The 72,089-nt window shown below is 45.3% G+C and overlaps 1 pseudogene; it reads left to right on the top strand.

The window, feature by feature from the left end:
• The first annotated feature begins 38,835 nt into the window (after window positions 1-38,835).
• Window positions 38,836-63,011, top strand: LOC147750685 (uncharacterized; annotated as a pseudogene).
• Window positions 63,012-72,089: the final 9,078 nt, after the last annotated feature.

Here is a 72,089-nt window from a genome sequence, read left to right as displayed (position 1 = left end):
CATTCTACAAGAAAAATTCTGCATTTGACCATGTGCTTCCACCACGACACATTTTCAACGGAGGAGCCTTAGTTGCTCGTTCTCTTCTGATCTGCCTCAGTAGAACGCATAGGAATATTGCTTGAATGTCCTACCTCTGAAGTAAGATAAGTTGGTGGAAGATTACAAATTTTACCTGAACCTCGTTCTCCCCTGCAGAATACCGAAGGTTCTTTGCCCTAAAAAACACAAATCACAGAATTTTCCGGAGGTGCATGTGTGCGTACAGTGAGGAATAAGGCATGCAGAGAAGCATGTACATAGTTGAAACTGTATTTAGGTCAGAGTGCTTGCATAGTTGATGTCTGATATAACTGCATTGCAGAGAAACAGACTTTGATAGCAAACTATCAGTTCAGGCCCAGCTATTTTATCAACTGTAAACACACAGACCCAACACTGACTCCAACTTAACCTTTACTTTCCGGCTACTCTTTTCCTCCGTGTTTGAATTAGACTCTTTTGTTTACAAGTAACGTCCTGGTGCTGTTGTTGGTGCCACACTATTGAAGCCACTTGTCCCTTTCCTCCTGTTCATCACCAAAGGCACCTTCAGCTCAGTCTGTTACACCACCGATAGATGACTCTCTTTGATGTGTACATCATTTAAAAGACAAAGCAGCTAATAGAGGAACTCCAGAGCTGAGACCACAAGCTCAAATTGTGTTTGTTTCTTAAAGGAATCTGAACAAACCCCCATACGGCGATTGGCAAGGAGAAGAGCAGGGTGCGGCAAGAGATGATGAAGCTCATACACAGCAGCGGGTTGTGATGTAGCGCCTCACACTGCAGCTACAATTATTGCAATAGGTGTGTTGCCCACACAGGTAACAGATAACTGTGAAACAGAGTTGTGCAAGGTTTAAAGGCTGTGGGATCACAAAATGCCCAAGCACGGCAGAAACGAGAGTCACGGACAGCCGGACGTGAAAAAGCCTTTGATGCAGCAGGGGGCGGAGCGGGAAGAGCTGCTGGCGGCACCAAGCTGACGATTTGATGCTGTGCACGCGCATTTTAACTCATTGCGCTTGCGCAATGAGTTAAAAAGCACATGCACTGCAAGGAATCGCCAGTGGAATCGCCAGTAGTTAAACTCTGTTTAAAGCCCTATAGAGCTTCGCCAGCTATGCGCATGCGGACAGCAGGCGAGCCCTAAAAATAGCTCAGTGGGTTGCAGCACATGAATAATAAGCTGTAACTGCATATTGGTTAGACACATTAGGCTAACACATTCACAACATCATTAGAACATTCTGCAACAGGAAAATTACTATCTATCAGTGCTTAGATAATACATGTTTTTTTTTCAAATGTGTGCCTCCTTGCATCACAATGGGCTTGTTCTCATCCTCCCATACAATGTCAATATTTATTGTTACTTTTTAATTTTTATTTGATCTTTTATTTATTTTTTACATTTTACATTTTTTGGTTTAAATTTTTTATATTGCAGTTCAAGAAATAAAAAACACAGTACAGATCAGGCAATGTAAATCTTGGGGAACATGCCCCTCTTCTGACCCACGCCCCCCCACCGCCAGGGTGGTCGTGGTGCGGCTGGGGTAGGAAAATGTGTCCATGTGGGTGGGCGTGGGCTTAGTCCTGAACAACCATGCCCCAAACAACCCCAACGGAACAGTCCCCCCCTCCGCCAGTCCACCCTCCCCTCACCTTGGATCCCCCCACTCCGGTGTGGTCACTATGCTGATGATCCGTATGCCAGTTATCGAACCTGAAAGTTCGAGACTGGTGTGTCAGTGGTTCTCCGGAACTCGTCAGCCAATCGAAGAACCTTGAGGTATTTTGGGCAGGTGAGCTCGTTGAATTCATCAGATAGGAGATCTACTAGGGGTTGCCAAGTATCGAGGAACGTGTCTTGTGTCTGGGGGAGGGAGGCCTGTATCCTTTCCATAACCATCGTGTACCAAAGCCTTTGAAGCCACCCAGTGTGTGTGGGTTTCCGTGTGGAGCCCCATAACGATAGGACGTGTTGTGTCGCCGCCCCCATTGCCAGACCCATTTATATGCCTCTGAGTGATTTGAGTGAGAAGGTGATTTTGTTGGATAATCCCAGTAATGTGTAGGCCGGGAAACAAGGGATTTCCATTTCAAAGTATTTGTCTATATCCCGAAGTACTTGCTCCCAGAATTCTTGCACCTCTGTGCATTCCCACAGTATGTGGGTCAGAGTGCCTAGTTGTCCACATCCCCTCCAAATCAGAGGGTCGCGACGCGGGTTACTTTGGTGAAGCTGTGCCGGTGTCAGGTGCCAATAGTAAGCAACCTTGACTACTGATTCCTTGCTAGCCACATTCCTAGCGGTGTGGTGTGCCCTGTAATATATGTCTTGCCACTCCTTGTCAGTGAGGGATCGTCCCAATTCTCGCTCTCATCTTTTCTGACCCGCTGAGCGCAAAGAGGGCAGTGGCGGGCAAAGCATTTTGTATAGTTCTGTAATCTCTTGTTTATCTGTCTTCTTGGTCTGGAGCCATTTTTCAAATGGAGTGAGGTGCCTACTGACCTGTGGTAACATGTCCCTGCTCGTGAGCCAGTGACAAATTTGAAAGTATTGGATGCGCGGAATACGCGGAAGCGCGTAGGCGTCCTGTAGGGATTGCATCAGCATAAAGCCTTCTGGATCGAAAAGGTGGCCAGCCGACCTAAAGTCCAATGACCTACGGTGAGGGAAGGATCCATGAACCATACCCGGCTCAAAGGCTGGGTTGTCGAATAGGGGTGTCAGCGGCGATGGAAAAGTAGTGAGTCCCCTAGTCACCGCCAACTTGTCCCACACCTGCAAAATAGTGCGTGTGATAGGTGATTTCTTCATGTATGCGGGCCGATCCTGACGCCTCAGGAAAGGGATCTGCCACAGTGGCATTTGGCTCATTGCGCAGTCTTGGAACAGCCACCTCTTTTCAGATATCTGAGTGTGCCGCTTGAAAATATCTCTGAAGGTCCGGAACTCCCAGTCGGCCCATTGAGGTCTCCACGTAGCCGACCCAGACGAATTGTCGGATGGTATCCTCAAGTTTTGTTAGCAGACCTATTGGAGGTGTGACTGGCAGTGTCTGGAATAAATACAGGACCCTCGGCAGTAGAGACTTTTTTGATCGCCGCCACACGCCCCAACCAGGAGAGCGAGTGCTGGAGCCATCTTGTTAGGTGTCCCAGCAGTTGACTTAGAAGGGCTGAATAGTTCTGTTACACTGTTTGTGCCATACTAGGTGTTAGTGATATGCCCAAATAGGGCACTGACATGCTGGAGGAGAGACCCCTAGTTTGTGGGGCAGTCTGTGAGACGCCAGGGCATTACGCCCAAGCAGTAGTATCAGAGACTTTCCGATGTTTATTTTAAACCCCGATACTTTCCCGAACGTCTCCATTTCCCCCAAAAATGCTGGGATCGACTTAATAGGGTCCTCCAGTGCTGCGAGGATATCATCAGTGTAGAGGCTTATGGTCTGTGCTTCCCCACCAAACTTGACTCCGGCAATCGCTGGGTTGTCCCTGAACTTTTGTGTGAACGGTTCGATGTAGAAAGCGAAGAGCAATGGAGAGAGGGGGCACCCCTTTCTGGTCCCTCTTTGGATGTCAAATGGTTTGAAGCACACCCCATTAACCCTAATGACCGCTTGTGGGGCAGCGTAACAACTAACCACCCAGGTACGGAAGCGTTCTCCCACCCCGAAGCGTGCCAGGGTGGCATCCAGGTACCCCCAATCGATCCTGTCAAACGCTTTTTCCGCGTCGACCGATACGAGGGCCGTGTCCGAATCATTGAAATGGGTCTTGTCTATGACATGCAGAAGGCGTTTCGTGCTGTCCGCACGCTGTCTATTGGGAATAAATCCCGCTTGATCAGGTTCAATGATGCCTGGAAGGCACAGGCCCAGTCTCGCGGACAATATGCCGGTAAATAGCTGAAGGTCTAGGTTGAGCAGTGATATGGGCCTATAGGCTGCACAATTGGTCTTGTCTTTCCCTGGTTTCAGCAGGACGATTACGTCCGCCTCTAGCATGTCACGCGGAATGAAGCCTGGGCCCTCGAAAGAGTTAAAAAGTCTAGTCAGTATCAGGGCTATCAGAGGGCAAAATGTTTTATAGAAGCCCGCCGAGAAACCGTCCGGTTCCTGGTGACTTGAGCGGTTTAAGGCGCTCCATTGCAGTAATTACCTCGTCCGTTCTTATCCGTGCCTCAAGAGAGCGCACGATTGCCTCGTTGAGGGCCGTGATGGCCGCTGTCCGAAGACAAGAGTCTGCTCTCCCTTCATCCCGGCCAGGCTCCGCCGCGTATAGCGACGCGTAAAATGCCCGAAACGTTTCGGCGATCTGCTCGTCATCTTGTAGCTCCCGCCCAGATGGATGTGATTTTCGAGTGCAAGACCTTGGCTTTGAGTTCTATCACCGCCCACGTAATAGGTGTGGCACAGGCGTAGTGCCGCATATTTGCTCAGTCCAGGTCAAGGCTCGCCAGTTGGGCCCTGGCTGCTTTAAGCTTGCGCCATATCCTAGGGGCCCCTGTCCTGCTATGGACCTGCTCGAGCTCAAGCACTTGGTTGGATAGTGTCTTCCTTTTGTCTCGACGTTCCCGGGCTTCAGCTGCTGCTACGGCAATTAGTTCCCCGCATACCACCGCCTTCAATGCCCCCCACAGCGTTGTCAGTGAGATGTCTGCTGTGTCATTTGTAGTTAAATATTCAGTGATGGGCGTATTGATTTGTTGTGTAACCCCTTTACGGTGCAAGACAGTTTCCTTAAGGCGTCATTTATCTTTCCGTACCTTGGTTCTGGGAACTTGTATGTGTAGCACTAGTGCGTCTCAGGTCGGAGAGTGCTGCAGGGACGACCTCGGTATCCGTGACCAGAGACGCCAATTCCGAAGATCCCAGGAAATGGTCTATGCGGGCGTATGTGTGATGTATGTGTGAGTAGAAGGTATATCCCGAGCTATATGGGTGTATCATCCTCCAAAGGTCTACAAACCCTCTACTCTCTAACCACTGCTCCCCATCTTTGGAGATCGCCCCCGTGGAACCGAATCTATGGCCTTACCTGTCTTTGTGGGAGTCCATCACGAGGTTAATGTCATCCCCCACTAATGTGGAGTTGATGTGAGTGAGCGTGTCTGCCAGAGCCCCGGTGAGAAAGGATTCCTGTTTGGTGTTGGGTGCATATATCGACCCGATTACGGCTGACCACCCTCCCAATTGAATTTTATAAGCTAGGAGCCTCCCTTTAATGTCCGCGACTTTGTCCCCCACCAGGCCCTTGAAGTGACGCGCAAACAGAATGGCCACTCCAGCTTTCTTCTCTGTGGTGGAGGAATAGTATTACGTTGGAAACGCCCTAGATCGCATGCGGTGCCAGTCTTTGGGTAGTAGGTGCGTTTCTTGTAGTAGGCATATCTCCACCCTGGAGTTTTCCAGGAAGGATAAGATGGCCCTGCGTTTAATGGGGTTATTAAGCCCCTTGACATTGAGGGAGATGATCTGCAAAGTGGAGTCAGTCGTGCGGGATGTGCGGGTGAATATCTCTTCACCCCGGGGCATCTCTGGCTGTACCACCCTTCTTGCGCTAACTACTGTGCACCACACGGGAGCCCCTCCTCCCCCCCAACCCGCACTGTGGCCCCTAATCCCTGAACCCCCTCTCCCACCGCCCACCTACCCCATCCCCTCTCCCCCAAACTCCACCTCCCCTTCTCCCTAACCCCAACTGGGAACCCCAAAATGAAAACCACAGTCCCAGGCCTATCGAAACCAGTTCAGGCCTGTGGTAAAGTCGTATGGAGGGCAGTGTGGCAGTGGCGACCTCGCGGGCCCCCCATCCGTGTGGATGTAGAGCGATGAGTGCAAATCCAGTGTCGATGCTGTTTCAATGCCTAGCCGTCGTGTCCTTTGTAGGAGAGTAGGGTCTGCTATCCTATGGTCACCCCAAATTTTTGCTTTTTGCTTCACTGGTTTATGACTTAATGTGGCTGTGGGCCTGCTAATCAGACCCACAGCCTGCTGTTCTCTCTCTAAATTACTGCCAATGCACTTTAGGTGCATTACGAATTGGAACTGGTTCACCTTATTGGCCCCTGTAACAGTGTACCCTAGGTACCCAGGGCATAGGTGTTTCCAAGGCCTACCAGGGGCTGCAGCATGTATTGTGCCACCCCTGGCCTGGCCTCCACATTTGACACAACTGGCTGATCACTCAGCTGGGGTAAGTTGGTGTAATCACCTCTTGCTTAGATATAGTATCCCTATATCTTACCCTAAACTGGACACATATGTTCCTATCAGCCACTCCTATGGAAGGCCTCATCAATCCTGGAGGCAGAGTGCTTGGAAATATGTGAGATGGTGCTCTAGCATGAGCTGAGCCTGTCTGCAGCTGTCGGGAACCACTCCCTAAGCTACTCCGGGATATTGCCATACCATATACTCTTAAGTGCATTATAATCCTCGCGGTTATATGCTATCTTTGGTTTGGCTTTATCAAAACATGTCGAGTAAGGTGTCATACGAATTGGAATACTATCCCCTCGACAGTTCTGTCGACGGGGATAGCATTCCACCCTTCTAGAGGGACACGACATGTGTGTAGCCTTAACCCCGGTTAAAGTTAACCAGAGCCTCAGCATCACAAAATGGATGCTGCCACCACAGACACGAGTCTGGCCTCCTGCTGCTGACCGAAACTCGGCAAATGGTGGCCTGGACAAAGGGTTTCCTGCCTTGGGAGGTGCGAGCACCACCCCAGACAGGGTTTTGTGTATTGGGTAGGACAGGGCTGAATAGAATCAGACATGCCCGGGGCACACAAGGTGTCCCCGTGCATAAGCCAGTCCAAACCGGTCCTGGGACTTTCCAGACCCTGGCGAGGAGCTGGACAAAGGAAAGGGGGTGTAACCGCCACCCTTCCTGGTTCCTCCCAGAGGAGGGACCTAGTAGGTGATCCACCCCTCAGATTGGGAATAAGAGTGGGAGCAGTGCCATTGCACAGCAGATCATCCTGAATCAACTTTAAACAAAGAAGAAGACTGGACTTCGACATTCTGCTGCTCAGAAGACTGAAGAGAATCTCCCTTGTGGCCTAGGAGTGGCCACCCTGTGAAAGCAGGCACCAACCAGCAACTCGACATCTGCTTTGCCGCCGCCTCCCGCCGGAGCCCGAGCCCAGAGCCTGACAAGACTCAGACTCCCAGACCTCTCACAGCCCGATCCACAGTCCCTGCAAAGAAGGGACCCGTGGAGGCACTGAGTGACGTAGGACCGGACCTCTTAGAAGACACTCGAAAAGCTGACTGCGCAGCAACCGAGGCATCCTCGACGTTGTGCTTTGGGGACTGAGAACCCCCACCACCGAGCAGCCCTTGCACCGAAGAAGAGCCCTCCAGCATCTCCACGATCTGCGTGGGGCCCTTTTGCATTGTGCCACTCGACGCGCCATCCCGGCCACTAGCCACGTGGTCAGCGGCCATCTTGGCGACGAAACCGACAAACTACACTGCGGGTCTGGTTGCTCCAGACTTGCCCAAGCTCCTGTGAAATGGAGCACTCGCTCTGACCTTGCTGGTCCGAGTGTTAAGCATCTTTTGATTCCTGCGTGGCTTACATTAGCCAAGGCCTGTTTGCTCCGATCAGGTCGCCGACACCGCCAACAGCGAGAAGCTTGCGTGGGACAGCTCGTGACCGACTCCTGGACATCCTCGACCCCTGGTGTCCACGTGGCTGCAGAGAGAAGCTACACCTCAACGCCTGTTTGCACCCGACATCGCCTGGTTCCAATCTGGTTCCACGGTAGTCACTGGCTAGTGACTTTGAACATTGTCCCCTCTGCTTTCAGGTCTTCACAATTTCAGATCCACCCTTGGATCCACCGGAACTCTTCACATCGAGCCGCCTGCAGCATCTTCAGCTCCAAGCACCATCGACCAGCGTGACGAAACCCGACACTACTTCGACCCTGTGCACCCGCTTCCTGTGGGTGAGGTAACTCAGCTCCGCCGGTGTTCCTACACTGGTACACATCTCAAGGGCCTGTGTCTTAAGTTTCAGCATTCTAGGTCACTCGGAAGGTTCCGAACTATCTAACTTTGTACTTTTTACGCACCAGAGACTTTACATTGGTGAGTGCGTGCACTTTAAACACTGCACCCGAGTCCCGCGGGCCTTTCCCGACTTAGTCACTGCTAGTCTCGAATAGCTCCAGCGATTCCCAAGGCCCTAGGCCCGTTTTCTTTCCGATTGGTATCTCTTATACCACTTTTTTAGTATATATGGTTTAGGTGGCCCCTAGGGCTCATCCATATTGTGCAACTTTTGTGTATTTTAAACTGTCTTGTGATTTAACGCTTGTGCTTCTGTGCTCATAAAGAGTCCAGGGGATTTTATAGTTAATAAATCAATATATATTTTCAATATATATCTGTGTGGTGTCCCTTTCATTTGGTATTCAAGGGGGTTGTGTATGGTATTACAGCTGGCTTCACATGCCTTTCAGAGTTTAGCCTAAGACTGCTTTGTCCACGTTACCACTAGGATAACTGGTCTACAAGGTTGAATTACAACCAATCATCATAAGGGTTGCTTGGCATGGTACAAAGTGATCACTAGAATTAGTGAGCATTATATACCAGGCCAACTTCTCACATTCTTGACCACTTCTTGTATGGCCGTCGCCTGTTCCTGAGCCATGGTCGTCGGATTCGGTTTAAGTTCCACCCTGGGGAGCGCTCGCGCCCCTCTTGTTGCCATTCACCTCTAGATTGCTGCTTGGGCCCTTCCTGTGTACGCCGTGGTGATGTGTTGCCCTCGTGCTTGTCCTCCTCATGGTCGATTCCCAGTAGTGTGCAAGTGTCCCGAAGGGAGCGAAGTTGGTGCAGGGCTCCCTTCCATTTAAGGACGAGCCGTGAGGGGTGACCCCAAGAGTAGGGGATCCCGTTGTCCCGCAGGAACGACGTTGTGGCTACACGGAAGGCTTTCCGCTTTTGCAGGGTGATGGCAGAGAGGTCTTGGTACAAGGTCACTGGGTGGCCCTGGAAGTGAAGGGGTTGTTTCAGCTGGGCTTCTTTCAAGATCCTTTCCTTCAGGGGGAACTCAGGTAGAAAGGCTAAGATGTCCGGCGGGGGGGCAGGTGCATGACGTGCCAGGCCAACTCTGTGCGCTCTGTCTATGCGGATTTCAAAGTCTGCAGTTTCGCTTATAATGTCTCTGAACAGCCCATTTAGGTATTCGGTTATGCTGTTCCCCTCTGCTTTAGATGAAACTCCCCGGGCTCGGATGTTGTTCCTCCGGCAGCGGTTCTCAAGGTCCTCCACGTGTGCTTGGAGGTCCACCTGTTGCTCCCGGAGACGGATGACCTCTTGTTGTAGAAGTTCCACCTCCTCACTCCTTGCCTCATCTGCCTCCTCCACCATCACTACTCTCTCCCCGTGGCTGTCCACATCGCGGCAAAGTTCGCGCTGTTCCCCAGCCAGTTCTTGCTTCAGGGTCTGAAAGTCCTCCCTCAAGGAATTGAAGAGGGACTCCAGGAAGGCCTTGGTGATAGGTGCCCCTCCATCCTCTTGCCCCGAGCCGCCTGCCGCCGCTGGGGGGGCGGGCTTTTGTCCCCCTTGGGGGCGCCCTTTGTGAGCATATCAGTAATTGTGCGGCCTCCCCTGTGCCCGCGTTGGCAATCTCGCTCTGTTCCATCCACCGCCCGGGTCTGTGGTGACCAATGGCGCTCCCCCAAGGCGGCCGGGCAGGTCAAGGTGCTATCTGGTCTTGTGCAATTGGCCTGTACTTCTTCAATGGGGACCCCTCTGCAAGAGGGCTGCCCCCTCCCGATCCTGGAGTTCCCCTCGTTGGGCTTGAGCCTTTTATGCGGCGGCTAGTCACTGGGCACCCCCGGCCACTCCGTGCCCCTCCTCACCTTGCGGTGGCTTGCCCCTTCCCCGGGCTGAGTCTAGCACTGTGCAGTCGGAGCCCCGGGAGTTCTTTGGGGTAACCGAACGGGCTGCGGCCTCCTGGCAGTCTGCCCTGTGTTGTAGGCTACAAAGCCTGGCCCTCGAATTTCGCGCTGGGCAGCGCCACCTGCGCCGGTTCCTGCGCCCTCAGCGCGTGTTCTCCCAGGCTATCCCGCTGCGGGGTCAGAGTCGCTGCATTAGTGCTGGTGTTTGGTGTGGGGCCCGCTTCTTGGGGCCCACTGCTGCTTTCCGCAGGCCCGAGACCGGGGCCTCAATTTTCGCGGCTCCCGCGTGTTGTTCGTGGGTCACCGCCACCTCCGCCGCCTGCTTCGCAATGCACCCCGCGTCAGACCCACCTTCACGGACGGTGTCTTGGCCTTCTCTCGGATCGCTCGTTGTTCTGCCTCCGACCCGCGGCATAGCCCTCGCTGCCCTCGCCACCGGAGCTCAACGTCCGCCTCTTCGTCTAGCTGCCACCATGACACCGCGGCTCTCTGGCAGGTCTCGGATCCCCGATAAGATGGCACTCTATGGGTGTTCCTGGCCTTCCAGCCCGTACCAAAAGTGGGCTAATAAGGTCCGCCGGCCAGCATTGTCAATCGCCGACGCTGCTGGGGATTTGCAGGCAGGTATTTAGGCTATAAGGGGTTCCGGGCTGGAGGAGTCGCGCGATTCAGCGTCCTCTCAGGCCGCCATCTTAGCCACGCCCCATTTTTTTTTTTTAAATGTAATGAATTAAAACAATTATATTGTGTTGATTTTTGGAGATTGCAAAAAAAAAACAATTTAAAAAATGTGTTTTGATTTATTTATTTATTTTATTTTGCCTTGGTCGATCAATCCATCTATCCACCGTAGACGCACAGTCATGCAGCAGCATTCGGTTTGGTTTGGTGGTGCAGCATGGGGGAGATGTGGCGCATGGCCAGGGTGGCTGACTTCAGAACACTGGGGCTCCTGGTTAGATCCCTTGGGCCAGCGGCAGGTTAACCCAGCACCATGTGACTCTGGGCAATAGCTTGCTTAATCTCCCTGACGGCCCCCAATGCCTTGACACCCTTAGGGGTTACTGTTCGAGCTTTACAAATGTTATTTATTTATTTTATTTTACAGTGTTTTATATAGTGCAAACTTGACCCGAGGGTATTGGGTATCAGAGCTCTTTACACGAGCAACATTTGCATTACATGAGGACACATTAATTTTTGTTACGTATGGGGAGATTAAGTGATTTTTCCAGAATCACAGGATGTTGAGCGTCCTTGCTGAGACTCGAACCCAGTTCCCCAGCTTCGAGGTCGCCCACCCTAGCCGTTAGGCCAACTCCTCTACCCTAAAAATGCTACAAATACTGGTATTTGTTTATCTTAGGTATAATTCCTTTTCCTCTTGGACTCAATGGCTGCAGTGAGATGCAGACACATCAGCATCATTCATTTTTTCAATGATGGACCAATTTGCCTGCCATAGTAGCACACTATCTTTATTTTTATTTTTTTACTTTGTTTATTGAATAAAATCACAGTATTACACTACATGACTAAATAACACATTGCATAACATCATCAAAGAATTTCCAGGTCAGACTCAGTCAATATCCCTCAGGACAAATCTCCCATCAATCTCTCCAGTCTGCCCACACTGATATCCCCCCTATATTTGTTCCAGTGGGACCACTTCCTATCCCATTTTTTAGCGCACCCCCTCGCCTTATATACCTCCGTCTCCGCCAGCATACACCGGTCCAGTTCTCTGCCCCACAAAGTGACGCGGGGTGGGTTTTTGTCCCCCCAACCTCTAGCTACCTCTCTCTTCACCATTGTGTAACCCAATGCAGTAAACTGTTTTTCAATGCCCGTTAAGTCTGTGGCCTCCCAAATATTCAGTAGTCCAAGTTGTGGGGTTGGAGTTATTTCTTTCCCTACTGCAGTGGACATATGTGTTGTGGCTCCCTCCCAGAGGGGGCGTACCTTGGGGCAAGTGCACAAGGTGTGGTAAAATGTGGCTTGCTGGCCACACCCCTTTCCACATCTATCATCAGGTTTAGCCCCGACTTTTGCCAAAACTGTCCCCATTATGTATGAGCAGTGTAGTATCCTAAGTTGGATCAGACGGAATCTTTGTGTAATGGCCGCCTCACGTGGGGACATCAGTGCTGATTGCCAGTCTTCGTCCTCTATAGGGCCTATATCCTGTTGCCGGTGTTCCTTGAGTTTTCGGGAAGGTGTCTGGAAGGTTGTTGCTCAATTTTTTATCGGTTAAGGAGATCGCCTTCGACCTGAGAGGACCATCAAGCAAGCGATCTTCCAAAGGGGAAGATTCCTGTATGCCCGTGAAGGACTGAAAAGCTGTCTGTAACGCATGTCTAATTTGCAAGTATCTGTAGATCTCCCCCAGAGCCAACTGATATTTGCCTTGGAGCTCACTAAAAGTCAATATTGCTCCCTTTTTTTACCAGATCCCCCACCGTGGACAGCCCGATTAGGTCCCACTTATCAAACCCGGGTTGATAACCCAGTCTCCCCAACTTCTGCACGAACCAGAGAAGCGTGGCCAACGAAAGTGTGTCTGTCCAGCCCAGTCAAGACGTGACTATGCACCAAATATCAAGCGTGTGTTTGGTCGGCCCAAAACACTTTCCCTTATTTTTCTTATCAGTGGTATATAGAGCACCTAAATAACCCAAGCGGTCAGTCTGATACCTATCTAGGGCATACGCTGGGTCATCTGGAGGATAGTATATCCAGTGGTTAACAGTCACCAGATGCGCCGCCCAATAATAGCTCTGCAGGTCTGGGAGGGCTATGCCCCCATCATACCAACTTTTTGTCAGTCTCTGCCTAGCAATCCTAGGGGCCTTCCCATCCCATAGGACTGTGGTGATCTTACCCTCAACCGCTCTGAAATACGAATCCGGGACTTTGTATGGGCAATTGTGGAGAACATAGATGAAGCGAGGAAGGGCCAGCATCTTAAAAAGCGCCGCCCTCCCAACGAGAGTCAAGGGTAGGGTCCTCCAATGTTTAACATCTGCAACTCAACCTATTACATGTTGCAATATTTGTTTGAGCAGTACAAACGGATCGGTGAATATGTCATTCAAAGCGAAGGGGATGCAAATAGATGAGTTACCTGGAGGATTATAATTTGAGCTGGGACATCTTTTAGGTACGGCAAGATCCTCTCACGCCTATGACTCACCCTGAGACCATTTACATTCCACAATAGAAATTCTATCTGTGGCTTCTGATTTGCTGTAAAAAAAATTATTTATTAGCCTCGTAGCTTTATTATTACCTGAGTTCTGACTTATATTGAAGACAACATTTTTTTGTTTTTTTTCCCCTATGCACCCACACCCTTGCACAAAATACTACTTGTGATCAGTGTTCCCGTGAAGGTGCGCGCCTGGTCGCCCACGCACCTCAGTGCCCGTGAGCGCAAACTGCTGTGTGTGTGGCACGCACAAACATTCCTGGGACCATTTGCGCCGCCGAAGCAGCATGAAAAATAGCCATTTCTAACATGCTGAGGAAGAGGCATATTGCTAAATTCCTTTTGTTTTGAGTGCGGCAGTGGGAATCATTGTGTGCTTCTGTTTAAGTATTCGTGTTAATTGCAGAGCGTGACAAGCTGCAATTAACATGAATGCTTTAAACAAAAGCACACAATATACCCTGCAGCCACACTTTGGAGAACAAAAGAAATGCAGCACCAATCACAGTGTGTGCTTTTAGAATCACCTAAAAGCAAATGCTGTGTTTTTAGACTTGCTACATTTCTGCTCTTAATAGAGCTGGGCTGTGGGGTGTGATTCTGTGCCTTTAAAAAAAAAGTTTTCATGTTAATTGCAGCTTATGGACACTGCCATTAACAAGAAAACATTAACAAAGGCACATAATCACCCCACAACTGCACTCTATTAAGATAAGAAATGCAGGAAGCTTACAAACACGGCATCCAACGGAAACAGTACAATCTGTTATGTGAACGCTCATCTGTGTGCGCAGTTCATGGCTTATACTGGGCCTAGCGCCAACGCCATATTTAATTGAGACAACTTCTACCTACAAAAGCTGTACCTGCCACCATATCATGGCTGCCAGCACTTTCATTTTTAGAGACGTCAACAGCAAGATAGGACATTTATTGGAGCCAGTCTGTGAATGTAGCCCTTCATTTGAACTGATGGACCTCAAGTAACAACTATACGCACTCAATTAATTTTCATTATGCATCGCTGTGACATTGCCTTGCGAAGTGGGGAACTTCAGTTTTCACCTTTTTGTGAGTTTTTGTTACCAGGAAAACATCAATATAAGTGGGGAGGATGCTCCCATTTCAGTAACAACGCTAGTAACCTCCCAGATTAGTCACCTTTGCTGTGGAGAATCTGGCAGTATTCTTGCCTGGTGATGCAGTCTAGTTTGTCCCATTCAACACCGACTCTGCGCTTTGCCTGAAAAACTGAGTCACTTTCTGGTTCCGGTGCCTGTCTCTCAAGCTGCAATTTAGTCAACCTGTCTTTTGCTTCAGACAATTCCAGGTCTAGTCGTCTCCTTGTCCCCCTCTATTCTGGATAAGTATTCTTCTCTAGTTACTACCTTGCGTTATCCCATTCCACTCCCCTAGTGTTTGTGGTCCACCAGTTCATGTAGAAGAATCCTACAATGGCTTCCCAAAGCTGTTCTTGGAATATCCTGTCTTGGAGCGATTCTGGACGTAGACACCACAATGGGACATTTGGCCCCCATTCCAGTAATGCTGGGGCATGAACTTACAGAAAGCTGGCCAGTAATCAGGTTAGTGTCATCGCTTCACAGGCCTGCTAGGATAGCAGGAAGCAGTCAAGTTTACTAGAGATCTCTCGTGATGATGTATAGCAAGTATATCCCAGTATGCCAGAGTGCGTTGCACACCAAATGTCGACGCAGTGCTGTCGGCTCATTACCTCTCATAGAGCCGCTGACATGTTTGGTGTTCAGTTTTGAGGGTTGTCTATCTAGATTGCCATCTAGTATACAAATAAAATCTCCTGCTCACATTAACGGCGTCCCTATGAATGAGAGGACTAATTTCTCTAGGTCCCGGTAGAACCCACCGTCGTCCAGATATGGGGCATAAATATTCGCCATGCACTATTACATATCTCTCTTCTATGTCTGCTGCATAACCATTGTTAGACCTGGCACCTTGGTGTGGATCTCCCTTCCATTTTTGCTACGGCCTCATGTGTGTTTGCTGGTGTTAGATGCTTTGGGCACTGTGCCATTGCTAACCAGTGCCACAGTGCAAGTGCTCCCTATTGTAAATTAATGTATGGATTAGTGATTCCATGATTGGCTGGTTTGGTTTACCTGTCAGACCCTAGTACTGTGCACCAGGAGTGTCCAGGGCTGGTAATTCAAATGCTGCTAGTGGGCTTGCAGCACTAGTTGTGCCATCCTCAGAAGCAGCCTGTAAAAGTGTGTCTAAGGCCTGCCATTGTAGAGCCTGTGTGCAGTCTGGCACTGCCATGCTGACTGGGCAAGTGCATCCACTTGCCAGTCCCTAAACCTTCCCTTTTCTTCATATCAGACACTCCTTTGGTAGGCCCAATGGCAGGGTCATTGTAAGTATAAGGTAGGACATGCCCTGGTGTGTGTGGCATTTCCTAATAGTGAATTGCAGCCATTTTCGTTTTTCACTATTGCAAAGCTACCTGTTCTCCATAGGCCAGAATGGGCAGTTAGATTATTACATCTTATAATCCTACCTGACTCAGGGAACATGGTAGAAATTAGAGTTTAGTATGCCTGAACTCAGAATGATAAAATACATCTTTTAGTGAAGTTTATTTTAACATTCTGTGTTTGAAAATACCACTTTTAGAAAGTAGGTATTTTCTTGTCTAACTATCCAAGTCTACCTCCGCTAGGCTGTGTATTCCTTGTCTGGAGTTTGAGTGACAGGGCTCGCAGATTTCAAGAGACAGGAGGAGTCAGCCCAGTGGTAAATAGAGAGATCTGCATCTAGATGGGAAGGGGGAGTTGCACCTGGAACTTGACTAGGGCTGTGCCTTCCCTCCACAATGCTGGCTTCACCTCCTGCGGTGCGTCGGATGTCTGTGCCCTGCACTGTGAAAGGAGAGAAGGAATCATGTCAATAGAGTGCTCCAAAGCTGTGTCTTTCCTCCACACTGCTGGCTCCTCCTCCTGTGGGGCATCTGATGTTTCTGCCCTGCACTGTGAAAGGAAAGAAGGTGTCATGTAAACAGAGTGCTCCAGAACTGGTTTGGACTGGGCAAATGCCCCTCTGCCCTCGGAGGACAAAGGATTTTGGGGTATAAGTATTGGGACCCTGATCCCAAGAATTTAGATCAATTTTGACTACAAGAAGAAACCTTTGCTGAGGAGAGGAACCTGAAGAAACTGAGAGAGACTATCCTTAAGCTGAAGTGCTGCTTGGGGGATTGGCCTGCAGTGGTTGCCTGCCTGCCAAAGAAAGGAGAAAGGACTATGTGTGCACTTTATTCAACTTGTGAAGGATCTCCAAGGGCTTGAGAAAAGAGCTTGCTTCCTGCTGAAGTCTCAGGGACAACAGACATCAACCCCCCACTACCCAAGAGTTCTTTGGAAGTGACTGCTGCTGTTTTTGGCCTAATGAGGGACTGCGTGTCGCAAGGAGCTGGAAGCGTGACTCAAGAGGAAGAAGCGTGTCGTTGTCGCAGCCGCTGCCGTTGCAGCTCTGAACAAGGGTGTTGCTGCTATAGCTGACGCATTGCACCGCATCGAGAGAAGCATCTCGCGACGCAGAAGAAGTGTGTCGCCGTCACAGCCGCTGCCGTCGCATCTCTGAACAAGGGTGTCACCGCTGTAGCTGTCGCATTGCACTGCATCGAGAGAAGCGCCTCGCATCTACAGAGAAGAGTGTCACCGTCGGAGCCACTGTCGTCTCATCACTGAACAAGGGTGTCGCAGCTGCAGCTGTCGCATCGAGCGGAAGCGTCTCGCATCGAGAGAGAAGAGTGTCGCCCACAAAGCCGCTATCGTCGAATATCTGAACAAGGGTGTCACAGCTGCAGCTGACGCATCAAGTAGAAACTTCTCGCAACATCTGAGAAGCTTGCCGTATCAGGCAGAACTTGACGTCTTTATTTCTTTGTACTGGATTTTGCTGCATTTCCATCCTAGCAACACTTTTGTTGCCCTGCGTGTCGCATCTTAAGGTACATTGACTCAAAGTGTTGCATTTTAAGAACTAAGCTAAAACTTCCATTTTAAGTACAGTACTTATTTTTTATATAAAACCTATGTGGTGTCCATCTGTAGTGTTGTCACTTGATTACTGTATGTGGTCACAAATGCTTTGAGATAAGCCTGTCTGCTCATGCCAAGCTACCAAGGGTGTGAGCAGGGGTTATTTTGGGAGTGTACCCCCTTACCCTAACTAGAGGTAAGGGTCCCTATTTGTCACAAATACCTTCCTGTGCCAACTAGAGACCCCCAAATCTAACAACCATGCTCTCGAAATGGGATCTGCAGGTTCACCCAGATCACCACCCCCCTAGCATATATGGAATAAATGAATGAAAATAAATGTCTCCTCCATTTCTATTGTACCTTCTAGATTTCTGATTCTAACAGGTGTGTCTCCTGCAGCATCGCCACTTGGGCACCCTACCTCTGTAGGTATGTCTGAACTCTGTAAAGGTTTACAAATGAATTAAGACCCCTCAAATTCCACGTTATAAATTTGGACTGTCCCATTTTTCATAGCCTGTTGCCTCCTTCCATTTTCCTGTCACTCCGTCACCGTCGCTGCCATTAATAAACATATTCACAATTAAAACATCCCACCCCCCAAGTAGACACTAAATAAAATGAAATGTACCTCCCCATATATTCTATACTCCCTCCAATCCCTCCCAAACCCAAAACCCCCGAAAAAAGAACAACATCATCTGCATACATCCAACATCAATGGCCAATTAACAATGTATTATGACCAGCAAAAGAGACTCCATCATACTACATCATCCGAGAATGCAGTGAGCAAAGTTCCATAGTCATCACGGTATCTACGTACAGCCCACTTGCAAGCATCAAAAATTGTTTTGTACTCCAGGTCAGGTCCCGGTGTCTGCTCATGCCCATGCATACTACCTCTCACTCATTTGTAATACCTTTCAATACCATAGTTTAATCAGTGAAAAAAGAAAATATGTACAACAATAAGCCAGAGAAAAGAAGAGGTGGAGAAAGAAATTAATGTTGTGTAAAGAAAGAGAGTATTGAAAAAAGATGAGAAAGGTAGGTGGGGATGTCTGCCCTTCTAGTGGCAGTGCCCATTTCAATCAATCCACACACCAGGCCAGGCTGACAAGTATCTCTCCAGTTATCTTCCATATCTAGCACAACCTCATTTATCAATATCTTGCACTCTTGCATCTCTTCAGCAGTCAGCCCTCTCTTGCATGTTGCCTCAGTCCATAGCTGAATCAGGGGTTCTCCAGTTGGGGCGTGTCGTCCAATACTTCACCCAGGATGGCATCGGAGCCCGAGGTAGTAACTTCCTCCACGAGGGCCTTTGCAGCCTCTCACTTGGCCTTTTGTACAATTGGGTCGATTCTGAGTGACCTTCTGTCCTTACTGCCGGAGTCTGGCTGTTTCAGGTCTATGGATACGTCCTAATGTGCAACCACTCATTATGTTGAGTGTGAGGCTCTTCTGGCTAACCTCCCTGGCCAATGTTCTTTCTCATCGTGCCAGCCCCTGTAGTCCCTCGCGCTGAGCCCCCCTCAGTGCAGGGTCCTTCCCATGCACCTCCAGCCAGTCCCGCTCTGCCTCCAGTGATGTGAAAAAGTGAACACGATCTACATGGATAGCCTTCAATTTTGACAGGCAGAGTAGCGTGTATTGGAGGTTCATCGCCCCAAATTTCTGTTTCGACCCTCCAAAGGACGCTTTCTGTTGTTACGCTAAGCATGTATAATCAGTGAAAATTCAGATTGATTGGTTTCGGAAGACTCGGCCCCCTTCTCATCTTACTGCTTTGAGAATTCAGTCATGGTCTCTGTAGTTTAGGATCTTTGCAATGAGAGTTTGGGGGTGGACGCCCGTAGGGCCGCTGGAACAAGGGCCCGGTGCACCCTCACGCTTACAAATATCATATATAGAAAGATTTGCTTTGGGGAATGCCCCCTTGATCCACTTTTCAAGAAAGATTTCCAGGGCTTTCTTTTCTGCTCCCTCCGGAAAGCCAACAAATTGGAGATTACATCTGCGTGTGAGTTCCTCTGCATCCTCGGTCTGGTGTTCCAGAGCTGCTGACTTTGCAGATAAGTCTGTTAGGACTGCCTTCAATGTGGAGACCTCGCTCTGCAGCTCCATGACATTTTGTTCAGTAGTTATGGATTTTTCCACTACAGTGCTAAGGTCAACCTGTAACAGTCTGACATCTAGTGACATTGTGTTGATTTTGGCCTGTACAGCCACACTGGAAGCCTCTTTGGTTGCAAGTATTTGGACTCCAGTGGGTTCTGGCTGTGCATTGTCACTTTCCAAGTGTGCCTCACGTGTGGCATCTTGTTTCAGGGTGCTTCTCTGCCCCTTGTATTGATCTATTTTCCTTTGTTGTGCCCCTCTCTGCTGCCTGTCTTTGCCCATGTTTGGGCTTTCTTAATGGCCAGGCAGGTACGGTCAATAATCATGTGTTCCTGAATGTTTCTGCGGTCTGCATAATACGCTGTATTGAAGGGCGGGCCCCGCACCTAAAGTCGCACTCCAGACGGTCTACGACAGGGGTACTCATAGTAGGGCCCGCGGGCCGCCAGCAGCCCGGCAAGCCTTCCTTGGCGGCCCGTGGACCTTTTAGACATCGTACCTGTGTTCTTTATTTTATTTTTCAAAGAGTGTCCACAAACACAGACTCTGCTCTTTAGGGCCCGGGAAATTCCAGCCATAGTCAGAGTGGTGCTGCAGGGGAGCTCAGAAGAGGCGAAATACAACAATGCCTCATTAATAAGTTAATGGTCTTTAATGACCTGTGAAGTGCTCGAGTGCGGCTGTGTGTGCGCCAGGCAAGCTGTCTCATCCCGGGCTGCCACACACGACGGAGGGGGGGGGGGAGATCGGGAGCCCTTTCAACTCAATGGGCGTTGCACACCTGTATGTGGCACATATATATCCTTCAGGGCTTTGGCCTGGCACGCAGGTTTCTGGTGGTCACATACATAAGCTTGCTTGCCCCTGGCTGACGGCAGGGCTGTCCTTCACAACCTACTCTTAACAGCGCCTAAAGCTTCACTTTACACCCAGCGCATGGCTGGAGCTGGGCCTTGGAAAGCATCTGCGGTTGCGGGGAGAAGTCCTCCCACTTCGCTTCTTTTTCTGCTCTCTTGTAATCCGGGAATTGTTGGACAATTACAGTGAGCAGGACTCAAAGACAAACCCCATGACTGATTGAACCGAGCATGAACTTGGAGATCACTCAGCGCAGCTCGTGCTCCCCCGAGTAGCATTTGTTTTATCGACACTGAAGGGATGAAAGTCTGAGTCAGCCCAGCCTTACTTAGAATCTCTGCCCTCCTGATTACACCTGATCTCTGCCGTGGCGGTCCAGCTAGCTCTCGTACACTCTCTACATTAGGGTGTCATTAATACCATGCTGCAGATTTTGGGAAGGCTGGGGAAGGTGGTTCAATGTGTGCAGCAAAGAGCTCTTACTTTTCGTGATAGGAGAGAGAGGGAGAATCAGGGGAGAGAGAGGGAGCGATGGAGAGAGAGGGAGGGAGGAAGACAGAGGGAGGGAGGGAGACAGAGGGAGGGATGGAGTCAGAGGGAAGGATGGAGACAAAGGGAGGGAGGGAGGGAGGGAGACAGAGGGAGGGAGACAGAGAGAGGGAGATGAGGGAGGGAGACAGAGGGAGACAGACAAAGAGAGAGAGGGAGGGAGACAGGGAGACAGAGAGAGTGAAAGAAAAACAGAGGGAGGGAGAGATAGAGAGAGCGAGAGAGACAGAGAGAGAGAGGGAGGGAGACATAGAGAGAAGGAGGGAGACAGAGCGAGGGAGGGAGACAGAGAGAGGGAGGGAGACAGAGAGAGAGAGGGAGGGAGACAGAGAGAGAGGGAGAGAAATAAAGAGGGTGGGAGAGAAAGAGAGAGAGAGAGGGAGGGAGAGATAGAGAGAGGGAGGGAGGGAGGGAGACAGAGAGGGAGGTAGAGAGACAGAGAGGGAGGGAGAGAGAGAGAGAGAAAGAGAGAGGGAGGGAGAGAAAGAGAGAGAGAGAGAGGGAGGGTGAGATAGAGAGAGGGAGGGAGGGAGGGAAGGAGGGAGGGAGGTAGGGAGGGAGGGAGAGAGAGATGTGTGTATGCTGGGTATGGTGGATTAGTACGCATGGTCTACGATATATATTTCAAAGTATTACACCGCATTCATTTCCTACTATCTACTGTTCGGGCACCAGTAATTGTCTCTGTATAGTTGCGGTTTTCTCTATTGCTGTGTCACAACTGTGACTTTTATACCTGGGCTTGTGTTTTTTCTATAAGTTTGAAGGACCAGGTTTATGGTACTTCACCCAATGCACCAGCACAGTTACGCCACACCATGTCAACAGTCGCCACATGGGCCTCTCCGTTACCAAGCCCGCTCTGGAGTAGATCTACAGGCCCCACTTAGTCCATCCTCTAGTAGGGTGTGTCCACTCTTCCTATGGCAATGCTTGTTGGGCAGGTTGAGGGATTGCAAGCATTTCCCACCCAATTCCTTGTTTAGGGGGGTATTACTGGGAACATCCATTTTCCTCCACACTAGGTTTCCCACAACCAACCCAACAACGCCATGCCCAGATATCTTCACTTCCCCCCTCCGGTACCATTGTACACTGAGGTGTCCATGAGAGGGAGAGAGCTAACATCTCCTGTGGTTGCATCTGTGCCGTGAGCTGGGGCAGTCAACAGGGACCATACCCAGGCAAGGCATCCCTGCCTATCTCTCCTCCTCTGTGGGCCTCTATTTTGATGGGTCACCCGCAGGTCGATGTCACTCGTAACTCCATTCTACCACTGCTTCCAAAAAGGGCCCAGCCTGGAAATATATGCATGCCCCCTGAGAGGGCTCATCTCCTGTGAGGCACTTTCGCCAAGACGGCATTTTTGCTCCATCTGCTCACTTACCCTGGCTCTCCTTCTTCTCACCTTGCGGTTCCATGTCACACGGCCTGTTGTCCGCATCTTTGCCATCTTGTGTGTGTGCTGTGCCAATCGCTCACTATCTTCAGTGATTCCGTTGCTCTCCCTGCAGTCACACGAGGTCCCAGCACTGCCTCTCGGACCAGGCCTCACTCACTGCAAGTAGCCTCTGCCTCTGGTCAGGACTGAAGGCACATGAGGAGCACCTCCCCCAGGTCATAAAGGAAAATCATCCTGAAGCCATTCTGAAGTCATCGAATGACTTCAGAATGGCTTCAGAGTTATTCCTGTAATTATCCTCATGCGCGCTAGCGGAATTCCGCTCGCACGCTGAGATTTTTCAAATCGCATGTTACGTGACTAGCTGGACTCGTCATCAGCGTGCGAGGAGGCTACGCCATGACTCGTCATCAGCGTGGAAGGGGTTATCTGGGGACGTCATCCCAAACCATCCTGAAATATGCCTATAGGGCAGAATATTTAAATGAGATGACTCTTACTGTAATCACAAAAACTACTCTAGGATGGCGTCCTGATGAGTGTGAATTACTCTGGGATGGGTTCCAGACACTTTAAGGATGACTGTGGATTACTCTAGGATGATTCTACAGCAATTTCACGAGGACTGTTGATTATTCCTGGTTGCTCCTATTACCACTTCAGGATGGCTGTTGATTATTCTGGAATGATCCCATGACAATTTCAGGATGAGTGTGGATTACTCTAGGATGATTTATTGAAAACTCAAAAATAAGCATGGATTACTCAGAAATATTTTAGGACAACTACAGAATGAGTGTGAATAACTAAACAATGACTGACTACATAAGGACTTTCATATGATCGTGAACTACTCTTGGATGAGTTTATGCCTAGTGTAGATAACTCCCAGATGATTTAATGAATAAATTGGAACGACTGTGGATCACTAATAAGTCATTATGGGTTGGATTACACCTTGAAAATTCCATGTTACAAGCACATTAGCCAACTGACAGTATTCTCTTGCTGGGTCCCACTATTCTTTTAGGAATATGGATTTGCAGGTACGGAAATATTTAGAGGACCACCTCCTCAATGTACCTTCTACAGAGAAAAAAAACACTTGGATGTAATATGCCTTCTTTACACAAAACCATGAATTATTTGCAATGGTATGAGTTCTAAAGTAAGACCCAGATTTCCTAAACTGTGTTGGAATGCAGCGTAGGACCCAAATATTCAGTGTTGCGTAACAGGGAAAGAGCAGGAAAGTGTCATATCTACTCTTCTCCCTTGCACCACTAGGCAGCCAACCAACATGCACACACATTTTCACTATAGTGGAAAGGTGTCTGCGAGAATCTAGCTTAGGTTTTGTACTGGAAAGGTCCCCTTCCAGTACAAAAAAATATTAGGCCTAGACAAACGTACATTTTTTCCCATTTCGGTTGATTGTTGTACCAAATACCAATTTGCTTTGGTTTGCAAATCCTAAAAAGGATTTCACTTCAAGTCTGCATTATAAAACTTAAGAAAACCAAATACAAAACTTCCATGAATCTGATCCTTATAATCTTATCGATATTCTCTTGCTTTGGAAAGATTGCTTTTTAAATCTACCATGAGAGGCGGGCACCTGCATAAAATAAATCTGAGAAACGTTCTTTGTGCTGTAGAAACCTCTACATACAAAAGTAGTAGTCTGCAGCAATGTAATACTTTGAGATACAGAGCATTAATTGAAGCTGTTTGATATGGTAACCCGTGGCAAAAGACTGAACAAAACAGTAGTTAAAGTAAAAAGCATCAAAGGGGATGTGTCAACATGTAATTTTATTGGTCTAAAGCACACATTTGTCCCCATAAGGGGCAAGGCTACTGAAAAAGAGAACAAAAAGAAAGTCCAAGACACTCTAAAAGAGTGGGGGGAAAGGCCAGAATACAACAAAAAGGCTTAACAAAAACCAGCAACTTTTAAGATGAGTCTGAATCTAGAAAAAACAATAGTCCTCTTCTACCATTGCAACTATTTATATACAGGTTTCTTCTCATAGCTCTGTTGTCCAGTGATGGCCTGCAGTTCGCCCTGCACACAGACTTCATAAACTCTGCGGGGGAAAAAACATACATCAGTATCATGTTACCACCACTATTTTAGGTTTTTAGTAGGGCTGGGTTGTCTTTAAAATGTTCCAATCCCACTATTTTATATAGTTTGCTCGATAAGATACGGTAAAAGGGTTCAGAAGTATAACATTATGGGCACTTGGTTAAAGAGGCACAGGTGAGAGCAAACATTGATGAAGAGAGGGGGGGCAGGAGGTGAAGAAAGGAAATGTTCATTTATTAACTTAAGAGTGAAGCCGCAAGTTGAGGATTCAGGAAATATGTTGGACTTTCAGAAAAAGGACAGAAAAGGGCAGTTTACAAAAAAAATGTTTTAACTTTTGTGTAGTGAGCCCTCAGATGTAAAATGTTTTGAAGTTGGGCCCCCTCCAAAACTTTGTACAAGACTTGGGGCAGCAGAAGTGTTAAGGGCTAAGAGTAGGGGTACCTTACTACAGTATAACATCTGCAATAATTGGGAAAATTAAGAAAGAGCAAACATAATTGACAACAGATATTGAACACTGAACACTACCACATATAACTGGGGTGTTTAGGCCCTCATGCTCCTGGTTCCTAATGCAACTGCACCTCCTGCACTAATGATAGTTCGAGCCCAAGTAGCAGGCTGTCTTCTCTGCCTCTTTCACCCTTTTGAAATGCTGGGGTACTTGAAAAGAAAGATTGATTCAAATACTAATGTAATGGTGTCAAAACAAACATGTGTGCCCTAGACATGTTCTCCAGACACTGTCACGCTTCCTTTGCTAACAGAAAGTAATCAATACCTGATTTAATTTGCAAAACCATTGTGGAGGCAGCCATGTTGATCCTGAGCTCTACTTGCAATGTTCATATTTGGAAAACAGTCAGGAAACTACCATACTGACCAGAAATCCAAATATGAGCTCACAAACAAGTGCTGGGAACAGGGCAACTGATCTGTTTATTGGGAGAGTTGATCAGGTTACAAATTTAAAGCTGTGAGCACAGTGTTTTATAAGTGCAGTTTGCTATCACCCTCACCTGGACATGCAACTGTGCTATAATGAAAGAGTTGTTAACGCAGCAGATCATAAATTCAATATACACATAACACAAGCATGTGTTCCGGTGAAAAAAAAGATTGTTATTGGAAATTTGTTGCAGTTTACGTGGATAGCTAGAATATCAATCATGTACTTTTTAGGTGTCCTTTTCTTCCAACATTTTGATGATTCTAAAGGTGGCAGTGTTTGTGGATTCCCTTGGAGAGGACCCAGAAATTAGCCAAAATAGAGCTACGTTTTTTATTTTATTTTTTAATAGGAAAAAAGTGCTACAGAGTCACTTGCAAACTTCAAACTTTATCAGAAAAGAACAACAGCAAGAAGTTCATCACTATGCAATGCTCTGCTTCCACTCAAGCTTTTGATAAACAAGTTCTTTTGGGAAACCTTTACGTTAGAGCCGATTGTGCTGCAACGAACAGTGATCACTTTGGTTAATTCCCTGAACAACTGCACAACATGTAGAAGTTATCTACATATAAATGGTGACCTTTGTTAAAAGGTCTTCTACCAATTTCAAACACAATTTCTCACTCACTCGGAAAGAGGACAGACAACCAGGAGGAGGGTGTGGGAAATCCTGGAAACCCTACCGATGTACACCCTGAAACTAGAGACATACCACGTCCTACTGTCACACAGCATATACATCTCAATTCCATAGCGTGCCCTCTTGCTAGGAATGCATTGCCTAAAAATCAATCAGCCCTTGAACAAGACCAAAGACTCATCCACAGCTATTTCTTTCCCTGGAGCATAGATCTCAGAAAATCGAACAACAAAGTGATCAATGACAGGCCAAATCTTAAAAAGACGGTCACAATCAGGGTGGTGGGGAAATCAGTCTCTGAAACATGGTCAGAGCAAGACCCAAAAAGTATACCAACAACCAGCTGAGCAGTGATCCTGATCCTGTGGCTAGCCATAATCCTGACTAAGAAAGGAGACTTCACAAATAAGTTAACAACTAACACTGTGCAAAATAAGTAACAAACAAAGTGTGGCTTTATCGCAAAGATCTATATACTCCTAAACCATACGACTCACTTGCCAGAGACAGCTAGACTCACCAGCACCTACTCTACAGAGACACAGTAAAAATCAACGATATCCCACTAGAAAGAAAAAACACATCAGTTACTAACAAGACAACAAAATACACATTGAGCACAAATGCAAAAAAGATTTTCACACTCAATAAAACAGAAGCTAAACATTCTGCTGTTAATGCTCCATTTACAAAAACATGTTCATGCAGGCTGCAGAGCCACCAGTGACAAAACTGCTACCTGGAACATCAGTCAAAAGAGCAAGCTCCTTGAACTAGAATAAAAAGAAGTAAAACATTACAATCACAATTCACAATAAATAAAACAATTACCATTATAAAATGCTATGCCACTACACAAATGGCCAATCTGCCACAAAGGGTAACAGATAAACAGCCAAAAGTAAATAGTAACTGATGCCCCATCCCATTGGCCCAACTCTTACCCAAGGGGCCACCACCAAACTTAAATATATACATATCCCTGGTGCTAGTGGGGTTTCTACCACCCCCCCCCCCCCGGGCCAGAAGGGCCTCCTTCAAATGTGGCCAAACCACCCCCGGGGGAGGTAAGAAACTGGCTACAAGTATAAATACAATATTAGGGGGAGATCCTTGCCTAAGGGACTTCCCCCATACACTATAAAAACTCATTTCTGGCTCTAGTGAAGCCCCCCAGGGAAAGGAAGGCCACGAAAATGGCCTGATCTGTCCCGGGGGGGGGGGGGGAGGGAGTAAACAGCCACTAGTACCAAAGGTGCCTAAGGGATTGCCCCATGCCCAATAAAAACAAATCCCTGGCTCTAGGGGTGAAGGGAGAAAATAGGTACAAATACATTTCCCCCATTGGAAGCGACCCTTGCCCAAGGAGTCACTTCCTTTAAACATAAAAAGAATCCATGGTGCCTAGTGGGGGCATTCCTGCTGCACAACTGCAATGCCTTGCACGATTGTGAAGAAGGAATGCCCTGCAAAGAGACATCACTGGAGAGGGAAAACTATTTCCTCTATCCAGATGCACAGCCTCTACCCCCCCAGAGCAAGAAACACCTACCTGCTCTCTCCGATGCCTGGAAGCAAACAGCTTCCAGCGTGTCCGGGTCTTCCTGAAGACGTCGGCCCACAATGTGCGCGCTGGAGTCATGGGATTGCTGAGGGAGGGCTCGGGGATGGCTGCGAAAACTCTTCCACTGTCATCCATGTTTGTGAGGGGTAAATGGGCTGCCCATAGAGCAAGCGCTATCTCTTCCCCCATGGGGTGCCATGATGAAACGGTCTGTCATGAGCACACGCCCACCATGGCTCATGATGGAAGCCTTCCATCATGAGCATAGAACTCCCATACCCAGGGGTGTGGAATTTAATTCAAGATCTATTTGTCCATGGGACAGGTTGCTTCATAAATCTACTTGTCCTGTTTGTGCTATGTAAGGCAGCGACAAATTATGGCAGCAATCTCATTATATAAGTACTAATAGCCTCTGATTATGCCAGGGCTCATACCATAGTAGTATTTCAATACTTGTAATCCCCTTATGTTGCCATGTTTCTGCAGATCTACATCCCGGGGCTGAGGGTAGTGGTAAGTAATAGTTTCAGGGTTGGAATGCCCTTTTGAGTCTGTGCAAATCTCCTAACTTACATGTTTTAAGAGTTTTCACAAACTTTTCTCTAATCTTTTCCCATACCGAGTAAGGTTGGAAATTTGTTCCTGATAATGGCACTTGTAAAACTTCTTCCATGGTTGGGGAAAAAGTGGTTGGAGAGAAAGTGAACTTGCAAAAACTCAGATTTTCGCATGAGCAAATCTACACATGCATATTTGCTCATGCTAAAAGGCAGTTTACAGATATTTTTCTAGGAGAACTATTTCTTGGGCTACTTTTGTAAATGATTGTGTACTCACAAAAACCATATATCTGTACTGCATATATCATGGGTGCACTTTTGACACTTTCTTTAATAATTGGGCCGCTAATTAGGTCTGGTGTTAACCATGACCTTCTGCGTTTATTACAATTCTGTCTCTCTCTCTCTCTCTCTCTGTCAATCACCTGGCTTCATTGTAACAGCATTCTGCAATTTCACAAGGAGCATATCAGACTGTGGCCAGTATGGCAAATCCCATAGTAATGCATGGATAAGTTGGGCCTAGTGGTACCACACACAAACCACTATATGCCGACCACATGTAACATCAACATAACATGTATTTTTGCCGCGATTAATGACAAATCAATGAGCTTGCTTTCATGTTTGTCTGCCTTAGGCGGTTGTCCCAGTAGGCACGAAGGGTTAATATTACGAGCTTCCGTCCGGCCAGTTCTTTAATCGTCAGAAACTTTGTATGGTAGCACATTCACACACCATGTGGAAAGTGTGCCTGCGGTCCGTTGCATCTGGGGGCACCCTCATACATCCTAGCTTTTCAAAGTGTGCCTGATGCACACAACTCACTTGCATGAAGCGAAACCTTGCATTCCTCGAGACCGTGTGCGCGTCTCAGGGCGTTAATCCATGTGCCATCTGTAAGTTCGGCACTTAATGTGTTGTTCTAAATACTTCAGTTTGCCTGTGTGTGAGCCAGTGTGTGTCTACAATTACTGATCGTTATTATATGCGATAGGACCTTGCGCACCTCTGGTTCACGGTCCCAGCAGTACGAAGTCACTCTCGTCACAGCTAGAGCAAAGCCGCATGTGCCATAAACTGTCCGGGCGAAGGCTCACGTTCCACACTTATCTCCTCTAAGGGTTTCAAGAACCCGAAGGCGAACAGTAAGGTGATGACGTACAGGCCTACTTCCTTCCATCATGTCTGTCTGACATAATCTAGTCAGAGACCGGAACCACGGGGAGCACCACTTTGGCATCTCACAGACATGGGCACAAGATGCCCTCATGGCCGACATATATTTTTGCCAGCAGAGCCTCATTACCTCAACAGCCATTGGTAGATTCCAGCGAGATAACATGTTTCAAAGTTTGTCAGTCTCATCCCTCCCTCACACAAAGGAAGCCTCATCTTCGTCACAGCCAGTCTTCCCTTTGTTCCTCCAAGCTCAGAGCAGACAACAAAGTAAACTATGTATCTCGCCAAAGAAGGCCTGTTTCAAATCATGGGAATTCCCTGAAAGAAATACAATAACCGTAACAATATTACCATGGTGTTTATGGCCACTCTGTTGATTGGGAATAATGGAAATTTCTGCAAGAAGGGCAGAGATGCTCGCATCAACGCCACTGGCCTCACCAACAGGTCAACCCAAATCCAAGTCCAGCTCAAGGTAAAAGATGTAACAACTGTAAAAAAAATTGGTCATTTTCGTAATATGTGTAGAGTTCCGAAAGATAAGGGAAAGTTAATCTTGTCTACACTGAAGATTACATTTGTGATGCATTAAATGTAGCTTCTTTGTCTGTTCACATTAATGCTCTTGAGGGTAATAAGATGAAGGGACCCATTTGTAATGTGTTAATAGGATCTATTTCTCTGGATGTTATGACGGATTCGGGTTCGCCAATCACAAATCTGGATGTGAAAACTTTTAACAACTTGTGGCATGATAATAAGTTACTACCTACTGATGTTAACCCCAAGTCTTTTGGTGAATATGATATTATTATGGAAGGGTATTTTCCTGATTCTATCAATTTCAAAGGTAGGATTATCAACACTAAAATATATGTGGTATTGAATGGAAGAGACATTCTAGGATGGCGTGATCAAGGTGCTTTAGGAATAATTCTGAAACCTGGCCATCCTGAACCTGTGGTTCTTGGTGACTTTCCTGTATTATCCATTAGTGACAGTAAAACACAGGATCCTACATTATGTAAATTAGTTGACAAATACAAAGGAGTGTTTAGTGACAACATTGCATTAGTTAAACATTTTGAACATGTCATAAAGTTGAAGGAGAAAGTTTATCCAATTGATCAGAAACTACGTTCTGTACCTTTGTCTGTGAAAGATGACCTTAAGAAGCCTCTTGATATGTTGTGTTCTCAAGATATTATTTGTCCAGTTGAGTCATCAGAATGGGTTTCCGCTGCTGTCGTAGATCGTAAAAGTTCAGGACAAATTTGTCTATGTGCGGATTTGAGGGTTTTAAACCGCAATATTGTCATTGATGCTCATCTTTTGCCTAAAATTCATGACATCTGGCCAGAATAGGTTGCAGTAAATTGTTTTCCACCTTTGACTAACGCTCAGCCTATCACCAGATTCCTCTGTCTGAAAAATCTCAACCATTAACCACATTTGTTACACCCTTTGGTGTTTACATGTATAAAAGATTCCTTTTTGGTCTAGCATCAGCTGCCAGTATTTTTCAAAGGCTCATGGATAAAATGTTCGATGATTGCCCTGGTATTCAAGCTTTCGAGGATGACATTGTAGTGCATTCTGAAACAAAAGAGCGGCATTATATTTTGGTTGAAAAAGTTTTGAGTACCTTACAATCTGAAGGTTTAACAATAAACCTAAACAAATGTAATTTTCTGGCACAACATATTGACTATTTAGGTCATAATCTATCTGGGGAAGGCATCAAACCTAAAACTTTGTTTTTGGATGCCATTAATAATGCTCCTTCCCCACTGGATAAGGATTCATTAAGAGCATTTCTCTGACTTAGTTAATATTATGCTCGCTTTGTCAAAGGTTATGCTTTAGTTGTTCAACCTTTAAGAAATTTGTCGAAAAAACAAGCCAAATGTGTATGGAAAGATGAGCAACAGGACGCTATTAACTCTGTTAAAAAACTAATTATCAATGCCCCTGCAATCAATCCATTCACGTATGGTGTTCAAAGCATCATAATGGTGGATGCTAGCACCAAAGGTCTTGGTGCTGTTTTGAGTCAAATGATAAATGGACAAGAATGCACTATAGCGTTTGCATCTCGTACTTTATCATCGGTCGAACTTAACTACAGCACAATAGAGCCTGAAGCCTTAGCCTGCACTTGGTCTGTGGAAAAGTTCCTGATGTACATTTGGGGTACAAAATTTCAACTATTCACAGACCATAAACCTTTAGTGTATATGTTAAGTGACAGCTCTTCTAACAAGGCATCTTCTCGTCTGTTCAGATTACCGGCAAGACTTCAAGAATTCAATTTTGATATTAAATATCTTCCAGGGGGCAAAAATGTTCGTGCAGACTATCTTTCACGTATTCTACTTCCCAGTCAACAATCTGTTAGTCCTGATAATGAATTTGAATGTGTTTTCTCCATTGATAATGCTGTTCAGAATTTCAAAATGACACAAGATGAATGGGTTTGCAAATTTGAACAAGATGATTGTTTGCGTAATGTCAAGTAATATTTAGTGCAAGGATGACCTATGGATAGGAGTTAATCTTTAGAGGAAAGAAACTTTGCTCAAGTAGCTTCTGAGTTGTCATGTTCTAATAATATATTAATGCGTCAAGTTCATTCCTCCTAGGCGTATTAGAGATCATATTAGTTCTTTAGCTCATGAAGGACATCCTGGTACCACTGCGACTGTGAAAAAAATAAAACAAACTTATTGGTTGCCAGGAATAGATAATCAAGTAAAAATTCATGTCAACCAATGTCCTCAATGTCTTTGTTCAGACAAACATTGGTCATCCAATGTGCCTCTTTGTTCAGTTGAATGGCCTACGAGGGCGTGGAAAAAAATAGGTTTAGACTTTTCTGGTCCATTTTCTGTTTTTCATTCAGATAAAAAATACTTGATGGTAGCAATTGACTATTTCTCGAAATGGATTTATTTGACTTTTGTTAAATCTGCTGCTGCTAATTCAGTAGTGTTATTTTTACAACGTTTATTTTATACAAAAGGTACACCTGATGAGCTAATTACGGACAATGGCTCACATTTTGTTGCTCGTGAAGTAGACTTGTTTTTAAACAAATTAGACATTAAGCACACATTGGTCCCTTTGTACAGCCCTTCCTCGAACGGTCTTGTGGAACGAGCTAACAGTTGTTAAAGGATGCTGCACAAACAGCTGTAGCTAGTGGATTAAATATTCCTTCATTTTTGTTTCACAAAACTTGGAATTACAATTGTACACCTCATAGTACTACAGGTGTATAACCTTTTATTTTGTTAAAAGGTCGTACTCCAACTTCTAAACGTAATCCTACTTGGTTAATTGAGAGTTCCAGTCACAACTCCGTTTATGTAGACAAAGCTAGAGATTTTTTTATATAAAAACAAGAGTATTACAACAAAAAGTATGACAAACAGATGCATGTCACAGATAAACCTTTATTTTCAGGTGGTTGGGTCATCATCCGAAAGCCTGTGAAAGTTATTGAAGGTCAATCTAAATTTTCTTCACCTGTGCAGGTCATAAGATTAGCCCGTATGGCGGTGCTTCTGCAGGACAGAGGTTGGTGGAACAAAAATGCTCTTATCAAGATTACTGATAAACAAGCGGCCATAATTTCTGAGAATAAACATGATTCTACGGGTTATGACAGTACAAATACAGACTGGTTTGGTGTTGCTGACAACATTATTTTACGTAGCTCTCAAGTCTTAAATAGTTTTTCACAACATCCCATTACAACAAATTCTTCATCTGGTGAAGGTGATTCAAATGCAATTTCTGCTCATTCTGTACCTCATTCTTTTGCCTCTCATGGAGGGGAAGGAGTTGGTAGAGGTAGATTGAATGGTTGTACAAGAGTCAGAAATGCACATCCTCGTTTTCGTGATTATATAATGAATTAAAATAGATGTGTAGATAGTTTTTCTTTATTTTTCTCATTTTTGTATATAGTATTGTTATCTTACTTTGTTTTTTTTTCTTTTCTGAAAAAAAGGGGGATGTGTAGTATGTATACATATTTAAGTCTATTGTTGGTTTTGTATATCCCTTTAAAGATTGTTATATTATTAGGGTTCTGTAATGTCATAGGGATTCCAGAATGTGAATTGTAAAATGCACTTGAACTATTGAAGTCATTGGAACAAGTCGTGGGTTTCCTTCTCTGGAAAATAAATCTACATTTTCTACACATCCTGGTTCATGTCTACTTTTGGATCTAACGATTTCCAAGATAGCTTAATACAGTATTTATGATTTAATAACGAAAACAAAAATAAAAGGCATTGTTATTTGCAATGTCAATAGCTCAAACTTGCATAAATGCGAGACCTATTGCATTGCAAATGCTTGCTTTCTGAGGTCGACAGGTACTGTGGAGGCACTCCCCGCATCAGAAGGTCAACGAAAGAGACCTTTTCATTAGGATAAAACTGCCAACTCGGCCTTATGGTAATAAAGTGGCATTTTCAGGACGGGCTCTGGAACAATGCTTTCATGAGGCATTAACGAGGGGCTCTTCAATACAGACTTGGTGACGAGACGGTGGGCGCTTGTGCCCTTCAAGGCAAGAAGACACAGGCTTACAGCATTTAATGCTGATATGGCACTACGGGCCTCACAGCATTGGAAATTCCTTTCCAGACATTTTCCAGATTCTGTAAAACCTGACTGACTGTCCGGAGCTTCCTCTGCAAAGCAGGCTGCCCTAGCTCAGGGCAGTGCACAAGATCATACCAGCCACTGAACCAGGGATGGGAGCAGCTCGCTCACGTCCTCTGAGAGGAGCCATCTCCTCACATCAGCAGGGGGGGTGCTGTTCCCTCTCAAGTATAGACATTTATTGAAGTTCGGGTAATGCATGCAGTTTATATAAAAACACAAACAAATCGGGCTAGTAAGCACACAGGAAGGAACCCGACCCAGTTTACCCCAAACCAGTCTTACATGCCCAAGCTTACCTTAGATGACGAAATCAATGCAGTTTTCCTGGTTGCATGTGGGCGAAATTCCGGTAAATTTTAAAAATCGAGCAAGGCTGTGCCATTACACCTTCACAGAATTCCATTGCTGCTTCAGTGCAATGAATTCATTTCCGACGCTACCGGATGTGCGTAGGCTTTTGCGAATCAACCTGTGATTTATTCAGGTACCTGAATAAAGGTGAGTGGGAAGGAGTGGGTGGGAATTTGGAAAATAAAGGATTTAGACCATTACAAATCGTGCTTGTGACGGGTGCAGTATATGAAAACTACAAGATTGGCACATATCAAATGCAATACATACAGAAGCTATTTTGCCGAACTGCAAGAGCATTGCACTTTCAATTGCATGGAACCAGGTTCGATTCCCAGCGCCACACTGGTACTTGCTTTGTTAAAAATCAGATCGGAATGTTAAATATTTGTTCAATGCCTGTGTCTGCACTTATATGTTCACTTCCTCTGTAAGACCCAATGAAAGCTAAAGACTCATGTTCCTAGCCTGTCAGCACTACCAGTTTGGGCCCCGATATAGTTTTGTCCATTTGGAGGGATGGGATCATTGTCATACTAAGACGGTGGGTGACGGGCAGAATATTACAAACGGAGGAGGGGGAGATGAATGCAAATTATGCAGCATGATTCGGCACATCAGTTAAATATTATGTTATGTTTACACTTTGACACTGTCTGAAGAAAGGTTTAACCTTATTAGTACTATTTAAACCTAAATACAGCAATATGCAACTCAAAGGCGTACAGGTCATCTTTGCAAACTGCATTCGCTGCATAGCAACATGTGTTTTCGCATTTTTAGTAACTTTTAATCAGTTTCAGCTAGAAACAACACTTTTTGGGTAAAAATCTTGAAATTATCCTCAGTTGATGTATTATGTGGCACATGCAACAAATCTATAATCAACAAAAAATGCACAGAATTTCTTAATTGGTATTTGGCAGGTTTAAATGCACATTTAACATGTTGATATATTTCGCATTCCATATTGTTTGCAAATGAACCACCACTGCTTTACTTGTTGGTAGCTGTCAATGCAGCGCCCAGATACCCCTACTGCTGCTTAATTGATTGAATGAATATTATGTGCAATATGTAAAGAAATGATACCATGATGCTAGGATCAACACTATGACTGATGCCACGTCCAACATTGTCTTGCTGGCCACCCCTATGGTAAGGATGGCAAAAAGAATTACCACCATTAAGCCAGGGCCAACAGTAACCAGACGTGAACAGTGCATGTATACCAGCATTAGGGCAATGGTAAACAGTAGTTTAGGGGTGTGCAGCATCATGCCATGGATGCCTCTGGTGCCTCTTTCCCCTCTCGCTATAACCCCAGCCGGATAGCATTCACATCCAATCATGAATAATGTAATCACTGTGCAGAGTGCATCTTTTCGCACTACCAACTCAAGAACCCACAAGAACTTCTTTCATTTCTCTATATTTTTTGCATTTCCATATAGTCCAAATTAAATTATCAAAGCGCTTTATATAAGCACTAGTTCCATTACAGAAATGTGCCCAGTGGGGAATTATGTGCCTCGTGGCTAAACACTTATAAGATCCCAGAGGCGAGACCTATTGGCTATTCCAATGCTTGTTCTGACATTTTTCTATTCCAAAGTGCAGCCTCGGGATGGAGAAAACTAAAAGGTTTTAAATATGAAAAATAAATACATAACTAAATAAAGCAAGACAGAGTGGTTGCAAAGTGGCCAGATTGGTTTTATTCACATCCAAACACATCAGCCTCACTTTACAGACTTTGCAGTGAAGCGCTACTTTTGTTTTCTCGTCTTTCTTTGAACAGTATTGTTGTCCCCAGGTGGGGAAGTTCACCATTCCTGGATGTATTGCAATACCTGGTTGATGGGTGGATTGGAAAACAAAATGTGTACCATGGTTCTGTGTTTAAGGATGTGGTCTTTAAACCATACTCCTTACGTTTTGTAAGGATATAAGCAATGGACATTGAAACGGTTCCCTTCAGGGCCCTGTAGTCATGTCCTTAACTTTTCAGGTAAAAAACACTCGCTGATTTCTGAATAGTGAGTGAGAGATCGTTAAGGTAACCATGTTGTTTCTGCTTACATTTCACATGCTTTACTTAATATTGCATTCCCTATGAGTGTTTGCTTTTACCTTTTTTAGGGGGGCAGCTTATTACTCTTATCAAGTCCCTTTTTTCATATAAATCTGCAATTTGTAGTCTTATTTAACCCAGTATAAAACCAGGACTCAAGTCCCAGAATTCTAAGAATAACATGAGACTGGAGTAACTAGTGTAGGAGGGATCTGGGAAATTGGCAGCTATGATGCTTGCAACAAAGATTACATGGACATGCTGAGACCCAAACCTGCTATGTTGTTGCCATCCTGACTTATTACATAAGATCTACCATTAAGTAGTCAATACCACTAGGCATTCTGGAACTTGTAGTTTCAATTTTATAATTTTCCTGCTCAATGTTTTGGGTGACAAATCAAAGACTGGCTGAAATCTAACCTAAGGTCAGTTGAGAACTTTGCTTGAGCAGCTGCATATTTCCTCGCAGAGGCCCATCTCATATTTGATCACTGCAGTCACTTTTGCATTTTGTGTGTTACATTTTTCTCCAATTACCCATCTGCACTACATCTCAAAACATCAGGAGCAATTTCATAATGTTAAAAAGAAAAGATGCTTGTGGAGATTTGGATGTTTATTTTCAAATCATCAAGCACAATTGGATCTTATGAAGTAATCACATACTCATTCTTAAATCCTCCTGAAGTCATCAGGAATAGTCACACATTGTGAAGTCATCAGATGCTCATTTTCAAGTCATCTGCAAGTCATCAAGCTCAAGTTTCTAAAGTCTGCTGATGACTTCAAGTGCTTGATGATGTCTGATGATGTGAAATTGACTTCTAGAGTAGTTGGATGGTCATCCAATAACTCTAGGATGGCTTCTAAAGTAATCCTGTTTGTCCTGGTTCTATCTGCAGCCAGGGGTTGGGGATCAGTGTTGTCCGTGGTGCATGGCCTGCTTGAATTGGCTGCCGCTTGGCATAGCCTGTCTCCTTTGTCTTCCCTGGGCCCGCGATGAAAGCTTTCCGATTTCAGGGAAGCAAATTTTCCCCCACCCTTTCCCGTACAGTCTTTTCTCTTGCCTTCAGCTGGAGGTGCTAGGAGCGGCTCATTGTAGCTGAATGGGCAGGATTGAGTCAGGATTTGGGGACACCCTTGTGATTACCTAACACGCCAAACGGAGGAATTCAGCGCCATTAGCGAGACAGAGCGGCTCACCTTCTTCTCTACTCGGCACCAGTCCACCTCTCGGCGCACCCGCTTCGCGGGTGCCCCTTCGCCTGCCTGAGGAGGGAAAGACAACTGTTGCTGGTTGTGAGGAGCGTAGAGGCGGTAAGGAGGTAAGCGGTAACGGGCGTGTGGCTGCAGCGGGGCTGCGAGCGTGCAGGGACTTCAATTCCCAGAAGTCCCTGCTAGACCGACGGAGAGCTTCCGGTCCGCTCTCCCTGCTGGCCCGCCCCCCGCCCTCCTGAGGCCTCTTAACACCAGTTTGCAGCCTAAGTGAGTGGGACACCCTTGTGATTACCTAACACGCCAAACGGAGGAATTCAGCGCCATTAGCGAGACAGAGCGGCTCACCTTCTTCTCTACTCGGCACCAGTCCACCTCTCGGCGCACCCGCTTCGCGGGTGCCCCTTCGCCTGCCTGAGGAGGGAAAGACAACTGTTGCTGGTTGTGAGGAGCGTAGAGGCGGTAAGGAGGTAAGCGGTAACGGGCGTGTGGCTGCAGCGGGGCTGCGAGCGTGCAGGGACTTCAATTCCCAGAAGTCCCTGCTAGACCGACGGAGAGCTTCCGGTCCGCTCTCCCTGCTGGCCCGCCCCCCGCCCTCCTGAGGCCTCTTAACACCAGTTTGCAGCCTAAGTGAGTGGGACACCCTTGTGATTACCTAACACGCCAAACAGAGGAATTCAGCGCCATTAGCGAGACAGAGCGGCTCACCTTCTTCTCTACTCGGCACCAGTCCACCTCTCGGCGCACCCGCTTCGCGGGTGCCCCTTCGCCTGCCTGAGGAGGGAAAGACAACTGTTGCTGGTTGTGAGGAGCGTAGAGGCGGTAAGGAGGTAAGCGGTAACGGGCGTGTGGCTGCAGCGGGGCTGCGAGCGTGCAGGGACTTCAATTCCCAGAAGTCCCTGCTAGACCGACGGAGAGCTTCCGGTCCGCTCTCCCTGCTGGCCCGCCCCCCGCCCTCCTGAGGCCTCATAACAACATCCTACTCCCGCAGCGCGGGACGCAGCCCGGGCTAAGACCGGGCAAAGAGCGGGCCGTTTAAGGCCGTTCAAGGACGGCAGAGGACGGCCCTGGCCCTGAACCCCTGCTCTTTTGGCCCCAATCGTCATTAACGTCTAAGATGTCGGCCATGCGCAATAGAACCAGAAGTTGCGCGAAAAAAGCTACGGCGGTAGCACAGGTGACTGGACCTATAGACCTTTTTATTTCCCGTGTACATGAGACTATTGACCAAAGTATTGTTTTATTGGAAAAGAGAGTCTCCATGGACCTTGCAAATGCTAAGCGCTCATCCTTGGGTTCTTTGGCAAATGTTAAATCACCCGCTTTGCAGTCTTCAAATAATTGTTCCCTACCCCTAACCATGCCCACTAATAGTGCTTCGACTGTACCAAATACTGTTGATTTATCGGTTGCCCCATCAGACTCAGACCCGTCCTTTGTTGACCTGGAGGTTACACCAGATCTAGAAGCCTGTCAGTTATCTGGCAAAGCGGTGTCGAGTCTGAGTGGGTTTAATGTTGTGGAAACAGCTCCTGTACCTAAAGTTCCTCGGGGAAGGGCTTCCAATCTCCCAAAGGCTATACCTAAGGGTAAAAATAAAGTTAAAGCATCAGTTAGGAATCACAATCTGATTTCCCCTACTCCACAAATGATGACATCAGGTATCCCTTGCTGGGTGCAAAACATGGTAACAGATTTAAAATTAGATCTTGAAGCCACATTAGTAGCACAAATCAAGCCTTTAATTTCTAAATTGGACAGGCTTACATCTTTAATACATTCTAAATGGCCACACAAAACGAATGGGCAAGGGCCTGATCAGCTACAAGGGATTACAGAAGTAGCCCCTAAATGCACACAGCCCCTTAAAGATGTATTAAACAACGCTCAAGCAACTGTAGCCCCTGGGAATCCAGTTATATCCCATCCGCCGAAAACAGGGAACAACTCTGCCCAATCCACAACTATACCCACTTCGAAGGTGAGGGCTCCTATTTTGACTCCCCAACATCCTGTTGTTGACAATAATACCACTACTACTCAAGTAAAAGATGTTGTAGGGAAATCTAATACACCTTCAGTACCTCCTTCTACGAATAAACCTGAAGGTCTTAAGCCAAAGCAGCCACGCTTTAGGTCAATTAATCTACCACCAGAGGTTTCCCCTTTTGTGGTCGTGTTGACAGCAGTCCCCCCGTTGAAGGAGGGAGTAAAAGAAACTTTTACTGAGCTTAGAAATAAATGTGCTCAATGGCTCCACTTACATAAACCTCTACCTAACAACATGAACGGTGAAATTCTTACCGTGCGTAGAGGGGATTGGGTGGGCAGAAGCAAGAAAACAATAGTAGGGGACGTAATTACAGTTAATTTCAGGGATATAGGGGCAGCTAGCTACATATGTAATGCACCCAATAGCGGTCCTGCGACTCAAATTAACCCACTTCCTTTGTCTTATTTTTTACCGATGTCTTCAAGACCAAACCCTCCTTGTTCCACTTTTCAAAGTAATACAGGATCTGTGTACCCCCAGCAACATGCTGCCAAACCCTGGCAGCAAGCACTACACCCGTCTCCTTTTCTTCCACATTATGTTAATTTTCAGCAGCAGCCATTAAATGCTCCATCTTTTCCCCTGCACCATGTTAATTCTCATTGGCAACATCTCCCCCATTTTCCACCACCCCTACTTCAGCCTGCCCATCAGTGGCAGCAACCCTTTCAGCCATTACAACCAGTTAAACACCAATGGCAACAAACGTGGCAGGACTTGCCCCCTTCCCAAGATCGCCTGTTCTCACAATTCGCCCATCCAAACAGATATGCAGTGTTAGACGAGGTAGATTGACTCAGCCCTACTGAAGCTCTGGATTCAAACATCCCTACGTCCTATTTAGAAAAGGCGAGTCCTTCCCCAGTCACACCGTTAGCCGCACTTCTTGAACCCGTAATGGTGTCATCGCTAATACCCCCCCACGTATAGGAAATAGGGGTAGCCTTGATGCATGTACAGCGAATGTTAGCTCCAGATCAAGCCCAGATAACATCTCTTGGGAAGATGGTCCTGCCCTATTACCAGCAATTCAGCCAGAGTCGTCTGTTGTTGGCGACTCTGGTAAACCAGCAGGACTCTCTCTTGTTTCATGGAACATTGCTGGCCTTGCCAGCAAACTAGGTACACCCTTCTGGACCAGCTTTTTGGGGGAGGGATTGGACCTAATTTTATTGCAGGAAACTTAGTGTCTGGACCCTATTAATATTGAAGGGTACGCATCTTACTGTCTTAGAGCCACCAAATCTAGCTCAGGTAGGGCTAAGGGGGGTCTTTTGTTGCTTTTATCCACCAAGCTGTGTGATTGTACGGTCAAATACAGTACGACTGTGGGGACTCACAGCCAAGTTATAAGGGTGGAGTGCAGGAAGAATATTGATTTAGTCGTAGTAAACTTCTACAATAATATTTTTGATGCTACCAGAGGGGATATTCTACTGCCTCTAGAAAGGGAAATTGTCAAGGCCCTTGGTATCTCGAAAAGAAAGGCCGAGGTTGTCTGGGCAGGGGATTTTAACCTGCAGCCCTGCCATTTGTCTAACGGGAACATCTGCGGCTTTGGTGCAGCAACGAGTAGCCATTGGGGAGGCCTGGGGGCGAGGGAGGATTCTCCACACTTCCAACATTGCAATTATGGTTCAACATTAAATAATATGCTAGTCACACTAGACATGACCCTGTTAAACTGCAACACTAACAACCAGGCAATAACATGCCCTACATTTACAGGCAGAGATGCAGGAACATTTATAGATCACATTTTGTTGTCTAGCAGTGGAGACTTTACTGATCTGCATGTAAACGAAGAAAGTCTCAGTGACCATAACAGCCTTCGTGTTACTCTCTTGGGGCATGGTACCTCATTAGTTTTAGGTGGAAAATGTTCAACCGATTTAGTACCTACTAGACCAAAGGGTTTAAGGATTAGATGGACTGGATTAAACTCTAAAGTTAAGCAGAAGGAGGTTCTTACTCAATGTAAGAATCAAATTAGTTCCTGTTTGGATGATGACTGTGATTCTGGTTGCCTAATAGCTCACTTTGTTTCCATGAATAGTATTATTGATGGTATTTTTACTAAGGCCCCGTTAGCCAATAGTGGTCCGAAGCAGGGGTGGTTTGATAAGACCTGTATAGTCGCCCTCCGTGATCTAAAGAATGCTTTAGGCACCAAACCACGCGTTAAGACGGACATACAATACTTTAGGGCTAGATATAAAATAGCAATTAACACTAGGAAAAGGGTATTACAGAATGAGGCGTGGGATAAGTTGAAGGAAGCAGCTGAGACTAAAAACTGCAAACTGTATTGGGAAACAATTAACAGCCCGTTTCTCAATAAAGAAAATGTTCCAGAATTATCTTCTTATGTGGCTTGCAGTGAATGGGTTAGTCATTTTTCCAAAATATTTAACCCAGAAGGGTTATCCTCTGAGTCACTACTACCTGAGCCTACTCCATGGCTACCCCTCCCGTTGGGAATAACATTAGAAGAAAGCCATGAAGCAATTTCTTTAAGCAAAGGAGGCAAGGCCCCTGGCCCCGATGGGGTCCCGCTGGATCTATACAAAGATGAAGCAGCTTTATGGGCTCCCATCTTGGTGAGGATTTTTAATTGCGCGGCAGAAACTAATTTTCCATCCACTTGGGGCCAATCGGTCATTATTCCTTTACATAAGAAAGGGGATAAATCAGAGGCCTCTAACTACCGTCCAATTTCATTATTGGACGCCTCTGTAAAGGTGATGAGTAGGATTTTGCTCAAGAGGCTGGAAGACTGGGCAACTGATGTTAACATCTTAACTAGAGTCCAATATGGCTTTCGGAAAGGCCTGGGCACATTGGACCAGTGTGTAAACCTGGATCTCTTAATCAATAAATATACTGTGGCTAAAAATGGCAACCTCTTTTTATGTTTTGCTGATTTGAGCAGCGCTTTTGATTTGGTTAACCATAACATTCTTTGGGAGGTTTTGCTTGATGCAGGGGCCCCAAGGGAAATAGTTCATTTTTTGGCTAGACTCTACGAAAAACTCTCCTGTAAAGTCCGCTATGGCACCCTTGGTGAATGTACCCTGTTTTTTAAAGTGGCTCGGGGCATACGTCAGGGATGTGTTTTGGCCCCGCTTTTATTTTCCCTCTTTATTAATGACGTCGACCGTTCTTTGGTTGACATCCCAGCAGATGCCCCCATGATTGGTGGTAAACCTGTTCCGCTGTTACTTTACGCGGATGACGCTGTTCTTTTATCCCGAACACAGATGGGCCTTCAGCGCCTAATCGATAATTTTATGCAGTTTATTCAAGTTAGGCGGCTTCGTGTGAACAAAACCAAGACGTATGTAATGACATGTGGTCAGGCAGCTAAACAGGTAAAGCATACCTTTTTTCTGGATAAGGAAAAGTTGACTGCTGTCAAGTCCTTTTGTTATCTAGGAATTACATACAACAATAGCGGGTCTTGGATCTCGGAATTTGATTCTATCAGACTAAAAATGCTGCGGTCTACTAGCAGCATTTTTCGTTTTGCCTTTGAACTTGGCTCACGAAGCATTTTAGACATGATGAATATATACAATGTATGCTGTGTTTCCTCTGCTCTGTATGGGGCAGGGGTGTGGGGACATAGCGAGGGTATATCCTTGCAGAAGGAGGAAAATAAGTTTTTAAGGAGGTTGTTATGTGTTCCCCCTTCTGCCTCCATCCAGTTGATCCATGAAGAAGTCGGGATCGAGTTCATTTCTGACTTAGCAGCAGTCCGGCCACTTTTATTGTGGCGTTCTATTTGGGCTAAGCCAGAGACTCGATTCACTCAGGATATTATTCTTGATTGTATAGGTTTGGACCACTCTTCACGTATATTGTGGTTGAGATACATTCACCGCTGGTATCTCCTTCTTTTTAATATTGATGTGTTCCGTGAGCCTGAAGAGGTTGTTTCTGTCTCAAAAAAAGAAATCAAGACAACGTTCCTAAACTTCCGTAAGGCAGAACGAGATAAAATTTCTGGCAATCTTGTTACTGTGAAATTTTATAAAGATTTAAATCTAACTTCGGGATTCCAATCCTATCTTGTATTTGTGACTCGTCCCTCTCATCAGTATGTTTTAACACGTGTCAGATTGGGCATTGTTCACCATCTGGTTGCTTTTCCAAACACAAGAACCAGTTCAGACATACCCTGTCCGTGTGACAGTATTTCGCGGCAGAGTAGTTGCCACTTCTTACTTTTCTGTAAATTTTTTCATTTTCTCAGGTTAAAATACCTTAAGCCAATTTTTATTAAATATAATATTCGTACTACAGAAACAGCACTGATATTTTTATCCTCACTAGAGAACGAGGAGATTTGCTTTTTTCTGGCTATTTTTATTTTGAAATGTACAGCTGCCAGGAAAAGTATTGTACTATAATATATTTTATACTTACCTGTCTGTACCAATGTTATACAGCTGCCAGGAATTGCTTTATGTTGCTATTACTGTTTACATTCCTGTCTGTATATATACGCCTTCAAATTTTATATCAATTTTATAATTAAGGTATTATCCATATATGTAGATGTCCACAGTATATTATGATTATTTAAAAATTTTGATGTACAGCTGCCAGGCAAGGCCTATTGAATAATTCCTACTGATCTCCTGTCTGTCATTTATGAATGTCTTGTATTTTATGATGGTATGTTGACTTATAGAGACAAGATCACTTATTAATTGTTGCACTCTAACCTTTTGTACATTGTCTTACCATCTTTTCCTATTAGAGTTCATATGGTGATTTTAAATATTTTAACTATGTACTTTTTTTGCTTGTATGATTTGTATGTACAAATCGAATAAAAGCTTTTTGAAATTGAAATTGAGTCAGGATTTTGATGGGCCCACTGCGGAATTCCTCAAGCTGCGTCCGCTCCGGTCGCCATCGTGGCCACACGTTAACATGAAAGTTAAATGTGCTGAGAAATGCACAAATTGACATTACCCTGACATGTCTTTTGATGAAAGTTTCACATCACTGTATTATTAAATAGAATCACTTTATTTATTTCACTCACTGAATAAAATGTATGAATAGAAAATGTTTATTTTTTTTATCTTAATTTTCCTCATTTTATAATAACGAGATGCGTTGCTAAATAATATTCTCTGCAGCTAATGTTCCTAATTCAGATAGCCTATTGTTCATCCTGACAAGCCGTTGTTTCATTGGAAGATTAATAATGTGCCATACCTCTTGGAAAGGAGGTATAAGAATAGAATGACCTCATGCACAGACATAGTTTTATTATTTATACTTCATAAAAAATCAGTAAACCCTCTCTTTGTGAACGTGTGAAAGGATGAGAAGGATCTGTTCTCAAGAAGAATTGAAAGTCAATTGGATGAGAGGAGAAGAAGATGGTACACGAACTGCAACATTTCTTTTCAAATGTTTATATTAGTGTGTTTCTTGAGTAGCATAATGCTTTTTCCACAAGCTTTCCCCAGACACCTTAACCATATAATTTGCCCTCACTGAAGTTGAATACTAACAGCTTTGTGCTGAAGGCTGAATGCTGATCTGCCATCCTTTTTCCAACCTGATTGTCGATTGCAGTCACTACTGCTACTGCTTGATTATTTTAGCTTTATTGCCCAGACTCTACTGAGTCGGTGAACATCCCTTTATAGGAAGTTTGGTTGTTACTGATTTATTGAATGTTGAGCTTTATGATCTACTGCACTCTTCTTCTCTAACTTGGATTCTTTATTGGTTCCTGCTAACCCATTTTGCCCCATTCTCTAGCATGGTGAGTTATTTCCTTCATGGAACACCCTTGAAGCATTGTTAAGTATGATTTGCAGGAACCATTTTTTTTCTCTAAATTCTGTAATCTGACTGATACTTAAACTAACTGAATAAAAGAGAAAGTTAACTCACTAAACCCTCATAATAAAAATAAAAACCTTGAACCTAATCAAAACTCTCATTATTGACTGAACACAGCAATTGTATCATGTGATGCATAGCTTCTGATCTTTTCAGAAATGATTGCAAAAGTCTGTCGCAGAGAAGTAAGAGGAAATACTCCAAGCAGGGATTAACCTTGTTGATGGGAGCTAGAGATGTTCAAACCATCTTATTTAAATCGATTTCCACTACAGCAAATGTGTTCACTCTTAAAACATGCCCTCCTAGATTTATTATTCAATAAATTCCTGATTCTATGAATTGAGGCCTCAACCAACCCCTATCAATCGATCACAGGTTTGTTAAAGCGCGACTACTCATCCGTAAGGGTCTCAAGGCACTGGGGAGGAGAGAGTGTGCAGGTTCCAGTCCATCAAGGAGAGGGTCTGTTGAAGAGCCAGGTTTTGAGGTGTCTCGTGAAGATGGGGAGTGATGTTGTCTACCTGAGGTGGAGCGGGAGGGCGTTCCAGGTTCTGGCTGTGAGGAAGGAAAATGAGCGGCCTCCTGATCTGGTCTTTCTGGCGTGTGGATCACGGCGTAAGCGAGCTGTGCTGATCGTAGGGTTCATTGGGGTGCGCGGAAGTTGATTCTGCTATTGAGGTAGGATGGTCCGGTGTTGTTGAGGGCTTTTTGTGCGTGCGTGAGGATCTTGAAGGTGATTATAGCCTCGATGGGGAGCCAGTGGAGTGTGCGCAGGTGTTGGGAGATGTGGCAGTGTCATGGTAGGTTGAGGACCAGCCTTGTGGCGGCGTTCTATATATTTTGAAGCTTCGGGGTGAAGTTTTTGTTAATTCTGGCATAGAGTGCGTTGCCATAGTCGAGTCTGCTGGTGACAATGGTATGGGTGACGGTTTTCCTGTGCTCGAGGGGGATCCATTTGAAGGTCTTACAGAGGAGGTGGAGGATGTGGAAGCAAGAGGATGTGATGGAGTTGATCTGATGGTACATTTGAGCTCGGAGTCTAGGATGATTCCAAGGTTGCATGCATGGTCCATGGGGGTGGATGAGCTACCAAGGGCGGGGGCCACTAGGTGTCATTTCAGGTGTTGAGTGTGAGCCCATGATGACTACTTCTGTTTTGTCGGTGTTGAGTTGTAGGCAACTGCTTTTCATCCATTTGGCGAACGTTTCCATGCCTTCTTGGAAGTTGTGTTTGGCTTCGTTGGATAGGGAGAGGATGAGTTGGGTGTCGTCTGCATATGAAACAATATTGAGTTCGTAGGTTCTGATGATGGGGTGAGTAGAGCTATGTAGATGTTGAAGAGCGTTGGGGTGAGGAAGGACCCCTGGAGGACTCCGCAGGTGGTTGGTGTGGAATCCGAGAGGAAAGGGGGGAGTCTAACCTGCTGCGTTCTGCCGGAGAGGAAAGAGTTATCCAGTCAAAGACCTTGTCTCGGATACCAGTTTCGTGGAGTCTGCGTATTAGGGTGCAGTGGGATACCGTGTCAAAGGCAGCTGAGAGGTCAAGGAGGATGAGGGCTACGGTTTTTCCTTTGTCCAGTAGTGAGCGGATGTCGTCTGTTGCGGTAAGGAGGGCGGTTTCTGTGCTGTGGTTTTTTATGAAACAGGATTGTGATGGGTCGAGGATGTTTTGCTCTTCGATGAATATGGCAAGTTTGCTGTTGATGGCTTTCTCAATGACTTTCGTTGGGAACAGGAGCAGGGAGATGACTCTCTTTCAGGCCAGGGCATGTGCGAAGTAGATATAAAATGTGTTCTTCTTTTGTGCCACGGCAAGTCTTAATTGCCATCCCTCCAACAGAGTCTCACTTTTGATTCAATTACTTCAGAGCTCCCTAAAAGATGACAAGAGTGCAGTTTGATTAAGGGACCGGGAAAGACAGAGTCCATTTGTATGAGTGAGTGCTGTGCCTGATATTCTTCGACTGCATCCAATGATCTGTAACAAGTTCAATTAATAAGACATTTTCAAGAGTTTCTTAAGTCAATTGCAACTAGTTTTGGATCTAAAAAGTGCATTCCATAGCCCAAGGGCCCCAACTCCCAGGAATTTACCAATGTGTTTGATTCTGTTGAATGATCATTTATGGATCAGCTGAGTAGACGAACAAAGAAGGTTTCTGGCCCAAGATTAGTATCGGGCCAGTTTCTGCAGATATTCTGAATCCTTGTCCCAACACACTTTAAGAATGGTACCAAAAGCCTTGAATTGGAAGCAGGTTTCAACTGAAAGCAAGTGGTGAGCTTTTAATCTGACTGACCTTGAGTGCTGTTGTGAATTCTCAGGATTGGGATGTTATGCACTATCCTCCAACACCAGAACCCCCCAAGCTTGTATAATACGCATGACTAATGATTACACTATCAAAGTGAAACAAGGGAAAGGGTAAAAAAAGATGGGCAATGTTCAGGTAAATACCTCACCCAAAGTATTGGGGCTTACCCAGGAAGGGAGTAGAGCCCAACTACCAAGATACACCTGGAGAACCAAACCGGAAGGAAAGCACTAGGATGAGTGAACTTTAGGGGAAGGCTGGAAGTATGTTCAGGAGAATATATTTACTTCCAAGAATGGCAACTACAGCAACACAGAAAGGAAAGGGATGTATTCCAAAGACCTACCTGATGGGACTTGGCCCACAAGGGAATTGAGGAAGGGAAAAATAAGTAAAGTGCAGGACCACAAAAAAGTGAGAACTTGGAAAAAGTGAAGCAAATTCAACTGCCACTGTTGGAAACATCAAAGACTCTACTGATGCCCTTTTCCAAAAAACATAATCACAGATATCGTTGCCAAATATCCTGGAAGCACCCACGACTCATTTATCTTCAGATACAGTGGCATATACCAGAAATTAGAAAGAGGTGACTTTGATGAAGGATACCTACTAGGTACTGAAGCTCCATGCCCACAGTGAAATGTATTTGCACTTTGTTGGAAAGTGGGTTATTGGTGGGGCAAATGTAGGTCTGCCACTGGCAATACAGCCACTAACACATGGTAGGACTCAGCATAGGTCTTACAAAATTATTCCTATGCTCAACCCTTGGTAACGTGGCTGCAAGCAGGCAGGCTTAACTTCAAAGACAGGTATGTAAAGCATTAAAAAACACCATTTCAGTAAAGCTACTGTGGGGAACCAGAGATATTAATTTTTAAAGATTAGTCACTTTCTACTGCTTAGAAACCAACAGTGCACCTTTTAGTCATTCTGTTTTCTCTGACAGGGACACCTTTAGAAATTGTACTGGAGAATCTCACCAAATATGTTGTGCGCCTTCTCCAACTGGCGTGGTCCAGTTAGAACTCCTTCCTGAAGTTCTGCTTCCGGGTCCCAAAGTATCCAACACACAATCCAAGGTTCTAGAATCTCCAAGAGGGTCCTTGAACGTGTGAAACTTCAATTCCGCATCCACTTGATCAAACTCCTTACAAATCCACTTGTACTCCAGGCTGGGAATTGTTTGTGGGGATGTCCAGGTGAGCTCTGTTAACCTGTAGCTTGCAGGGAGTCCACTCTTTAGTCCTTTTGCCGCATGGTAATCCACTGGGCTGCAGTTTCAGTTGGTGCAGTCTTCAGAGGTCAGGCCTTAGAAATATTTCCACAGCAAAACTTCTCAGCAGGGCACTTCTTGCTTAAGTAAGTTTCAAGCAGCAGATCTGGAGGGCTCTGCCCCTCTCAGATACTTATTCAAAATTCTCTGGGTCAAGCAGCAGGTAACTCCTGGCCAATAGGAGCAGGGTAACTCCTCAAGGCGATGACCACATCCTGCAGAATGTGGCATTATTTTGTCCCAGAGTGCATCAAATCTTCCAAATCCATAATGACTGATTTTCCATCAGAGAGTCAATACCTGGCTAAACCCACCCCCAGGGATGGCTTATTTCCCTAGACTCTCTCCCTACCATCTGCACATACCTTCCTTAAGCCTAGCCCTGACTCTGGGTCAAAAGTGTAAAAGTGTAACTGACACCCAGGCCTCCCCTCTGCCTTTGAAGAGAATGGTTTATGACTCCACTCCCTGGCCTGGTGTTCCAGGCCAGGGAGTGAGCTGGTAACCCCAGGGGCTCTTTATCACCTCTTCAAAGCAGCCTGGCTAATCCACTTAACTCTGACCAAGCAGGGCAGACCACTGGAAGGCTGAATTTGGACTTACACACAAGAAAGTCTTATAACTTCTTGTATGTACACTTTAGGAGAAATTCAACAATATGATATAGTGGATTTACTAGCACTATTCTGGGAAGTCTATGAATGGCCAGTCTAGTTGTCTCCTATCAATAATTATTAATCAATAACTTTCTACCGTGTTAACCTATGTAACAAGGGATTTGCAATGGGAAAAATGATTTGGGGCATTTTTCCAGCACCAGGGCTTACAAAAACATATTTTATAATTACTTGCCTTACATCTACAGGAACCCCACCACATGTGCAACTAGGGGAGGCTTTAGGGGTTCTGAATCTGTAGAAATATTGCAGATTCTCCTTTAATTGTGCTCCTAGCATCAAGGTCGAATTTGAGCAGCACTTTACCACAATGTGGAGAGTGAGATGTGAAATTTCACTTTACCCAGGCATATAAAAACTATATTTATAAGGGTGTACCTTATATATAACTGACCCCCCCCCCCCACCCCTGGGATACCTAGGGAAGATCCTGGGGGTCCCTAATATGCCAAAACATTGTAGGTTTCCCATTTTTAAGTGCCCCTACCACCAAAGTTTAGTTTGGGCACAATTTACTTTTTAAAAGCAGTCCTGGTACCCAGGGCTGTTTTTAAACTGACCTCAGGCTTCAGCTGGGCACACATGCAAGTGCATAAAAAGCTGCTGACCTCTCAGCTGCCATGCCCCAGGGTACTGGGGACTTCTAGGTAGTTTCAATCCCCTGCCCTATTATATACAAGGGGCTTATGGGATAGGTCATGCCAATTACAGGGGTGCCTCACCATACCATAGTGTAACCTAGTGTATGTTAGGTGTTTTAACTGTATTCTAATATGCCTCTTTCAGCTTAGCATTGGCCCTGGTTAGGCAGAGCCCAGGGTCAGTCAAAATCAGTTGCCACCAGCATCAGTCAGCAAAAAGTTGGGGGGTGCCCAGGGCACAGGATGACTTAGCAACACACTTAAATGTCTGTCTGCATGTTGCCTCACCATCATGAATCTCACCCCAGGTGACAGAGCATATGCCCTGCGTACATGGATCCTCACACCATACCTGTCTCCCACCAACTCACCTGAAAGGCATTACAACAGGGCACATAAACGCACCAAGTCAGTCATCGAGCACACATTTGGCATCTTGCAGTATGTGTCTGAGACAGTCTATAAAATTGTGGCAAGCTGTGCCATAAACCACAACATTGCCTGCGGGCGTGGCTTGCCCATGGAGGTGTCTGATTCAGTCTAAATAGATGAAGACCCTGGCCCACTAGCACAACAGCCAAACAATGGAAGCTCAGCAGCAGAGGGGAGAAGGTGCAGGTACCACATAGCCAGCCAATTTTCTTTTTAAGGTATGTCATTACCATTCACAGTCTCCACACAACAATGACCACAAAAAGTTAATATGAAAAATTCAATTTCCCTTTATTTGAAGCAGCGACGGCTCGTGGAGGGAGTTACGGTGGGGCAGGAGGGTGGGGAGGGGGAGGGGCAGGGTGGAGGTTGCTAAAAACCGGCATATGGATAATTGCAGGTAAGGAAACAATTTAATTAATAAAACGAATTTCGTAGCTCGCACTGCATTGCATTTTGCGATGCAAGGCGCACTACGAAATTCGTTTTATTAATTAAATTGTTTCCTTACCTGCAATTATCCATATGCCGGTTTTTAGCAACCTCCACCCTGCCCCTCCCCCTCCCCACCCTCCTGCCCCACCGTAACTCCCTCCACGAGCCGTCGCTGATTTGAAGGACATGTCAATTGACAATGCTTGACAACCTGTCCAGCTCAAATCACACAACCAAATGAAAGTAGAAATATCATGTGGTTATTGCACCGCCAAAAACAGAAGAACATACACTTTTCTACACAACAAATCATTTCATGCCTCTAGGTCCAGAATGTGGGGATCTGTCACTGCTGCATAGGTGTATCTGCAGTAGAGACACTGCTGTGACTGGACACCTCACTGTCAGCTGTCTCTGTGGCTCCTGCTGTAGCATCCATGTTAGTCCGGATTGCCTCAACTGCAGCTGTAATTTCTGGCATCCCCCTTGTAACGTCACCACTGTAGTTACCCATTTCTATCTGCAGAGCCAGGGTGCACTTGGTGTGTTGCGTTGTTGCTGTTGCCAGCCTACCAATTGCCCTGGTCATTGTAGTATAGCTTATGGGTCCATTGGCGACATTTGCTAACTTAGCATGAGCTTAGCTGCCATGAGGCTACTTTTGTGCATGACACTGCAAGCATATATTTCCCAAGACTCTGTTTGTGCCCCTTTCACATGAGAACTGTCTGCTTTTGGCGTTCTCTGCTGTGGTCTGAAGTTTAGTCTGCACACGAGGTATAAGGTCGATCAAAAATGCCCATGTTATTCTGTTCTGGTCAGTCCCTCGCACCTAGACATAACATACTACCCACAGCTGCTCTACTGGAAATCGTGTGCTTTATTATTGCAATCTAAACATGTTTTGAGACACTTGGAGAGACACCTTTCCAGAGAGAAGAGCTGTGCTTGCCATCTGATGTGAACCTTTCATCTAGGCCTTGAGGTATGGGGTCTGCTGACAAAGCCCAGAGGTCATCTTTTTTATAATGAACTATTACTTACCATGGGGATGGTAGTTAGGTCTCTTAGGGGCATATTATCAAGAACAGGCGATAAAATTATCGCCGCTTTATCGGCAGGAAACTGCTGCTAAAGCGCCGATAATGGGCTTGATAATATGCCCTTGGGAATTCCCATAGCAGCCCAGGTTTACACCAGTACCATAAAATGCATTAGTTAAAATAAACATTTTAAACTATACTGCATCTTTGATTACTCGAATTGTGGACAAGTATGAGTGAGTGAGTGAAAGAGTTGTCTGCCTTCCACGATTCCCAAGACAGAGTGACGTGTTTTGGGTTCTCTAATCATTGGTAGCTTCGCTGTAGTTGGAGACCGAATGAGTCACAATAGCTAGTCGGTTTGGGATTTGGGGTGCTACTGTGGTAGGTTGGTACACCTCTATTCACTGAGGTCCCGTTTTCCTGTGCATAGTTCTGTATATGTGCAGAATCCCTGCAACATCACAGAGTGCATTCCGGGTACCCTGCTGCGCTCCATTCCCCTGTACTGTACTGTTTCTTTTAATTCAGTTCACAGCTGCACAATAGCCCCTGTAAGGGCATCAAATTTCCCCTCAATGCGGCTCCATTCCCCTGTACTGTACTGTTTCTTTTAATTCAGTTCACAGCTGCACATTAGCCCCTGTAAGGGCATCAAATTTCCCCTCAATGCGGGCCTGGTTGTCAGCCATTTGTTGGGTGATGTTAAGAAACCCCTGGCTCAACTTGGAATTGATCAGCCAGATCTATTTTTGTTGCAGGTGCTGAACCTTCAACATGGATCGCTCGAGGTCACCAAACGCCGAGTGTGTGCTGGCTCTGGTGTGGGTGGAGTATGCATTCGACCTTGAAACCGCCTTCCTGACTGCTGTGTTGGATGCTGATCCCAGATCCTTGTGCCCAAAGAGCGAGGGGATGGTGCTTGCTTCTGTGTTGCTGGTGTGTCATGCGCTGGAGCACTTTACAGGACATGTGAACAACTTGGCTCATCTTGCCCTTCCTCCATCTGGACCTGCTCCTGATTTGCATAAGTCACATCTCCCCTTGGATCTTCTTCCAGAGGTGTATCTATGTTTCAAAAGGGGAAATAAAGAAAATGTTCTGAGTCACCATCACAGTGGTGGTACTATGTTCACAACTCATGTTAGTCCCTGACTGCACTGTTTATGTGTCTTACTACATTTCCCATAATGCACCAACTGTGACTTTTATATCATGTAGATGGAGCTTGTAGGTGCAGTCAGGTCTGGGTGTGGGGGCATGCATGCATGCATGGAACTGGTTTTTGTTTGACACTTTGTTGCACACATTTCAGACTTACTTTGTGGTAGTGGAGGTTGAGATGTGTAGAGGGTCCAAAATCCCACTACTGCCTATCTCTCAAGGGTGCTTTCCACCATTTCCTCTGCAGCTGATGCTTCTGGGACATTGGCTGGACCTCCTCCTGTTCCTTGTGCTTCTCGCAGCCATGCTGCCACCCTCTCCTTGGCCTTGGAGTGCAGGTCGTACCACTGTTTCTTAATGTCATCAAGGGACCAGTCAGCCACACCAAGGGCATTTATACGTAGCTGAATATTTCACCATTTTCACCTTTTCTATGCTTCTTGGTACAGTATGTAAGACCTCCCGAACAGCTGCTTGTGGTTGTTGCAGCATTATTCAGTCAATATGTTGAGTTCCTTCTCATAGAATTAGAGTTTGTGCAGCCTCTATCTCCCAGCCTTCTCACTGGACTTGCTGGACATCTTGCTTTACTGTGCTTGGCTGGCTTGCAGTGTTGGACTGTGCTGCTGCCACCTTGCCATGTGCTGTCACTTTTGTTCAGGATTCTCCAGGGATACCACTTCCTGGTTTGGGGTCCGTCTGCTCTCCCAGGAAGTGTTTTTTTTTGCATTGGCAAAGTTGATCTGTCTAGCCTTATTTTTGTTTTATTATCTGTAAACATCTCCAAATAGTGTAAAAGCAATAACATTAAAAGTACTGTTGTCTTAAAGGTGACACTCATGTTTGCAAAAAACAACCACTGCAAGAATATATTGAAAAATGTAAACATGAAATTAAAAAAGAAATTAGTTTACCAGCCCTTGCACACAAGTGGACTACTTGTTAGGAGGATATACACATGTTCAAGAGTCAAAATTGCCAATGCTTACAATCAAGAGAGCCAATAGCTGAAGTAAGCTGGCCCATTGCCCTTTGCTGTAGGCTGTGGTGGACAGAAGCAAAATGTGAATAGCCATGCACAGTTTTCTCATCAATAATTTTACTGCAAATGTAGCAGTGATATTATCTATGATTAATCACACTAGAAAGTCAACTCAAGAGAGAATGTTGCCATACCAGGCACACTCCTAAACTGCAATTCTCACAAAAATACCTGGATGGTTCCGACAACCCTACCCAAATAGTAAGTTGACACCAAAAATGTATTAATAGGGACAAGAAATGAGGAAAATCATGTCTAAAAGGATAATTATTGTCTTAAAGAGAACCCTCACTCACCCGAAGGTGATATGCTTCATCATTGGGTTCCCTCTTGCACACTGTGACCGCAAGGTGCACAGTGTGGGATACAACTCTCCCTCCGGAGAGGAGCAAGAGGTGTTTTAATTAACTCCAATGTAAGCCTGGGCGTAGTTCGCGTAGCCGCACTCCGCGAGCTACGCGAAGATGCACTTGCACTCCGCGAACTACGCATAGCTCCGCGAGCATGCGTAGTAGCTTGCTTGACCCGTTCGAGAGCCATTTTTCGTCTTCGGGAGCGCCGTGGAACTCTGGAACCTGCTCGACACCACATCTCCAGACGTCGCCTTCCTCACGGAAACATGGATGAACGCCTCCTCAGCGCCCGACATCGCCGTTGCCATCCCGGACGGATACAAGATCACCCGGAGAGACCGCGCCAACGAGACAGGAGGAGGCATCGCCATCGTCCACAAGAACACCATCCACATCACGACCCACTCAGATGACACCCTCACAGCCGCTTAACATCTTCACTTCCAGATACACACCGACCCCAAGACCACACTCAGAGGCACCCTCATCTACAGACCCCCAGGACCTCGCACACAATTCAGCGAAGACATTGCAGACTTCATCAGCCCGCACGCCCTCGCCTCCGCTGACTACATCCTCCTAGGGGACAACAACTTCCACCTGGAGAACAACAACGACAACACCACCACCACCACCACCACCCTGCTGGACAACCTCGCCAACCTCGGACTAATGCAACTGGTGAACACCCCCACCCACTACGCCGGACACACGCTTGACCCAGTCTTCTCCTCCAGCAAGTACATCTCCTTCAGCCACTCCACCGGACTCCACTGGACAGACCACAGCTGCGTCCACTTCAGCTTCAGAAAGACCACGACTCACCACCACCCGCAACAGGTTCCCCGCAGGAACTGGAACAAGATCACCACCGACCAGCTCACCACTTCACTGAGCCAGAACGCTCCCGCCAGCTCAACGGACCCCAACCAAGCAGACAACAACCTCACACAGTGGATCACCAATTGCGCTCGCCCAACCAGCCTCGACCACTCGCAGTCCGGCTTCCGCGCCAACCACAGCACCGAGACCGCCCTCATCGCAGCCAATGATGACATCTGAGCCCTGCTCGACAACTGGGAAACAGCGGCCCTCATCCTCCTGGACCTCTCCGCAGCATTCGATATGGTCTGCCACCGCACCCTAGTGCAGCGCCTCAGCAACATCGGAATCCAAGAGAAGGCACTGGAGTGGATCATCTCGTTCCTCACCGGAAGAACCAGAGAATCCGCCTCCCCCCATACAGATCCAAGGCCACCGAAGTCATATGCGGCGTACCACAAGGATCATCACTCAGCCCCACCCTCTTCAATGTCTACATGAGCCCCCTCGCAGCCATCGTACGCCAACACAACCTCAACATCATCTCCTACGCCGGCGACACCCAGCTGATCCTCTCCCTCACCAACGACCCAGGAACCGCCAGAACCAACCTACACGAAGGGATGAAAGATGTAGTCGAGTGGATGAGGAACAGCCGCCTGAAACTGAACTCAGACAAGATGGAAGTCCTCATCCTTGGATCATCACCCTCCGCCTGGGACGACTCCTGGTGGCCCCCTGCCCTGGGCAGCGCACCCAAACCAACGGACCACGCACGCAACCTGGGCTTCATCTTGGACTCCTCCCTCTCGATGACCAGACAAGTCAACGCCGTCTCGTCATTATGCTTCAACATCCTACGCATGCTCCGAAAGATCTTCCGATGGCTCGCCACCGAAACCAGGAAGACGGTCACACAGGCACTCGTCACCAGCCGACTGGACTACGGAAACACCCTCTATACCGGAACCACAGCCAAACTCCAGAAAAGACTCTAACACATCCAGAACGCCTCCGCACATCCCGATATCCCCCGACACAGCCACATCTCCGGACACCTGAGAGACCTTCACTGGCTCCCCGTCAGCAAGAGAATCACGTTCCAACTCCTCACCCACGCACACAAGGCCCTCCACGACCTGGGCCCCAGGTACCTCAACAACCGCCTGACCTTCTACACTCCGTGCCACGCATCCAAAGAACCACCATGGGAGGAAGATCCTTCTCCTAATTGGCAGCCAAGACTTGGAACTCCCTCCCCATCCACCTCCACCTGACCCAAGACCACCTCTGCTTCAGGAAGCAACTCAAGACATGGCTGTTCGAGCAGTAGCGGTCCCCCTCCCCCAAGCGCCTTGAGACCCTCTGGGTGAGTAGCGCGCTATACAAATATCCTGATTGATTGATTGATTGATTGCCTGCATGCTCGGGATGTGTAGCGCGCAAAGTTAACCATGAGGTTTGTCCCGCCCGCTCGCGTCCCCTTATTTCCGGTCACTACTAACGTGTTCGCGAGTTATTCTGTGCCAGATTGCAGTTTCTGCGTGTTCGGCAACTCGATCTTACCGACAAGCATCCTCGCGCACGCGAACATGCTATTGAGCGCGCGAGAACTACGCTACGCAGCAGTTTGCGGAGTATTCGACAACTTCGCGTTCTCCGCGGAGCGCGGAGTTGCCGAAACTCCGCAAACTCCGCGAACGGAGCGTAGTTCTTTGCCCAGGGTTACTCCAATGTTGTGATGAGTGAGGGGCAGAGTGCAAAAAATGCAAAGAAAATAGTGAATTAAAACTACTACTTCCTTCTACGGTTCTAGCTGCACATGTCACAGGAATCTATAGTGTAGTTATCAAAAACTAAAAAGGAACACTTTGTCACACATTCTCTTAGGCACTTTCATTATATGCTAATCAAAGGAGAAAGGATCACTTGTCCTGCACAACCTTAGGTATGCAGGAAGAACGGAGGATGTCCCTGTATAAAAGACCCTCATGCACGTGATGGGTATGGTGGTATCTGAAGCGGTATATCTTGGTTCTCCGCTTTTGAACCAGGTGTGTGCATAATCATTAGGTCGATCAGGTTATGCAGCCTCCACCAGGAGGTTCGTACCCAAGGTTGATGCAGTAGTGAGCCAGTGATGAGGGATTTAAAAAACCGCAAAAGCCAGAAACTCGAAATTTTTATTTTGTCTGGTTTTGGGTCTAGTAAACTCTATGATAGTGCATCTTACGAACTGGATTATGAGTAATAGGTGCACTGAGAGTATTGAAAATCAAGGGTAGTGGGGGGTGGTTAAAAATTGGTCAACGTGTTTCTGCCACTGTGGCCTGGGTTTAGGACTTATCTTCTAATCAAGGGTGGGGGAGATAGAACGTTGATCCATTCAGTTTCCAATTTTGCATATGCTAATCAAAGGAGAAAGGATCACTTGTCCTGCACAACCTTAGGTATGCAGGAAGAACGGAGGATGTCCCTGTATAAAAGACCCTCATGCACGTGATGGGTATGGTGGTATCTGAAGCGGTATATCTTGGTTCTCCGCTTTTGAATCACGTGTGTGCATAATCATTAGGTCGATCAGGTTATGCAGCCTCCACCAGGAGGTTCTTACCCAAGGTTGATGCAGTAGTGAGCCAGTGATGGGGGATTTAAAAAACCGCAAAAGCCAGAAACTCGAAATTTTTCATTATATACATCAAAATATTTCATACCATACTTTTGCTGTTCAATTCACATCATTGAACATACCTTCCCACCAAATTGTCCAATCCCAGTCATCCAGCTATATTCTTAATCTATGCCGATGACTCTTGGATTTCACTGTCAGACAGAACAATATTCCATGAAATCTCACCCGCCCGTCTGCAATTTGCGAGCCTCATTATAATTACCAATCAAACATTAAGATAGTATTGCTAAGTAAATAATCTCCCATAGCGATATAAAAAGGTCCATTGCGGTCTACATAGACCGCGTATGTTACAAGACGTGTATAGTTAAAAAAACAACACATCATCACGGTGCAATGAAGACCTTACCGACTTTCCTGGAGCCTGCTATTACTGCATCGAAGCCAAAGAGAAAGTCCGACTGGCTCGAAAGACATTTAAATATGCTACACTGCCGGCATCTCGTGTCTAGTGACCCGGAAGTGTTAACAATACACAATGTCACACTAATTGTAATACGAGCGGGGTGATTTACATGATTACTTGCCCATGCTCATTATTATATATTGGGATGACCACACGTAAGGTTAAACATAGAATGGTTGAACATCGTAGTGCGTTTAGATGCAAGAAATCTAACACATGCATGACTAGACACTACATAGATATTGGCCATGCTGAAAATGACTTTTCTTGGGTTATTGTGGACAAACTTAGATATGATACTAGTATGGGTCCCCTTGAGAAGGTACTGTTTAGGCGAGAACAGAGATGGGTTTTCTGCACAAAGAGTCATGAGAGAGGATTGTATGAGGATATACCATGGGGCTCATTATAAGAATCTATTATGCACCTATATTCTATAATATATGGTGTAGCGACTGTATATAATGATTGAGATGTGAATGACACGGCAGTGTCTACCCCATACTGTCGTACACCTATATATACCATAGAATATCATCACACTGTTAGTATACATGTGAGTTAGTTTTGTCCAATGTCCGCTTGATTTCTACTATGTTGTTTAGGGACTTTTTTGGTCTAAACTACAATTTCAAGCATGTCTGCAGTTCTAACGATCACTTATATTTAGAACTAGTCTCCATGCGTGTAGTTTAGTTTGCATACATAAATTGTCCTGTATGATTTTTGTAAACTTTTTTTGTTTGCCCCTTTTGATATCGTTGCATAGGGAAGCGGGTCCAAGCTATAAACTACAATTAAAAAATGCTACAATATGGAGGACCAGAGGGAAAATATTTAAAGCCCTATCAGATGTAATCCCCCTACTCCTTATTATGTCAAAAACAAAGAAATTTGGCGGCCTAAAGATCTATGTGCTTCAGAGATACAATCGCTGAACATGTCCTGCTATTCTCACTATCTACTGTCTGTCAAGAGAGTGAAAAGGAGGCACAATGATGCAGAAAGCTAAAGTTAGAAAAGAAAAAGTGAACCGAAGCCACTCCTGGATATTTGGTATACCATCATTGCACATATGAGTGTACCCAGTGTCATCATCTGGGTATTACCAAACAACTATCTCTAGTTTTCCTTTGAACGTTAGGAAAAAACAGGAGGTATAGTTGTATCCTCTTGTGGATTCTCACAAGAAAAAGGTGTGCGCAAGGAAAACATTTTCTTTCAAAAAATCGTTATGTGAAAAAAGCAGTGCATAAAGTGAAAACTAGGAAATAAAATAGGATAAACCCCCGAGATATACACTACATCCATTCATTTAATGTATACTCAGCAAAGTTTTCCAATTCAAAACCAAAGTGCAGGTGAAAAGAAAGACAGTTAGAAACTAATCACTGTCTATATGGTCAACATGTTTCAGCCTTGGGGATAAGTCTCCCTGGCTTTCATCAGGACCTCTAAAGAAGTATTGTCACTGCAACATTAAATAAAGGATAAATACATACAGTGTGTATCCTGTTTCAAATCCTTGAGACAAGCATGATGCTTACTGATATCTAAGGAAAAATTAAAAAAGTATATAAATGGCCTCTGCATCATCGATTTTAGTGCCAACATGTTAAATGAATTAAGACATTGTTTGGTAAATAAACTAAGTGCTTACCACTACTTGTCCAGGTCTGGACCTCACCTCGCTCGGATACAGCTCGAGTATCATAAAATGAGGCTCAGCTCTAAAAAGTAATCAAATATATAACTCAAAAAGTCTAACATTACTTATTTATGTAGATCATCGCAGCCGTCAGAAATCAGCCACCAACAGAAATTCAAATTCATCCTAAAATCTTAACTTCTATATAACACGGAGAAATGAGCAAAGGCGTAAGGTTAATAACTAATGCCAAACAATATAATTAAAAGAACTGCAAATTGCAATACTACCAAATGTGCCATTGATCTGATTTTTTTAAAACAAGGTAAACATTTTGACTGTCTACATGGTAGAGGTTGGACCAGTTGTAAATTTTTCACGAAGGCACCATTTTTACCAATTATGCCACAACAAACATGGAGAAGCTGCATGCTACAACAGGACATTTATTAAAGTCCATTGATCTAACTAGGATGTAGTACAGAAATTAACTTGCATCAGGAATGTTCTGAACTCGAAAATGCGAGCAGGCAAATAAATGTCAAATTCTGATGTACGAATCTAAACTGGCAGCAATTGTGCTCCTCAAATCACCTCTCCGTCGGTACCTCTAGGCGAAGACTCTCGCTGGGGTGGAGGTAAACTAACAGAGATGCCGGCATGTTTAAATACTGAGAAGTTCAGGTGTTGCAACTTCACCGAGCGCTTAACGCGTTTTGATGACGTATGTACAAGAACTACAATGTGATTGCAAGGCTGATGGGATATGTGGTCCTTGCCGATTCCACGATTCACACCAAGCATTTGTATGATTTATCTACGAACATGACAAACTAGTCACGAACCTTAGAGCATACTGCAACTTCAAAATTACACAGATTCAGTAGTAGCGCTAAAATACACCATTGGATATCTGGCAGTGAAAGAACTACGAAATCTTGCAAGCCTGCTGTGATACGTAGTTAACACATTGACTTAGATTCCTCTTTGGTGGTGCAACCATGATGGGTCAATAGGCTTATCCATCGGACATCCAGGTGCTCATGTTATGTCTGTGGAGGCAAGTCCGTGGAAACAACACTAAAGGTTATGTTAAATGCAAGAAAGACTCTAGGGCGTATAACCCTACTAAAGATAGCAACCCGTGAATGAACTACAATAATCCCGCAAGCCTGCTGGGATATGTAGTTGGGAAGTAACTTTCATTCATGTTTAAGCTGGAAAAAAGGACAGATAAATAGATTTGTCCACCGGACATCAAGATGTTAATATTATGTCTATTGATACGAGTCTGTTTAAAAACCATGAAGATTTAGTTATTTACCAGGACACAGCCGTGGGATTAAAAAAAGCAATAGCAGACATAACTTATTGAACACAATAACTTAAAACCAATATAGTGGTCAATTACAGAATAAAATAAAGCACACACTATCATGTGGAGGTGTACACTAGAACTGTTTGTGTTTATTCAATAAAGAATGTGTTGATATGTAATGATATGAAATATGAGACCTACTTTTGGAAGATCAAATTGATGTTCTGTTTCTCACGGAGACATGGCTGAATGCTGACTCTGCGCCTGAAATCTTGGAGGCACTCCCTAATGGCTATGAGCTCTTGAGAATAGACAGAGTAGCAGGACGGGGGGAGGCATCGCAATTATTTACAAACATGGCAGGCCTGTTTACTATCAGTTTGGCCACGAATTACATTGTGAAGGGGCTACTGATATAGAGACCCCCTGGACCACATCTGCGTTTTACGCACAGCCTGATTGACTACCTCATTCAACCAGCCATATGGTTTGAAAAACTATTGGTGCTGGGAGATATGAATTTGCATCTTGACGATGCACTCAGCTCTGGGGCAGAAAAGTTACGCCAGGAACTTGAAGTACTACAAATAGTCTTAAAATCTGAACTCCCCACCCATAAACAAGGGCATTTGCTTGACCCTATTTTTGCCAACTGGGATGCGCTGGATACAGAGCTTTCACTTCCGGTGCTTTGGTCTGATCATTTTCTGATCCCGTTTAGGATCAAGCTGCCCATTTTAAAAACTCCGGAGGGAGCCAAGCCCGGAATAAAAAGAAGAAAGTGGGTTGGTTTCTCACAGGGTGCTTTTGACCTGGCCTTCTTGAGGGAGGGTCCTCCCTCCGGGCAGGATGTAAATGGGGTCTGCAAAGCTCTCGAGAGACGTATTATTGCTGCTCTTGACTGTACCGCACCTTGGTCTTCTAAAATGTCCACGAATAGACGTAAAACGGCGCCTTGGTTTAGCGAAGAATTACGTTGCGCTGAAACCACTTGTGAACAGTTGGAAAGGCGATGGAGGAAGGCTTTCTCTGCTCGCCTGAAAGTAGACTACAAACTTAGCCTTGAGAACTACCACTCACTTATTAGAAAGGCGAAGGCAGCCTATTTTAATGATAGAATACAAACAGCAGAGAACTCTACTAAAGTGATGTTTAAGATCTTTACACAGATTTCTTCCTTGGCATTCGCAGCAGCACCTTGCGCTGGCTCTGAGGAGTCATGCAATCGCATAGCGGAATATTTTGCGGATAAGGTGGAGAGGATTTACTCTTCCTTTCCTAATTCTGCTTGTGATGGGAAAAGAGTGGAAATGGAAGTAGTGAAAATGCAGGGTCTTTTTGAATTTGATGTACCGCCTCAGGACATCCTTAAGAAAATTGCCATTGGTATTAAATCAGGCTCACCTAGGGACCCGGCTACCCCTAAGGTGTTGAGGAGTAGTGTGGATGCACTAGAGCCTTTTCTGAGACACCTTTTAGAACTGTCTTTTATTTCAGGGGTGGTCCCAGAAATGTGGAAGGAGGCTGTGGTACTTCCCCTACAGAAATACTTGGCTGCCCAATTGAGGAACTCGCTCCCGCAGAAACGATTTTTAGGAATGCTCTGAAGAGCTACCTTTTCCCTGCGTCCTAATCCTGTGTGAAAGGTGCTAATGTTCTTTACTGCCACTGCAGCGCGGGGACACACTGGCTCAGTGTAACCAAGCGCTTTATAAATGTAACTATTATTATTTTATTATTATAATAACTGTCATCGCATAAAAAACAGACTCATATACCACATTTTGTTAAGGGAGTAATGATATTCTCAGAGTGGTAATTCAAGAGGCTCTGTTTGAACCGAAATGAACAGAACAAATGTTATAATGCTTGATGTCTGTGCATAGGCTCTAAAATGGCGCCTGATGTTCTCGATGCTCTAAAGTTGTCCCCACTCAAACAAGATAGGGCAATACTATTTGGTCAAAAGTGACTTCCAGGGGATCACATCAATAAGACCCATGGTGTCACTGGATAGTCTAAAAACCCATCTCTGTTCACGTTGGAATAGATAGGAAGGGATGTCACTAACGTGTGGTGGTATGAAAGGTTTTTCAAGAACTGTCCACAAGAAGTCTTCAGGCTTATGTTCTTTCTCAACAAAATGTTTTGTCAATTTCGTTATTGTTTTCTTGCACTCAAAGGTGCTCTTGTGTTCCATCATGCGGAGTTTGACCCTGCGTGTGGTCATTCCGACATATTGGTATCCGCAGAGACAGCTAATCAAATAAATTAGAGTCTCACTATTACAGTTCGTAAAACCTTTCTGTATCCAAGCTTTGGAACTGCCAGCTTTGACTGTTTTAGTTAGTTTGGTCTGAGCACACACACCACAGGAACCACAAGGGTAATGGCCCTGTACTTTTGGCAACCCCCACAATGTGGTTTCTTTATCTTGCTTGATACTTTGTGGTCATGTGTGGACTAGCTTATCCCGTAGATTATAGCTCCTTTTTAGTGCAAAAAGCAGGAAAGGTATCTTGTCAGTACAGCTATTCAAAATGCACCAGTGTCGTCTTATACTCTTTTGTATTCCATTAGTGAGGGCACTAAATGTATGTACAAAAATCAGCCAGCCCAGTTAAGGTTTGATTGTAGATTTTTCAATCAAAGCTTCACGGTTGTTGTTAGTGGCACGTTTATGAGCCCGTTTGATAAGTCTTCTTGGGTATTGCTTCTCTTCTAGTTGTTTGCAGCGATTAGTCGAATATTCCTCATATTATTCTATAGTAGAGCAATTTCTTCGTGTTCGTAAGAACTGCCCATAGGGCAGGTTTTCACAAAATGATTTCGAATGTTGGCTATCGATCCGTAACAGCGAGTTCCGAGCCATGGGTTTACGATACAATTCACTCTGCAACCAGCCAGATACATGAAAGATCGACAGGTCGAGAAAAGCGATTTTTTCTTTATTCGCTTCTACAGTAAACCTCAGGAATTGATTTCTACTATTAAGCCAATCTTTGAAGTTAGCCACCGATTCCAGGTTGCCCCGCCATATGACAAAAACGTCATCAATATAACGTTTGCAAAACTGAATCAATTCAAAGAATGGATTCGTAATGTTGAGGACATGTTCCTGCTCAAAAGCTTGGATACAGAGGTTTCCCAAGCTTGGCACAAAAATGCTGCCCATGCTCGTGCCCGACACCTGGAGGTACAGGGTCTCCTCAAATTTGAAAAAAAAATATTTCATTGCTAAACGTGCCAAAGATATAATAAAAGGCACTGGTGTCCTGGAATTAAACTCAGTGTTGGTTAGTATCTGAGAGATGGTGTCTATTGTTTCGTCCTGTGGTATTGTTGTATACAGTGATTCAACATCAAATGACACCAAATAGTCTAGATCTTCCTCAAATTCAATATCAGGTAGCAGACGCAGAACGTCTATGGTGTCTTGTAAGTAAGTCAGTATAGTCTTCACTAGCTGAAGCAAGAAATGATCTACAAAGGTGGACAGGGGCTCTAGGATTGATCCTTTGCCCGATATTATTGGTCTTCCCAAACAAGGTCTTTGGATCTTATGGATGTTTGGGAGGCAATAAAAATAGGGTGTAACAGGATTATTGGTCTGCAGAAATTGTGCTTCTTGTATCGTGATCCAGCCTGAGGAGAGTCCTTCTTCTACAAGAGATTTAATTATATCTTTCAGACATTCTGTGGGATCTTCTTTGAGAAGATGGTAAGAGTTCTTATCTGAAAGCTGGCGTAAACATTTGTCTTTGTTCGTAGTAGTATCTTGAATAACTACTGCGCCACCCTTGTCCGCTGGCTTTATAGTTATTAGATGATCTTTTGACAGAATACGTAATGCTTTTTGCTCATTTTTAGGTAAATTGTGAAATGGGACTTTCTTGTTGGTATGGTTTTTATAAAAGGACTCTACCTCTTCTTGTACTGCTTTTTCGAATGCAAGTTCCTTAAGAGGCACACTTGCAGTCAGAGGAGTAAATGTGGAACGCTTTTTCAGACCTGTATTTTTATCTTGTGTCTAATCAGGTGTCAGTTCTTTGTCCCTGAAGAAATAATGTAATCTTATTTTTCGAAAGAACTGAGCCATTTTGCAAAGAACCTGAAAAGAGTCTCCGGTTTAGAACCTGGGTTTCATCTTTAGTCAATACTCTTTCATTAAGGTTCACTACTATGCCTGTTCCATGCTGGTTCCTGCTTGACCGCTCATCTTGGTTCGACTCCTGGTCCCCATTTGTGGGACTGATGATTGGTCCCAATGTACTCGTGCGTTTCATCGCTTGCCTCTTGGTCTGCCTGGGTCACAGCCTAACAAAGACTGATCTTGATAGTGTTGTGGGTGAGGTTGAAATTGGGGGATGGGTGCCTGGAACTGTGGGGGTGGAAAACCCCAAGGTGTGGGTGACCACCATTGTTGGAACTGTCCTGAGGGTGGTCCACCTCGCCAATTTGCTCTTTGGTACTTGCCCCTACCTCGCCCTCTGAATTGTTGTCTATCTTCGGTGTTGGCTTCACCTTCGCTTGATCTTTCACCTGAACCTGAGCCAGAGTAGGAGGAACCATCCAACTAAAAAACTAAAATCTTAACTTTTATATAACACGGAAAAATGAGCAACCAGCTATTTTTTAGTAGTTTTTTTAGTTGGATGAATTTCAATTTCTGTTGGTGGCTGATTTCTGATGGCTGCGATGGTCTACATAAATTAGTAATATTAGACTTTTTGAGTTATATATTTGATTACTTTTTAGATCAGGGCCTCATTTTATGATACTCAAGCTGGATCTGAGCGAGGTGAGGTCCAGATCTGGACAAGTAGTGGTAAGCACTTAGTTTATTTTCAAACAATGTCTTAATTCATTTAACATGTTGGCACTAAATTCGATGATGCAGAGACCATTTATATGTTTTTTAAATGTTTCTTTAGATATCAGTAAGCATGATGCTTCTCTCAAGGATTTGAAACTGGATACACACTGTATGTATTTATCCTTTATTTATTGTTGCAGTGACAATACACCTTTAGAGGTCCTGACGAAAGCCAGGGAGACTCATCCCCAAGGCTGAAACATGTTGACCATATAGACAGTGATTAATTTCTAAATGTCTTTCTTTTCACCTGCACTTAGTTTTAAATTGGAAAAATTTGCTGAGTATACATTAAATGAATGGATGTAGTGTGTATCTCGGGGGTTTATCCTATTTTATTTCACAGTTTTCACTTTAAGCACTGCTTTTTTCACATAACGATTTTGAAAGAAAAATGTTTCCTTGCTTGCACCATTTTCTTGTGAGAAACCACAAGAGGATACAACTATACCTCCTGTTTTTTCCGAATGTTCAAAGGAAAACTATGGATAGTTGTTTGGTAATGATGATAACACTGGGCATACTCAAATGTGCAATGATGGGATACCAAATATCCAGGAGTGGCTTTGGTTCACTTTTTCTTTTCTAACTTTAACTTTCTGCATCGTTGTGCCTCCTTTTCACTCTCCTGACATACAGTAGATAGTGAGAATAGCAGGACATGTTCAAAGATTGTAAACTACAATTCCCAGCAGGATGGTAGTTCTTAAGACCACTTCCTCTTTTAGAACTACAATGTCCTGTATTATGGTGGTTCCGCTGACAAGAGGCAATTTCGAAATACTATAATTACCGAATTTGATGTTTCATTTTATTTAATTAGACGATAGTTGAATCGTTAGGGATTTACGTTATGGCCGTAACGAAGTGTCCCTGTGTGACCCGGATGTGTATTGGTGACACTTACAGGTCACTAGACACGAGATGCCGGCAGTGTAAAATGTTTTTCGAGCCAGTCGGACTCTCCCTTTGGCTTTGATGCGGTAATAGCAGGCTCCAGGAAAGTCGGTAAGGTCTACAGTGCACCGTGATGGTGTGTTGTTTTTTAACTATACACGTCTCGTAACATACAGAGTCTTTGTAGACCGCAGCAGACCTTTTTATATCGCTATGGGACATTATTTACCTAGCGATACTATCTTAATGTTTGATTGGTAATTATAGTGAGGCTCACAAACGGCAGACAGGCGGGTGAGATTTTGTGGAATATTGTTCTGCCTGACAGTGAAATCCAAGAGTCATCGGCATAGATTAAGAATATATCTGGATGACTGGGATTAGACAATTTGGTGGGAAGGTATGTTCAATGATGTGAATTGAACAGCAAAAGTATGGTATGAAATATGTTGATGTATATAATGAAAGTGCCTAAGAGAAAGTGTGACAAAGTGTTCCTTTTTAATTTTTGATCACTACACTATAGATTCCTGTGGCATGTGCATCTCGGACCGTAGAAGGAAGAAGTAGATGACTTCTAAATAAATGGTGAGGTGACAAATTTTGATCTCACATGTGTGTGGTGATATGGGTATTACACTGGTTGTATTAACAAGGGGGTTTATGTTTTTGAGGAAATTGTGGTTATTGTGCAATTCTGACCATGAATGTTTTTATTTGCAGAAACCAGGCCAGACTGCAGCTGGTTCCATCTTTTTCCATACATAATAAGTATGGTAACTTTATTACTAATATTTCACGTTATAGCAGAGTGACAACTTGTTAGTCCTGATGAATGCCACAAACTTTTAGTCATCAAAGCAGAAACATGTTGACCTGACATATAGGGAACATCCATATCCCTATTTTTCACGCTGTTTTTACTTCTATCCGCCTAGGACAACCATTAAAGTTTTGTGTCCTTGGTGGAGATAGTTTTAATTCACTTTTTTCATTGCATTTTTTGCACTCTGCCCCTCACTCATCACAACATTGGAGTTAATTAAAACACCTCACGCTCCTCTCCGGAGGGGGAGTTGTAGCCCACAGTGTGCACCTTGGGGTCACAGTGTGCAAGAGGGAACCCAATGAAGAAGCATTTCACCTTCGGGTGAGTGAGGGTTCTCATCTTTAAGACAATAATTGTTCTTTTAGACATGATTTTCCTCATATTATCTATGATATCATCGAAGGTGTCATGACTGATGTGATCATCATCATCAACATACTTTTTTTTTATTTTAAAGATAAAAGTAATACACAGTGTGATACATTACATGCATGATGACATCAACATGAATTACAATTTCACTTGCTTTAAAACATCAGAAGGTGCCCTGATAAAAGGTAACATACTGTGGGGGTAGTTAAGAACTTTAAAAACAATAACACAGGTCTCACTTGGTTGAAATTCATGAGCATCAAAAGGGGCCATATGAATTTATGGCGCCAATAGTTATACCTCAGGCAAATCATAACTATGCGGAAAGTATAGCTAATAGAGACATTGTTGCATTCGCACAGAGGCAGCATGGAATCCTTATAACAACCATGATTAGATATCAAAAGCAGAGGGAATAAATTAGACATAAAAAAGGTCAATAGTCTTCAATGGACATAGCTTAAGTAAGATAAGCCTCCAGACCACTAACCATTTTCACCAACATCACATGGCATACTGAATGCTTGTTCAGGGCTAGTGCCTCACGTTTCACTACCATCTTGCCTCTAAACACTTATTTAAACCTAATGGATCAGTTTTAACAATACAATTTGGGTCATTATAAAGCTCAAGTCTCCCTAAAATTTTTATATTGGAAAAGACATATTGCAATCAGGGAATTTGTAATGCATTGTACAGATCGATGCAATCTAGCATGATCAGTCTGTTAAGTCCCAACTCACCCTTCGTCCTAACTGAGAGCTGAAGCAGCAAAGGGCAAAGACAAATAAAATCTATAACATAGCCCTGCCCAACTCATTGTGAACAACCTCAGAGGATGTACATTGTGAAACCCCTGAGAGGAACTTATTTTCTGCAAATTGAACTGGAGAATCAGACCCATAACCCCAAATCCCATAACTAACGATTGGGAGACAAAAAGTCTTAAAAATATCTCAAACTGTCTTTATGTAGGTGCACCCTAACCAATGAGAGAAATCTCCTATGCTATACATGGCCCTATCAAAAACCATCACTTTATGATTTATGAATGAAATCCAGTTAAGGCAAGAGTCCAATTGGATAACCAAATACCTAAAATTGTCAACCTGGCTAATGTGATGACCCTCTACCACAAATTTCCTGGTTTAGTTTAGGCAGGCCAAACTTCATCACATGTGATTTGAAAAATTGGTTGGTGAACAAGTTAAGGCTATTCATAAAAGCAAGTAAAAGATCTTAAACTCACTGTAGCCCCCTAGCAGTCCATGCAATTAAAACAGTGTGGGCTGCATTAAGCAGAGAGGGGATTGGTCGGCCTCCAACCCTAGGAACATCCAGGGGGAATTCCATCAAAACTGAATACAATTGATTGATATAAAAAAGGGCACTATTACGCAACCCTGATGAATGACATGCTTCAATGTAAAGTGTGGAGTGTGTTCCATATTAGGGCAGTATCTAACAGATGCGAAAGGTCTTTGTGCAAATAGTGCAGGCTCGACTCTCATCTGAGCCATCATGGACCACTGCTTGGAATGATTAACTCTATTGAAAGCTAAGATAAGATCCATGAGGGGCAGGTGGATTACCCCCCCCCCTTTACTGTGGTGTACGTACAAATGAGCAGGAATAGACTCAGGCTTTTTTCAATGGTGCCCCATCCCGGCCTTTACCCATATTGCAGATCGGACGAATTGCTATGCTCCTCTGCCCGAATTTAGAGCTGATCCAAGAGGACTTGACCTATAATTTTGACCTCCAAATCAATGAGAGATATGGACCTGTAGCAAACTGAATTGCTGGAGTAGCAAAGTACTTTCCTTTTTTTAAAAATGGGATGATGAGCGGCTGACACCATGTAGCTGTAATGTTTGGGGTAATTAGCAGTGCATGGCGAGGGAATGAGCTATACTTTCTTGAGATAACTATAGCTCTAACTGCTCAATTTCTGTGGTTTTATGTGGGCACAATCTGAACCTAACTATAATGTCCCTATAACCATTGGGTTTCCTACTGAGTGTCTAAGATTTTTTTAAATCTATTTCCTAACTATAATGTCCCTGTAACCTTTGGTTTATTCAGTTAATTTCTAGTTTTTTTTTTACACAAAGTAATATTTAATTACCATACGTTAATCCAACCACCACCACTCACGGCACTGTGGCCAACACCTTGCATGCTGGCAACCACACACTGAACAGGGCATTTGAGGCCAGGCCTTGTGATCAACCATCTAAAGGCAGCCAACCCATGGGCCCCCTGCCCAGGCTATGTTTGGCCATTGGCCCATCCTCCATGGTCCAGCGCATTCGTAGAGGGAGGTGGGCATTGGCCCCCCTCCTGGGCTGTTTTGGCCCCGGGGATCCCATCTCCAGGGGCCCAGCAACATATTTCAGGGGGAGGGGTGCACGTGGCCCCAGGATGATTTCTGACCCTCTGACCCCATCACCTAAGGCCTAGTATTATATTTAATGTAGAGGGGTGCATACAGCCACCTTCCCCAGGCCAATTTCAACCCCTGGGCCCCAATGTCTCAGAGCATTTTTTGGGGAGGGGACCACATATACCCTTCCCTGGGCGATTTTGGTCATAGGTAGCCCATCCTCCAAAGCCCAAATGCATTTTTTGGGGCTATCTTTAATGGAGAGGTGGGCTTGCAGGCACCCTCCCTGAGCTGATTTTGGGCCCAGTGACCCACTCTCTAGGGGCCAAGCACATTTTGTGGGGAAGGGGGCCATGTGGGTCTCTCCCAGAGAAGGTTTTGGCCTGAGGACCCCATCCCCCTGACCCACTGCTATATTTCTGGGGACAAAGGGAAAGCAGCCCCCACAGTGCTCATCCTGGGCCGATTTTAGACCCATATCCAGGGCCCGCCAATATCCACATGGACAGAGGAGTTGCGCTGTCTCTCTACCCGGGCTGATTTTGGCACCAGGGACCCGATCATCTGGGCCCAGCCAATAAAGGGTGGGTACCTTGGTGCCGACCCAGGGAGCCCACCATATCTTGGATGGAGGTTGCAGGGGAGCCCCAAGACTCCTGTAGCCCCAATTACCTCCTCACATACAGGGGAAGCTGTCATTGCTCATGCCCACAGGCAGCAGCTAAAAATGCTGCTCCCTGCGGGCAGAAGCAATATTCAGATTTGTTTCCCTACCTGCATCACTACCAGAAGGGAAACAAATCTAAAGTCTGCTCCCAGTTGACAGGAACATTTTTAAAGCTCTCGCCAGCTGGGAGCAGACTTTGTGTTTGCTCTCCCAAGCGACAGCAAATACAGGTATCCCTGCCCACACAAGTGTCGGCAGGGGAACCACTATGTCCCAGGGTTGGGCACCTCGGGATATAGCAGGAGCTGGCCTTGGGGGATGGGGACCCCAGGGACATTAAAGGCTCTGGGAGGGGAGCTGCATGCACCCCTCAATTTTAAAATTGCAACTGTG

The sequence above is a fragment of the Lissotriton vulgaris genome, chromosome 1_1 (genome assembly GCF_964263255.1).
Source record: "Lissotriton vulgaris chromosome 1_1, aLisVul1.2, whole genome shotgun sequence".
Lineage (NCBI taxonomy): Eukaryota > Metazoa > Chordata > Amphibia > Caudata > Salamandridae > Lissotriton > Lissotriton vulgaris.
This window is presented reverse-complemented; position numbering and strand designations above follow the sequence as displayed.